Here is a 72,089-nt window from a genome sequence, read left to right as displayed (position 1 = left end):
CTGGCTGTAAAAAATGCGGCAAATGCAATTTTCGAACCTTTTTTTCCTACTCGAATTCTAAACAATTCAGTTTACAATTTTACAGCTAAATGGCAGTTAGAATGGCACGCAAGTAACCAAGTTGCAGTTGCTGGTTGCGGTTGGCGGCGCTGCCAAACAGATGGCGAGCAGATTTGCGGCTTGCCTCAATGGCTAAGCGACCATGAAGTGGCTGGGGGAGGGGGGTGGTGTGGTAGCTCTAGGCTGGCGGGCCAATAGGCCAAACACCAATCACAGGCCACGCTTCAAGCTTTGGCCATAACAAAAAGCCGTTGGCTGCGACCGCAATACAAATGTTGGTAACTATGCGTAACCAACAACTAAAAAAAAAAAAGGCAAAAAACTAAGCTCAAGTAAAATGACTTCTGTATTATTAAGCTAACCGCGTAATTATAGCAAAAGTCAGCAGCAGCAGCAACAATAATAATAATAAAAAATAATAACAACAGCAGCAGTTGCGTTTGATGGGCTGAGTGGGCGTGTCAAGCGTTCCATTGACAGTTTTTTTATATTCAACTGCGGCCATTGTTATTGTCATATATATATAATATATATATATATATATTCATGTATTTTTTTTTTGTAATTTGTTTGCGATAATCTCATACATTGTTATTTCTTTTTTTTCATTATTGTTGATTATTTCTATAAGCAGTGGGCGTGTGCACGCCCACTTTATTCAGCGTTTTGTTTGGCATTTTGTCAAACGTTTAATTTATCACAAAATTATAACTTGTTCATACGAATTTGCTTATAGGCATTGCATTCAAAATAAAATAACAACAACTCAGTTTATTTATCAATATGCATTTTATTTTCACAAAGTGGCTCCACTTTTGTTAATTTGGCTCAAATTGCGGGTTTTATTGTTTAACTTGCAGTCGCTAAATGCAATTTAACTATCGCTTTAATGTTTATTTTTAAATTGGTTATTACAATACACTGTTATTTGTCGAGTGAAATTTTTTATGCAACTGAAGTTCATCAAATTCTATTTTAGCACAAAACACATAAAAATAATAAAATCAATTTTGTTGCTAATTTTGCAATAATTCAGCTAAAATATTTATTTTATTAAAATACAATTAAGTAATAAAGTTTATTTGCTGATTTTCAAATAATAATTTATTTTTCTAATTCAAAAATATAGCCAAAAATTTGCAATGTTTCATTATTAATATCGGAAAATTTTTCAAAGAAAAAAGATTTCAAAGCGAACGCTGCATAATAAAAATTTAATAAAAAATTTGTATTCTATTGGTGCTTTATAAATTCTTACGCTGTCAATTGAATAAAATGTATATATATATATTTATTTCATATATTTACATATTTGAAAAAATATATATTCAATTAATTGGCGTGGAGTTCGTAGCTTTAGCTCCGCATTTAAAACAATCTCAGGATTCTTGCAGTTCAGTAAAAGCAGCGAGCACTGCATCCGCCTTTAAGCCACGCCTCCATTATTTGGAGTAGCTATAGGTAAATTATTTTTCGTAACTCTTTTCAAGTGCTTGACTACAAAGTCAGTTATATTAAGCTTTGGAGTGGACGACCCTGCCAAATTCATTAGTGTGCATTAAAATTAAAACAAATACACAAATAAAAGTAATGGGCAACTCTATAGTAAGAACTTAAAATCTGTTCATAAATAAATAAAATATGCAAATTAGTACAGTTTTAATACATTTTGTTTCACATCATTTTTTTACCGAGATTTTCAATTTGACATTTCAGCCAAAGATGGTCGGATAACATTTGATTCTAACGATAGTTAATTTAGTGCTGTATCGATAGTAAACAAAGCACGTAGTGTAACTATTATAAATAACACAATTTTTGTTCAAAGCATAAATATATAATACTTATTATATATATACATATATATAGCTCCGATCTTCTGCTAGATTTTCCTGCAGCTCTTCATTAGCCTAGCTCAGCACTGAGACTTCAGTTTACGGAGTTTTATGCGCTATTTTGTTAACTTAAAAGTTAGAGCTTGTCTAAGTAATAAATAAATGTTTGAATATATATAATAATTTAAGCAGTTGCAAAAGCAAACATTTTATATATCTATCTAATAGGATATAGCTTTTATAAATGCAACTTAAGTTTGCTATTTGCAAAGATTGAATATTGAATACAAACTTAGTGAACTTTGAGGCATCTAAGGGAACTAAGAGACAAGTTTATAAGCTATGCTGTGAATTTATTAGTTAGCCCTGTGAATAATAAGTTAAAGCTTGTTATTCTCTATTTTTTTTATTAGTTATAGAGTTTAAGGTTTTTGCTGTCAAAGACCAGCGTAATTAAAATATTCTAAATTGTAAAAATTGTGCATCAATTTAGGGATCTATAGCAGCTTAAAGAACTGACCAAAGCTGGCCGTTTTTTTTTCTCCTCTAGCGCATAATAAAGACTTCCAGGAAGTTGTCAATAAAAAAAAAAAAAAGAAAGAAAGAAACAGAAGCGGATTGCCGCATTGGTCAGCAAACAAGCAAAATCAATGTCAATGCACAGAGCCAAGTGTTCGGCAAATAAAACGTGTCATAAATTGCAAAATTGCCAGCAACAATAGAGCAAAGTCAAAAGTGGCCACAGGACGAAGGACGCAGGACGCAGCCAGCCGGCAACAATTGCGAATGGCTAAAAAGAAAAAGTAAAATTGTAAAATTGACAAGCTGTGAATGCATCAAAGGCAGGCAATGAAAAATAATAAAAGCAACAACAAGCAGCAGGAGCAGCAACAAGAAAGATAAAAAGTCAAGCGATTGAATGTTGCATAAAAGTTATTGTTTGTGCAAAGTAATTGATACGCTCACTCAAGGCAGTGAGCAGGGGCAGTGGCATTGGCAGGGTGACGGGGCAGCTTCTGGCCAGAGGCATTAACAATAAACACACACACACACACACACACACATGCGCATAAATGTCAACGTTTATGTAAGAGCAACTGGGAAATGCGGTTTGGCTCTTGCCAATTGTACAAAATGTTTGTTCTTTTGTAGTTGCAACAACGGCACAGGACACAGCACAGGACACAGCATGCGACACAATTTATCAATTAAATTATTTTTCCGGCCAGCCAACAGTTTTTCCAGCGAGCCCTACTAATTACGCGCCAGCGCTGACAAATTCTCACTAAGGATACGGCTAAGGGAGGCTAAGGGAGGATGAGAGAGAACGCTGCTCGTAAATTCCAAACAAAATGATAATAATAGTTGTCAATTTATCGTGCGCATTGTCACAAATTTTTATTGATCGATGCGTCGATCCATCGTGTGATGCTTGCTACATGTGTGTGTGTGTGTGTGTGTGTGTGTGTGTGTGTGTGTGTGCGATGTCCTTGCGTGCCTGAACTCAAACCACAAAGCACAAACTACTGTCTTCTCAGTCTGTTTGCTTGCTTTGCTCTTGGCTCTGCTTCCCCCTCTAGCCGCTGCTATTTCAATCAACAACAATGCAAACATTGACACAGCATGTGGTCCACATCCAGTAGCTGCTGCTTATGCAAACATCAACGATTATGACCACAAAAACCAACAACAGCAACAACAACAACAACAACAATTTAAATTGAAAATCGCGCCTGATGTGTTTGTGCGTTAATTTTGCGACGCTGTTTGTCAAACTTTTTAATTGCTTAACAATTTTTTGTACGTGCTTATTGTTTAGCTTTAACAATTGCCGCAGCAAAACGCATTCAATTGTCTGTTCACAGTTCACTGCCTTCCAATATGCCCCTAACCCCATTGCTAACTAAGCTTAATTCCATGACTCGTAATTCGATTTACCCACAAAAAATTCAATGGGTTAACTAATTTCTTGGCCAAGCGCTCGAAAAGTTTCCCCGTTTTGTTGCTTTGCATTGACTGCCAAGTGCTTGATAAACTTTAAACTTTAAAATCAAAGCTGCTAAATTTACAATTTCATTTATTAATCAATTAAATTTATCATGATTTTATGCTGTTCACTGCTTAACCATTTTATAACTATTGTATGGAAGCTTTCAAAGCAATCAGAGTAATTTTTATTACCTAAGGTAAATTTTGAATATTATTCTATAAAATAAATTCCAAGTGCTTAATAAACTTTAAACTAAAGTCAGTTGGAACTCATAGCTGCTAAATTTCCAAATCCGATTATTAATAATTTTTGAAAAAGAATTTATCACAACAATTTAATATAATCTTTAAAAGCAATGAGAATGCTTTTATTTATTTATGCTAACTTTTGAATTCCTTAAAATAAATGCCAAGTGCTTTAAACTTTAAACTAAAGTCAGCTGCTAAGTTTCCAGCTTCGATTAAAAATTAATCAATAAAGAATGATTTTAATTATTATGAATTAAAATAAATCTGAAGTGCTTGATAAATTTCTAACCTTAGGAGTTAGTTGAAATCAAAGTTGCTTCAAATTAAATTCAAATCATTTTTAGAAAAAAAAATCATTATGATTGCAGCTCAAATATTTTATAATAATTGAATATAACATTTAAAAGAATGAGCGTGATTTTAATTATCAATGCCAACTTTTAAATATTATAACAAATACAAATAGAGTCGTTGGCCTTAGCAGCTAGAACTGCCTACCTTATTTTTTATATTAGTTAACGTATATATTAGCCCTATAAATAAATAAATTAATACAATTATCTTAATATAACTAACTTAAGCTTGCGATTAGCAAATAGCGAAAATAATTCAAAAAGTAATATTTGTATGATTTTCAACAATTGTTGCTAATAATATTTCAAGTCTGACAAGCTATAATATTTTAAATATAATATTTTGAATGCCAATTGCTTTAGCAACAATCAATAATATTTTTTATTTATACACACTTTGCAGTTTCTTACAAAAAATATTTAGAATTTTATTTTTAATTTAAATGCAAATGATAAAACTTCGAATTCTTTGATTAGCCAACTCAATGATTAGTTTAAATAAAAACTATTAACTTGCACAAGTTTATTCGCAAGCTTCTTATTGCTGTTAAGAACAATTGCTAAATTCCTTTGAATGTGTGATCAAGCTGCTAATTATTTAATTGCTGAAAATCCTTAAGAGTGTGAGTTGCAAATAATTTGACAGTAATTCATCTATGAAGAATTTTCAAGCAATCAATTAGCACGAGGGCTTTAATTAAGCTGCAGCCGCTGTAAGCGATTAAAGCCAAGTGCAGCAGCAGCAGCAGCAGCAGCAGCAGCAACAGCAACAATGATAGAAATAAGGCAATTGAAAATTGTTAATTAGTGTTGGCCAATTGAGCTGGCTGGTTAAGGGGGGTTGGGCGGATTGGGGGTGGAGCCGAAGCACTTTATTCGAAATGGATACGAGCTATGAGCTCAACAAAAAGCCAATTGAAGTTAATTTTCTAATTAAATCATTAAACTTAATAATAAGGCATATGTTATGGCCATGTCTATAGGCCATAGCCGGAACTTAAACACTTGGTCTAGGCACACACACACACACAACCCTTTTGAGTCAAGCAGGTCGAGGCCTCATGATAAATGTGATTTCTAGCAGAAGAAAAAAACCCTTAAGTGTGTGTGTGTGTGTGTCTATGTGTCTATTTTTACTCCCAGGTAAAAACATTACGTAGCAACTTTTATCCTTTCGCATTTCATAGCCTTGATTAATGTTAAATGGATTATGGCAAATTGCCACAGCAACAAAAGCGCAAGCGCCACAATTGGTGGCAACTGTTCAACGCGACGCGACGCGTGTTGGGCATTTTAAAATTAGCACGCACAAGGATATCGCCCCAGGCAGGCAGCAGACAGGATACAGGACGCTGTCTTAGTTGCTTTGCTCTCTCTCTCTCTCTCTCTCTCTCTCTTTCACTCCGCATTATTCCAACTCAATGAACGCTGACAAATGACACTCATTAGACTAACAATTTTAAAATCACACGCTTGTTTGTAGCTGTAACTGTAACTGTGTGTAGCTGTATGTGTGTGTGTGAGTCCTTGACCATGTGGGCGTCATTAGCTGCCCACCCTGCCTACAGTTTTTTCTCTTATTTGCAACGTCGCACGCAAACTGCACTCAACTCATTTTTGCCTACTCGCAGAATTAACTTTTCAATACAATTGTGTGTGTGTGTGTGTGTGTGTGTGTGTCTATAAATATAACTAATATTGTCTAGGGGAATTCTTGTGGCACTTGCGTGTACTTAATACAAAGTTTAGCTAGAAAGTCAGCCCTATTATTTAAACAATTTGCATGTGAACAAAAGCTTCTTGTGTCATACGGCATTGTCTGCTTGGCCTTGCTGTTAATAGATTTGCCTCTTTCTAAAATTGCACCAGTGCCAAAGCTGAACTGCAAATACGCTTTTGCTTGTTTTTTGAAAATTTTGAATTAATGTGTTCAGCAAAACACTTGCAGAAATTTCATTTAAAGCAAAAGTTTTGTTTTCAATATTTTTTTTATAGCTACACTAATTTAATTTTTTGCAGAGCTTAAAGTGTCATAAAACGAACTTTTAGATTTAAAAATTTAATAATGAAATAAAATACAATAAAACTTATGCTATATATATTATAAATGGCTTTAGTAAGTTTGCTCTAACAACAAGTTAAACTCAAACTTGACTAACTGAGCTTGCCTAACAAATGCAGAAAGTCAATTCCGACAGAACAAGACCTGCTATATATGGATAATACATATAATATAGATAATACTTTATAATTCGTTGATAAAATCAACTGCTTATAACTGAAAACTTTTAGTTACGTACTGCTAAAATAACTTTAAAAAAATGTTTCGAATGAGATTCAGTAAACTTTACAGCAGGCAATATAAATGCTTGAACATATTTGAACAGCATGTTTGGAAAAAATAAGAAGAAGAAGAAGAAGAACATATGGATGCGCTTCATTTTCAAAAGATCAATTGTTATAGCTGAATAGCCTCTGTGCTTAGCTTTCGAGTGAGACAAACTGAATTGAGCATAGCATATCATGATTATGAGCTTGGCATGCAATTTTTTCAATTCAAAGCAAGCAGGCACAGCTAAAAAAAATACTAAAATAAACTACACGTACTTATAAAGCATGCTGTTAAAGATTGGAGTGTTCAGAACTTATAGTTGATGAGATCTTGCTGTTCATACAGACGAAGAGAGAAGCTGCCATGAGCTGAAGTCTCATGCGACTAACATTTATACATTTTATGTAACGCTACAGCTAAACTTTAAAACAGAACTTAAAGCCACACACACACACGCACACATATGCAGAGCAGTCTAATTGCTTCATTTGTGGCAAGTAGAGTTGCGATGGGAAAGGGTTGAGCATAGCACTTTGCATGACAGTTGTAGGCCAAGTTGGCTGCTACGCCTAATAAGTTCGTTAACAAGTCTTCAAATGCCATTCTTATGCACACACACACACGCATACACACGCACATTGGGTAGCTTATACATTTGTATATTATTATTAGTTAATGTTCAATTGCTATGAGAGAGAGGCGAACCTATCATTTGGGCTCAAAGGGTTGAGGTTGAGCGCACAGTTTGACAATATGCTTGGACATAGAGTTATGAATAGGCTGGAAATTATGTATGGCCAGGCGGTATTTTTGGGATTTGCTATGTAAATAATTAAGCGACAATTGTACAAAAAAAAATAGAACCCAAAACTTCACAATTGAACCCTTTCTGTAAAAGCAACTGGCATTTAATTGTAGAGAGCCCAACTGCCAACTGCACGCAATGCTTGCGTGTGTGTGTGTGTGTGTGTGTGTGTGACGAACAATAGATCGATAGATGGGTTATGCATTTAATTATGCTGCGTCAGATTGGCGGCTGGCGATATAGAGAGGATCAGTCTGCATGACAGGACATGCCAAAAAAAATAAAGACGAAGTTGCATGCAACGAGTTAAAGCAGCAATTAGCTAGTTCCTTAACCTCAGAGCAGCAGCAGCAGCCACACACACAGGAACTTCAAGGACTCACTTGTCAAAAAGAGCGTCGAATATCTGTAGACAATTATCTGCAGCCCCAGCACACACACCGAAGAGCGAGAGCGAGAGCGAGAGATGATTATCTGCTAGAGTTAAATTCGATACCGTCTATTAGCCTCGTTATTATCCCTTTTTTGTAGCCAGAGCCAGGCCAGAGCCCAGAGCATTTGAAGTGGTATCGTGTGTCTCAAAGCGCGCCAGGACTCGCTTGGGTGCCACACAGAACAATACACTGTACCTGTTCCTTTGCGTCCTGTCTGCCGTCTCAGGCTTTTGCGGCTCCCACGCTGCGCAAAAATAGTTTCCAAAACAACATTTCATTCTTATTTCAGCTTCGTAGCCTTTTTTGTATTCATTGATGAAATGGGAGACGGTTGAGAGCGAGCGAGTGAGCGAGCGCGACAGGAAGTGTGAGCGGCTTATCATTCATCATCCGCACATTAGAATGAGCCATGGCCTCTTGTCCTTTGGCATTTTGTCAGCTAATATGCGTTTGCAGTTTCACAAAATGTTGCAAGTGCAACAGCAACAGCAACAGCAACAACACCAGCTATGTCCTGCTGGCCATATCAGGTTGTCTACATGGCCATGTCTATGGCTCACTCTCTGTATCTTTCGTTGGCCGGCGGGGGGTCGCGGCTGTTTATCAGATTTCCTGCACACTCGTCAGTTCTCACAATTAGCTCGTCACAGCCTGTTCCAATTTCCAAACACCGCCCACGCCTCAGCTCGACGTCACGCCCACCTGTCAACATTTCATTTGACTTGTCCACAGCACAACAAAAGCAACAACAACAGCAACAACAAAAGAATTGCACTTAGCACACAAAAAAGAAAAAAAAAAACAAACACCAAAGGACAAAACTACAAACTAATAAATTTTTAACTAAAGCTCGCTCTCATAAAATGTATATTAAAAATTCTCTATTATCCGCGCCCATTGCTGCTAACAAACAACTGACAGGCTTTCCAGCTTTGTAATTAGTATTTTTCAAATGAAACGCATTACAATTAGTTTGCCAGTCCATTTTTATTTGTTCATTCGCTTGTAATATTTCTTTTTTTTTTTTTAACCATTGACTTGACCACATTTTGCGGTTTCACGCTGTTGTCGTGTAGCTTGTTATAAAAAAAATAATAACAATGCATAAAACATAGTTGGTAATGCCAACAAGACACCAACAAGCGACAACAGCCACTGCTACTATTATTAGCAAGCAAAACTTTATAAATATTTGAAAACAAAAAGTGCAGTTTTCATCAGCCCTCAGTTCACACTAAGTTTTGACTTGCAAAATATTGCACAGCTGTGCACTTGCTCTAAATTACTTATTTAAATGCATTTTTTATTTAAACAGGTCGCCTAAATTAAAATTGTATTCGATAAATTGTTTAGCTCTTTGATAATTGACATGAAAATTTAAACAAGGAATGCCCAACTGAACAAAAAGATTTATATAAAAATTAAATTAATTGCTTGCTCGTTTATTCAACTATTGAATCTGTCGCTTAAGCTAATACAAATATTTTTTATTTAAAATTAGTTATTTTAAGTAACTCTTATGCATTAGCAAGTCGCTGGTAATGCTTAAATACAAATGAGTAAATGATGTATACAAATGTTGTTATAAATTGTTGGTTAATCATATTTTTTATTTGCAGCTTGCCAAGTTGTACATTTTAAAAATAAAAACAAATTTACATTTCATAACAAAGTTGCTGACTATATGTAATCAACATTAGTTTAATACGACTATGTGAAAAACCAGAGCTTGGAATTCCCAGTGCAACCGAAGAGCTTAAAAGGTATAACCCAAAATACCAGAAGAGATACCTTCTTGACAACAGCCAGCAACACAAACGTGTGAAAAAACATTACCCCTTGACCTTCCCTTGAGGGCACCCCAGTAGTGGTAGCTAACCTCATCCTATAAATGTAACCTACATGTAAAAATGCTGTTATTCCCTTAGTCATAGAGCTTTGTTATTATCTTTAAATATATAGATTGCAAACAAAATTTAATATATATAAAAATGCTCTCGGGAAGGTTCCTTAGCTGGTGTTGGGGCTGGGGTACGTCATAATTTCTATACCCACCTTGGGTACTTTCAAATCCTTTTCTATGCTGCTAGTGCGCATGGCAAGTTTTTCTAAGAACTTTGACTCTAATTTAGCTGCAATTACATTAAAATAAAACTATTTAAGCCTATTAGAGTACCTATGATTGAGTTAAAAATAAAATGAATTCTATATGAATTCTTTCTATAGTTAACTCCAATGTTGTCAGAGTAGAGAATTCGGCAACAATCTGAATTTGAAACTTAATAGAAACTCAAGACTCGCAGCTTTATTTTGTTTAAGTGCTTTACTGTAGAAAGTTCTAAGTCTTCTAATTGAATAACTTGGACTTTAGCTTGTATCAATTGTATGGAGTAAACCGTAGTTGAAACCATGAGCTAAGATCTAATCAGGGATTACGCAATTGACACGCGACTCGAGCCGCGAGCCGCATGCAATTTGTTAAAATGACAGCAATAACAATAATAAGAGCAACAACAGCAATGATAACAACAATTGTAATCAATGGCAACAAGAAGCGGCGACAGTTAATGAGATTAAAATACACAGCGGGTGTCCTTGTGTGAGTGTGTGAGAGAGTCCTGCGCTGCGGGATATTTGCGCTGCGGCATTGAAATGCGAGCGAGCAGCAGCAGCAGCAACAGCAGCAGCAAAACCAAAAAATTCAAATTAAGACAGCAAGAAACGTAAAATACATAAATAAAATAAATGAAGTGAGTAGTGAGAGCAGCTTGAAGAAATTTGAAATTTGTGCGGAATGCGAAGAGTGGGAGAGAGTGTAGTGAAGTGAAGAGAGCATAAATCAGTGCCATAAATTAGTTGGCTTTTAATTACGATTATTATGCTGATAATAGCGCGCATTTAACGCGCGATAAACATAAATAATCGTGTCAAATGCAAACAGATGTGGCAGCAACAAAAACAAAAATCACGCGCACTCATTCAACAAACAAACAAACAGTAAGCGACATAAGTATGAGCCATGAGTCTCTCTGACTTTGACTGCGACTTTGACTTCTCGACTTGAGTTTGAAAATTCTTGTGCACTGCTTAATGAAAACAATGTGTGGACAAGAAGGCAGCGCCAACTGGCAGGCGTGGCAGCCATTAAGAAATTTTTCAAGTGCCTCAGCTCTTGAGCACCCTTCGGCTTGTTCTCTTCGCTGGCATAAAGTGTTGACACTTTCGGCAGCTGGGGCATGCAGCAACCCTCAGAGTAGTATCGAAGCACAGTCTGCCCCACCCCCCACCCCACAAAAAAGTAGAGAGCGGCGCCTAATGCCACTCAAATGTGTGAAAATCATAAATAAATACACTTTTATTAAATAATTATAAAATATATAAATATATATTGTACTAAGGTACAATTTTTTAATTTTCTTGCTGCTGAATTAGAAATTTTAATTCTTATATATATTTTTTAATAATTTTATTATATTCAAAACAGCAACAAAGAAATATTTTATTAGCTTTAAAATTGAAATTTGTATTCATATTTTATAGCTCGCTTAATGTTACTTAACTATGAACTATGAATTCTAAAAAAAAAATGTTTATATATATTTTTAATAATTTTATTATACTAAAAACAGAAACAACGCAATATATTTTGTTGAATATTTTATTAGCTTTTGAGTTCAATTTTCAAAAATTTATTAATATTTGGTATAGCTCAATTTGATATATTTGTTAGTAGTAACTTAATTTCATGCTGCTTTTCTTATGCTGTAAAGTGTATACAGCAGTCGTTTATATGCTCATTTGCATAAATTTGACTCTGCTTAGTTGTTTAATTAAAATTTGCTGCTAATGATTTTGTTAGCGCCAGCAACTCAACCATTTATCATCAGCCATGTCCTGTGCCAAGCATGTTGACATCTATGTATGTATGCGTATGTGTGTGTGTGTGTGTGTGCCTGAAATCTCGAACTATGTCTGTTCGTTTGTCTCTGCGTTTTTTTTTTCTGTATATTTTCATTATTTTAATTTACAACTTTCGCTTGGCGCTGACTTTGAAATTTGACTACAGCACAGCAGGAGCTGAGTATATGTTAAAGAGTGTGAGAGCGTTAAACAAAAGATCTCAAACTTAAAGCGTATGGAAATATCTATTTTTGGAATTCATGACAATTTTCTCCAGCGCTGCTGACCACACTTACCCAAGGGACACATAAAAAGGGATGATGATGATGGACGACATAGACAAAAATCAAAAACAATCTGCACACACTTCAATTTCAATCTGTTTGCTCCCACACTGCGTTTGTCTGGCTGGCTTTAGCCCCAGGGCAACAAATCTACGGTAATAAAATTTAAATCACCCAAAACAAACTCCCACCAAAAGTAACCAAAGCGAATAGCGTTAACGCCGTAAAGCGCTTAACGGTAAACATCATGACCTTTTTCTTTTCTCTACGCTTTTCACAGCAGTCGTTAACGACAAGGTTGGTCCGTTGCCGCCCACAATCGACGCCCAGCGCAGCATTCCAAGCGGCAAATGTTAAATAAACTGTCATCCTGCTAAACTCCACCAGCCACCAGCCAACCCCCCACCCACCGCCCACTCCCGCACACACACATGCAGGCAACCCTCGTTAATAGCGCAGCTTAACACATTTTACGCTCATGAATCGCAATCACAACAAGAAGTTCACCCGGAATTGTCGTAAATTGATTTCCATTGAGCACTTTGGGCTTGGGCTTGGGCTTGGGCTTGGGCTCGGGTCTAAAATTCATTTTAATTAATCGCCATTTTGCATTGAGACTTTGTTTAGCTTTTTTTTTTACATTTATTCATTTTAATGAAATTTTAAATATATATATTTATTTATATTTATTTATTTTTAAATAATTAATTTACATGTTCTGCTTGACACACAATCAAAAATAAAAAAAAAAAATCAATTATGTTTATATTAAAAAAAATATTACAAACAAACGTATTCTTTAAAATTGCTGTTAGCTGTTGCTGTTTTAAGTACTCCAAAGTATGCGTAAGTAGTTAAAAAATAAACTACATGAGCACTTGGTTAATTACTATATTAATTATGTGTTTAAGCTTATGTGTTGACGTCAGAAAAAAAAAAAATGTTTAAATAATGTTTAGCTGATAATAATAATAAAATAACAAAAACATTTAGTCACAAAGTTTAAAGCACTAGCGTCTAAAAATAGTACAAGTAATAAGTTCAAGCTTTGTTTGCTCGCCCAACTCAGACAAAAGCTGCCAGGCATAGGCGCAAGCTGAAGATCGACAGCAAGACAAAAGCTGCATGCGCTCGCTCGCGTTCGCTCTCGCTCTCTCAATTGCTGGCCACGCCTGTCAGCTGCTGACACGCACACAAGCAAAGCTCACATGCATGGGCTTGGGGCTTGATGGAATTTATTATTACATTTTCTTATGTTGCGAAGCAAAGCATTTGTTTTGTTTTTGTTTTTTACAAATTTGGTTTTTCTTCTTTATTTAGCTTAGTTTTAAAAATGTTTTTGTTTTTTTACTTGCTTTATAATTGGACTAGAAATATATTTATTTTTTGTTTTTTTCATCATTTTAATAATATTTGTAATATTTGTTTATTTTTTTTTTTTTGTTGAATTTTTAATGCATTTTGCTTTTTGTTTTGTTCAACAAATAATTTGCTTTTACAATGAAATGTTGTCAATAATATAGTTTAATTTAATGTTTTTCATTTTTATTTTAAGCAATAGTTTAAGTTTTTTTTTGTATATTTTCTTTTTTGTTTGTGTATTAAGTTTAATAAACGCTGCGCATTTTAATGCATACATTATTTTTTTTAATATTTTTTTACTTACAAGCTAGACAAAAAAAAAAACTTTAAATCACAACTAACAGCTAGAAAAAAAATGTTTTGTTTTTTATTTGTATTTTGTATTTGTATTTTATGTTTAGCTTAGTTCATAGCGCAAGCAATAATTTGTTATATATTTGAGAATCGTGTGCTATATATGTTTATATATATGATTATATATATAGGCATAGACATCTAGAAAGTACTATATAAATATATACACAAAGTTGTTGCTCAAGCTTTTCTAAACGTTATTATGATTTGTATTTATTTTTAAATATGCATAAGGTGGCGTTTTAATATTATTTGATTTGCTTGCAATTGATTGTTAGAAATTGTTTGTTAATTACTTTGAAATGTGTCTGTCTGTGTGTCTGTGTGGGTGTGTGTGTTTGCTATATACAAATATGAATATTAGTTGTAATAATAATAATAAAGAAAATGCCATTTATTTATTAATTTATGTACTGCACCTGCAAAAACACCTAAGGGACTTACAAAATGTTACGCGTTACTAAAAAAAAATATTATATCGTATACGATATATATAGCTGAATTATATAGAACAAAGTTTATAAGTTAGAGAGGGGGGGTGGGTTGCGGTAACCCGGGAACCCATTTCTGCTCAGTTGGTGAACAGAAAGGGTCCCAGCGAACCTCAAACCATCGGCGGCTTTATATCGACCAGAGCGCTGTGATCCAATCGATGATCTAGCCCGGGACTGGGCGCCGAGGCACCCACCAAATGATGATGATGATGATGATGCAGATGCGCATGCGGATGTGATTGCTGTTGTGCAAATTGTTGCTGCTGCTGTTGCTGTTGCTGATGGGCCGACTGGTGCGCATGTTGCTGCTGCTGTTGCTGCTGTTGTTGTTGCTGCTGTTGTTGCTGCTGCTGATGCTGTTGCTGTTGTTGTTGTTGTTGCTGCTGGTGCTGCTGATGTAGCATCACCGGCGAGCCGCCCGCGGCGACCATCTGGTGCGGCGTGGCCAGGTGCAGACCGCCGCCCAGCAGTTGGTTGCTGGACGTGCTGGAGGCGCTGTGCGCATGCAGCGAGGTCGGGGTGCCGGGATGGCTGCCAGCTGCATTGCCGGCAACAGCGTTGGAGCTGGATGCAGCAACATTGTTGTTGTTGCCGGTATTGGAGCTGGCGGAGCCACCCCCGCCGCCACCGCCTGCGCCCGTCTGTTGGCCACTGGACGCGCCGCCCAGCCCGTTGGACTCACCCGACTGATTGGCAGGATCCTCAGAATCGCTGCACGACTCCGAGGAGCCCTTTTTAATGCCATTCGGCGCCGTGCCGTTGTGCGTCTTCACGTGCTTCGCCAGATGGTCGCTGCGCATAAAACGCTTGTTGCACACGGGGCAAGCAAAGCGCTTCTCGCCGGTGTGCGTCCTCAGATGCCGCTGCAGCTCGTCGGAGCGCGTAAAGCGCTTGCCGCAGAACAGCCAGTTGCACACAAAGGGACGCTCGCCGGTGTGCCAACGCAGATGCGCCTTCAGATGCGACGTCTTGCCGTAGACCTTGCCACAGCCCGGGATGTGGCACGAGTGGATGTTCTTCTTGCGCAGATGCACGCCAGCCGGCCCCAGGCGCTCCGCCTCCTGGCAGTTGGGGCAGTCGCAGGTGGCGCGTCCCGCATAGCGACGCTGCGAGCGCGGCGACGGCGTCGTCGGGGGCGTCGATGCCTGCGGCGAGGCAGCCGTTGCCGCCGCCGATGGCGAGCTATGCGGCAGCGAGAAGCCGCCAACGCCCTGGCCCGGCAGCATGCTCTTGTACGTATCCTGCAGCAGATGCTGCCCGGAGCCCAGCAAATGCGCCGTATTCGACAGCGAGTGCGACAGCGCCGAGCTGTAGTCCGTGCCCGCTGCGGCGGCGCTGGCGTAATTCGCCATCGTCGAGTGCATGCCCGCAGCGGCGGCGCTGCCCATGTCCAGCCAGCTGCCCGCTGCAGCGGCGCTGTGCATGTCCCACCAGCCGGAGTTGACGCTCGCCGCCTCGGCGGCCTTATGCGAAACCGCATTGAAGGGCCAATCGTACGGATGACGCGAGTAGACGGAGCCGAACGCGGCGCCCTCCACCTTGCCCAGCAGCCCCTGGTGCATGTGATGATTGTCCGCCATGCTGGCCATGCTGGCCGTCGATGTCGCTGTGTTCGGAAAATATAAATCGCTGCCATAGGCGGACGCTGAGCCACTAACTGCCGCGCAGGACGAGGCGAGCGGCCGACTGTAAGGATAGATGCTGAAATTACTCACAAGTTGTATAGAGCGAGCTGTTGGCTGAGCAACGCACAGTGGTCCACATTGAGCGAGTGGCGCCAAAGCAAAAAAGTACAAAATATCAAATACTCAAATATGTTTTCAATGAATTTCTAAATATTTTATTGCACTTTGCATGAATATTCATTTTCTTTTCTTTCTAATTATTCTATAGCTATAGTTTATCTTATAACATTTGAATTCCTTCTAATCTCAAATATGTTTTCTATGAATTTATAAAAAAAAATATTACTTTGTATAAGTTTTTTTTTTTTCTAATTTAAACTTTTTCTCATATATGTTATCGATGCATTTAAAAATATTTATTATTGTGAACTGCAATTTTAAAAGACTAAATTCCTAATTCTAATTCTGTTCATGTATTTTTATATTTTATCTAATTAATATTTCACAAAATAAAATCTAGCAAAATTTGTACTACTTCTCACTACTCTCTAGCTCTCTCCCTCGCCCTTTATCTCGTATTTATTATTGACAACTGGAAGTTTTAAATAGTATTAGTTGATAATTAAATTCCTAATTCTAATGCCTTTATAACTTTTTAATAATTTGAAAATATTTTAACTAATTAATATTGAATTTGTTGAATTGCATAATTTCTCTTTCTCTCTCTTTGCACTTTTTTTTGGCGACTCGTCTCTAATGCGTGGACCACTGTGCGCCGTTGCGCTGCTTACCTAGCGGTAATGTTGACCATCGTGCTGCTGCTGCTGCTGGCGCTGGAGGAGAGACTGCGCGAGGCCTGATTGTTGCCGCCGCCGCCTCCGCCGCTGCCGCTGGAGCTGGAGGAGCTGGCCGCCGAAATGGCGCAGGGTGAGTGTTGACCAACGCTGCTGCTGTTGCTGCCACCGCCGCCGCCGCCGCCGCCAGCGGTGCCGCTGCCACTGCTGCCCGCCGCTGGTGAATTGGGGCTCTTCTTCCAGGGATGAAAGCCCTTGCCGACTGCCGCATCGGCCAGCGGGGGCGGCGATTTGTTCGACAACTTGTTGCATTGGGCGGCCAGCATGGCCAGCGGTGTGCCTCTTAGGCTGGGGTGATCCTGCAGAGAAATATAAGAGAGAGGCAACAAAATTAATTCAAAATTTTAGCGTGGGAAATTTTACTGTGCGAAAATTGCATTTCTTAATTAAGGCGAGAGCGCCTTTCGCGCGAAACTCCAAATTATTCAAATACAAATTAGTTATGCTCAATTTCGCTTCCTGTGGCCAACAACAACAACAATGAGAAGAAGAAGCAGCAGCAGCTGTAGAACACAACGGTTTCTAATGCCGCCGCCACCGACGCCAAGCCACAAAATTAATTCGCTACGTAAATCAAAACTGAAATTTGCTTTTAGCGTTAAATGCGCCAAAGTTTTTACGGTCTGCAATTTTGTATATGCTAAAAAAGATTTTTATGTTTTCTTCGCGGGTACATTTGCTAATACGCAAGCTTGGTCAACTAACATCAAATTTAACAATACAATAACTAAGAAAATTAAAATTTGTTGCTGGCACAAAAGTTTATATAAATAGCTAACGTTACAACTTATTAATAATGTAAATTTTAAAATTATTTGAAATAAAAAGTCAAATTTTCACACTGCTAAGTATTTAAGTATTGCAGCTTTTTAAAATTTGATATTATCTTTTTAACGCTCAATACAGCTTAAAGCAATTTCAAAACTTTTTTCAAATTTGCCATCAGCTTTTTACACTAAAAACTGTTTCAAGTAAAAAACCAATTTTCCACATTACTAAATATATAATTTATTCTAAATATAATCGATTTTTTTTCAAAATTTGTATTAGATTTTTTAAGCTAAAAATAGCTTAAAGCAATTTTGAAGCTAAATATATTTTCAGCAAGCGTACAAAAACTGCGACTTGAACTCTGAATCGCTTATACAATATTTTGATTTACAAGGCTATAACAGCGAGGAGTAGTAGGAGAAGAAGAAGAAGAAGCAGAGGAACCGCAAGCAGCCCGAGAAGGAAGTCATTAATAGCCTCCTGCGCTGCGGCGTTGAGTTTTTTCTTTCATTTTCATTTTTTGTTGTGTTTTTTGGCCAAAACTAATTTTCAATTCCGCTCTAAATTTGTTGTTGTCTTGCTGTTTTCTTATGCTTTGTTGCCTGCTTGTTTTTGTCTATAAATTCTGACACTTGGCCTGGCCTGGCCTGAGACTTGCTGTCTCACTTGCTCAATCACTGTCGCTCTTTCGCACTGAAATTCTTTTTTTAGGCTGATTGACGACGGTCGAGAGAGAGGATTGCTCTGATCCTTTTTGCTGCTGCTGCTGCTGCTGCTGCTGATCCTCATCAAACACATTTCGCTTGGCAGCTCAGCAGCTGCTTGATGCACACACTGAAATTGTCAACATGCAACAAGCAACAATCAGCAACCAGCCAAGCAACAACAAAAGCAATTTTTCGTTTTTCGACTGGTAAAAGTTGATTGGGCCACTTTTTCGTTTTTCGTTTTTGGCTTTTGGCCGCCCAGTAGTCAAGTGGCTGACTTGGCTGTCCAAGCGAATTAAGTTAATAGTTTCAGTGCAGCGATTTTACAGTTGCCTAGTTGGCGTTTTTACCGTTGGCCTCGTTGGCCAATTGAACACAGCACACTGGCCGTGGCAACCGGCAATCAACCCAAAGCCACAGACCCACAGCCAGAGATCCACACGGAGTACGCGGAAGCTGCTATTTGTCGAATAATTGCCGGGGTCGCGGCCGCCCTACTGGCCCCCTACCCACCCCCACCCGATGGAACTATTTCCGCATTGCAGTGAGGGGAGTTGCACGTTTATAGCCCCTGACTATGCAACAGACAGGTGCCTGCCCCCCTCCCCCATGCTCTTGCCATTCTAATGACATTCGAGGCCAATTCAGTTCACAGAATTACTTATACAAGGATGAGCTCTCTAACTGCCAGCCACCGAACTACTTTGGCCTCACATCGCCAAAGCCTAAACCAAAGCCAAAACCAAAGTTTTCAGTCCAAGCTCTGCGCCAGTTCAAACATAATTGGAGCAATTTCAACGTCGTGCAACTGCGCGCCTGGCTTCCACTCCATATATCCATGTGAGTCTCTGTGTGTGTGTATGGCAAGAAAATTATACAAAATGATATCGGCGCAGGCAGTCAAGCAGTCAGTTAGTTAGTTAGTCAGTCAGTCAGTCAGTCAGTCAGTCAGTCAATCAAGTCGATGCAAATTAAAACACAACTTGATTTGATTAATCGATTAGACCCAAGCCACTAAATGAAAAACATGCTCGAAATACTCAAATAGCTAAGACTTAAGTTCAGTTCAGGCAGCTTAGACGGGTGTGTTCAAAATTTATATGTTATCATCATAAATTTACAACTTTTTATGTTTTATGGAATAAATAAGTGAATTTCTAACACAGACGTATGCAGAAAAGTAAACATTTATTTTATCAATTTATCATTTCCTTCAATTTGTTCCAAAAAGATCAAACAAAGAGTTTCTAAAAATTCAAAATCAATTACATAGTTTTTGTAGTTCGACGAATCGGTGATCTACAGGATTCCATTCTCTCTATCTATCTATTTTCTAATTGCACAAAATGTGCGAATTTATTACTTAGTATTACCCATCAGAATGTTTTGAAATCTTATGACATGTGAGGTTACTTATTTTTGTAATCAAATAAAGGTGTAGAGTAAGTTCGATTAAGGTATTCATTTAAATATATCGTTTACTATTATATATTGTCGATAAAAGTTTGTGCGCTTGCTTGACCTATAATGGAACCGAATAGAGCATAATTAAGGAAAGGAATATAATATATATTGAATCATTTTAGCTACAGTCAGACTCTGGAGCACCCAGATGGCCATTAAGTTCAATTCAGATTAAAAGATGTTGGGGTTAGAGTTAGAGCTAGGTAGGGTTGATGTGATATTTTGAGAAAGGGTTCGTTGTATTCAAGTCCAAGTAGGTTAGCTTAGGTTGGAATGATTTCCAATCAGAGTCGGGAGAACCCAGTTGAACCTTAAGCTCCATTCGGATTAAAAGCTGTTGTGGTGATAGGGTAAGGTAGGCTTGATGTTTGGAGCATTTCTCCACCATTAAACTAAATATACAATTTGAACGATGCTATATCGGTAAAGTGTTCCGATTTCTCAATTTGGATGCAGTTAGTCAATTGAAATCAATTCGATTTGCGATTCCATTAAGTACTCGATGCCCGATGTATCAACAAAACATTAATTGTATGCCGAACAAATCGTTTTTGTTTGAATACAATGGCTAAACAATTTGTTTGGCACTTGTGCGCTGTAGGGGGCGCCACCGGCCCATGGCGCCACCGAGGCGAGCAAAACACACTGACCGACCGACCGACCGACCGAGCGAGCGACCAAATTAGCGCAACGAGCCACTGCAACGCCTCCCAATTGGTAATGGAATGGAATCGAGGTACGACTCCAAAATGCATGCGACAGCGCATTCTCTAATTTATGTGTGTGTGCTTCACACTACCGATATTTCGGATGCATGCTGTCTCGCTTGCTTTCGCTTGCAACATCAAAGCGAAGCGCCGAGTCCAAGCCACAACGAATTTAGATTTTTCATGTTTTTATTGTTATTGCCGACGCGTTGCCGAACGCTCTCGCTCGCACAGTCTCTATCTCTTTCACTCGCTCTCTCTCTCTCTCTCTCTGTGTTGCACTTTGTTGCACTACCTACTGACGCCGCCGCCGCCGCTGCCGCTTCAGCTGTAAATCATTAGCAACGACACCTGCTGTGAAAATTATGACACCGCCTCCGATTGATGTGGCCCTAACTTGGCTATCGCTATCGCATGAAAGGTGCTGAACCTGCAGCGCCAAACGTTGATAGCGCCCGCTGCGAGTTCCAGATTCCGGATTCCAGCGCCCACCTGCTGCGTTAACCGAATTTGTTTAGCGCGCGCGCACGCCCCTCGCCCCACGCCACTGAGCTCGAGCAAAAGAATGACATTTAACTGTTTTAATTAGCCAAATGCCAGCGCGCGGCTTAGACCCTTTGATATGCGACCACCAGGACAGGACTACTGCCCATGCCAAGTAGCATAGCTATGGAGCTAAAAATTATAGTGTCTAGCAGCTCTTTGAAACTTAAGTGCATCGAGCACTCGCAACTGTTTGTGGACTAACTTTGCCAATTGCAAATAACGTTAACTGTTTGCGGTTCGCTTGAAACTTAAACATGCAACATGCTTTTGCTGTTGCTGTTGCTGTTGCTTTTGCATGTTCACAAACGTTCGCAGCGCCTAACAATTAATTTATAAGGCTTAAAAGTTCATTAAAAACTTCTTGAAACTCTGAAGCGCTGCGGCCTCATGCTTCATGCACTAGACTTTGTTGCACAGTGTAGCAATCAAAGCCAAAGCAGGCCATCAAACTTGCCTCCGAAAATTTTAGAGTCCGGCAAAGCCGAAATAACGGCGCCAAAACAAAAAGCAGTTAAACTGTATTTCCTTCTTTTATTTTTTGTAGTTTGTGTGATTTTAAATTGCGGCAAACACTGCAGACAGCAGTTGAATGAATGAAGTTGAAGTCGACTTGGAGTGGAGTCGAGGCGAGTCGAGTCGAGTCGAGTCGAAGTTGGCACTGCGGGTCTCTGGCCTGGCTACCCGAATACGCGCGCGTTTTGCGGATGAGCCTTTACTAAAGTGGTGGCCAGCTGGGTGGGAGGGGTGGTAGGGTGGGGTGTGCGCATTTTCATAGGCAATTAAAAAAGTTCATTGGTTTTGCAGGCAGGCAGGCAACTCGGGCAGTTAGTCTCGAACTGGAAGCTAACCAGAAGCTCAAGCTCAGGCCTCTAGCCCTCGGGTGCAGTTATTTAGCTGAAGGACGCGCCTCGCTCTCTCTCTCTCTCTTTCTGGGTTTGGGTCTGCACGTAGCCGTTTGCCATTAGCATGTAAAGTGTAAACTAATGGCTTTGATTTTTCGGTCCCAGCAGCGTGGGAAACTGCTCCAGCTCCAGTTGCAGTTGCAGCTTCAGCTCCAGCTATAGCAGCATTTGTTTGGCTCTTGGCCCTTTTCGGTTAACGCCAAGTCGCAAAAGTGATCAAGCAGCAGTCGTTGTGGCTACTGCTGTCTAAGAAGTTTATTAAAAAATTAAAGACACAGCCGCAGAGCCACAGAGCAAAAGGGAAGCAAAAGGAATAAAACGTATTGGGAGTATTAAGTAGCTTGGAGAGCGCCTGGTCTTTTAATTTTCGTGCGCTTAACCAACTTTGTCTGTGGGGCAAGAGAGTTCCTTGGAACTCTGGAACTGGTCCTGGCCCAGTTCTGTGCTGCTGCTCTTATAAGTAAGCCATACACGAAAACTCATTAAGAATGAGAGACGCGGCTCGGCTGAGCGGCTGCAAGCGAAGGCTCCAAAAATAACAAAATATAAAATAAAAATAAAAGCAGCCAGCAAGGCAAGCAAACTAAAAAAAATTAATGGAGTTTCCAAACGCGCAGACTTTTTCATCATAATTTTTTGTCTCCACCCCCCCCACCCCCTGCAAGTGGCTCGCTCGCTCGCTCGCTCAGCTCAGCAGCCTGTTTGCTGTTGTTGTTTTCTTTTATTATTTATTATTTTTGCGAAATCTTAAAATGCGCAGTCAACTCACAACGCACAACGGCTCGAGAGTCTGCGCCAAAGATAATTACGACTCACACACATGCACACACAGATACGTAAGCTGGACAGCATTTTTGTAGCCATAACCCAAATTGATGAAGTGCATTAAAGTGTCTTTAATGTGCGTCCCGACTCGACGAGTCTCGAAATCAAAGTTTAGAGCATCATGTGATGCTTTTACTTAACGAAATACTTTAATTTTATGTGCCACTCTTTGCTGCTCATTAGCCAGACCCCAGCCCAGAGCCCGATTGGTTGCGCTTCATCAGCGCCAGCAACCAAACCCAACCAAACCACCCACTCAAGGTCTAAAATGTCATGATTAACTGACCGCTCATTAAGACCACATGACAGTCTTGCTCTCCCGTTTGTTGCGCCACCCTCAATGGGGTCACATTTAATGTGCCTCATATTGCAATTAATTTGAACTCGAACTTCCCCAAACAGCTCTCAGTTATTATTAGGGGCTGCTACTCGAGTGGCGTCTGCAAGTAATTGGGGTTGACTTGGGCTTTTCAATTAACAAGCCTATCAAGTCGTTCGAGCACTTTAAACCGCATTCAAATCAAGACAATGGACTTGCTATTGCTTTCGCTACTTTTAAGGGAGTTACGTCCACTAATCATGCAGTTTGGCTAGCACTACAATTAATTAGAACTAAATTATCAAGGCACTACTGATTAATTTGAAATTAAATTGAAAGTGTTGCCAGCTAGTATTTTGATTTTATTTTTTAGGCTTGCCAGTTCTTTCAAAAAACCTCAGTATATAGTTAGGAAGGGAAGCGAAGAGTCTTATTATTTAGCTAAAATAAATTTGTGCATAGCAGGCAGAAGAGGCGTGGCAGCTACCAAATAACATATACATATATTTCTGATCAGCTTCTGTCTATCTCTCTGTCTTTCTGTCTGTATGAGCGCTAAGATTTCATTAATTATGCAAGCTATGGACACTAAACTTCGTACATAGCTGTGTCTAAGTCCTTAGCAGATCGACTTTAGTCTAAAATTTTTACATCTGCAACTCTTTCCCCAGAAATCAAGAAAAACTCAAGCAGACAGAGCCTTGATGAAATTTAGTTCAGTTTCAATATATGCAAACATCAATTTATTCTTAATTATAAGCTTAGTCTTCATATAAATATCGATCTAAGTCAAAATTACAGTCTGTCTGTGTTTCTGTATGTATGAGCGCTACGATCTCAGCAACTATACAAGCTAGAGACACAAAACTAAAAATGTAGCTGCGTCTAAGTCCTTAGTACATCTATTCTATTATACAATGTTTATATCTGCGCCACTTCCACTACAAATCAAGCAGAACTCTAGCAGGCGTAGCCTATAAGCAGCTAACTTGAGTTTTTATATATGCGCACATCATAATCAGCTTATGGTTAACTATAAGCTTTGTGTCAATATAAAAATATAAATATTGTTGTTGTATAGTTGAATAGTTCTATTTACTACATTTAATTAATTAGGATTTCTTATACGCATTTATATGAGTTTTCTTTTCTTACTACTTAGCCTGAAATTTCTCCCCATCACTCGATAGTTCTCCCCAGTTAGCCGCACATATAATTTGCCTACGTTCCGCACTTTGTTCAACAACTCTTTGGCTAAAAACAAAAACGTTAATAAACAATGGGGGCGTTTGAGGGCGACTGCAAAAGCAAAAAACGAAAAACCCAAAAAATAAATAAATAAAACCGCAGCACTGACGACCACTAACTCATGGCGTCATTAGCTAAACAACAACAACAGCAACAACAACAATACAAATAAGGTACTTAGCTGTAATTTGGCCTGCCCGCTGTTTTAACCCCAAAGCAAAGAGCAACGAGTTGGCAAGTGTAGGGTTTTTGTTTAACACTGTGCGGTGTAGTTGGTGACAGGTGCAAGTTGCTTGGCTTGGCTTGGGTTTTGCCCCACGCCGCGCCCCGCGGGGTAGAGAACTGAATCGAAGGTCAGCTTGCCGCCACTAACACTAAGTGGAGCTCTAACTGTATTGAATAAAAATTCTAAGCATGAATCGGCGAGCATTAATTAATTAAATTATGTGTGTGCTGCTTTTGCTTGTAGGTGTTGTTGCTATGCCCGCCGAGTTGTTTGCATGTGGCACAGACACAGAATTTGCTACAGGCACTAACAATAAAAAAAAAAACATTATAAATGCAAATAAAAAACACACACACAAAAAATAACATGGAACTGTCAATGCTCTATAAATAAAATATAAACTTGCAGCAAGTTGCAGGCGCCTTTGCATTTATTTTTTTGTTATTTTTTGTTTTTTTGCTGCGCAAATTAACATTTTGGAAACTTTTTAGTTGAAAGCTTAATTTTAACAAATATTTACACGAACAGATAGAATCTTTAGCTCATTTGGTTTATAGTATGAACAAATTTAAACGTCGCCCCAAGCTGTCGATGCTCATGTCGATGGTCAGGCGATCATGAACATGACTGAGGCTTGTTGTTTTTTAGCTGTTGCCGTTGCTGTTGTTGCTGTTGTTGCCGTTGTTGCTGTTGACTGGGGTTGGGTCTCTCTTGTGCATAAAGGCATGCCAAATAGCGCCCCAGAGCCAGGCCAGTCACTTAGACAACTCGACAAGTTAGTCAAGTCAAGACAAGTCGAGACAACTCGAGACGCGCTCAGCTCAACTCACTCACTCACTTGCTTATTTAGTTAGCTTATGCAAGTGTATGTGTGTGTATCTGTGTGTGTGTGTAGGCGTGTGCAGCTGTGTGTCTTCATTAGCATAATGAGCTTGATTGAAAGCAAGTTGATATTGATATTTATGGCACAGCGATTTTGATTGATTTTCTGCAGCAAACGCTCGATTTAGTTATTTTTTTATATTATTTACATATTTATAGTTTATAAGCAAAATAGTTCAATAAAAATATTTGTTTAAATTATTTATACTTGCTTGATTAGATTTTTTTTATAACAATCAATCAATATTTCATTGCAGCACTATAAGTTTTCATTAGCAATTGCTACTTAGTCTTGCTTAGTTTAATAAAAAATGTAGCTAATTTTTTTAGATTTAAAAAAAATATAGCCATCATATAGATATACTTATATATTAATATTAAGTAGACCTCATAAGCAAATGCGTAAAATGTTTTTTTTTTTCAACAATTTTTTATAATATATGACTAAGTAATAATTTTATTATTTATTTTTTTTTGCTTAGCAGCTAGTAACAAACACAAATAACTTTATGCTACCCTGCGACATTTTATATAAAAATTTCAAAGTGTAATGTCATGAGCTCAAAATGCTGCCACATTTTTCAAATTATTTTGTGGTAGTGTCGATAAATCTTTAAAAAATAAATAAGCAAAAATTCATATATTTATATATATATATTAAAATAAAATGAAAATATGTTGTATAAATTAAAATATTAAATAAACATTTTTTTATAATTTATTCATATTTTCTTCACTTTACCACTGCCATTGCTCATCGTTTATATTTATAAAGTATTTATCAAGAGCAGCTCTTACTTTTATATATATATATATTTTATTTTTATATAAAATAAGCATTTAGTAGATTATTTTCGGTTTATTTTAAGTGCACTTAGAACTTTTCATGGGCCAGTGCCAACTGTACTACTCGTATCAGCTTATAGTGCTAATGCTAGCTAATTATAAATGAACACACACACGCACACACACACACAGATGCACTCACTGTTAAACGCCGCTAAGTGTTTCGAAAATGGCGCAGTAGGAGACAAAGGTCAAAGTGCAAGGCTGCAAATGCCGCAGCCAGCAGCGAAACTGAATGGAAAATGTTAAAAATGTTTTTTGTTGTGTGTGTGAGTTTTTTGTTTTTGTAGCGAGAGAAGCTGGCAAAAGGGCAGTGCATTTGATGGATGATGTTGGGATTGGGTTGGGATTTGGGCTGGGCAGGGATGCTGCGCAGGATGTGCGAGAACCGTTGAAATTAGAAATGAGCAAGCTGCTACCCCATGTTGGGCTGCGCGCCAGTCAAATGTGCAATTTTGTAACAAATTAGCAAGCGAAAGAGAGCGAGAGAGTGAGAGAGCTAGAGAGGGGCGCTTTGTTGAATGAAAAGTGCCGTTGTGATTATCACTGCTGGACGCCCATTGAGCTAAGCCGCATGCCTGAGAGTTCAGAGCTGAGCCTAGAGCTAAAACCAGGACTCAGCCGCTTTGGGCTTAAGTCTCTTAATGCGCACACAGCGACAGAGAAAGCAATAGTGTGTGCGAAAGAGAGAGAGCGAGAGAGCGAACTGCTCTGCAATCAAGTGTTAGGCCCATTGTGCCTGCCACTTGACCCTGTCTGTGTTTTAAACAATGCGCACTTGATTTCAAAACTAGGCGCACTGCTTTGAGCCTAAAACAACATTTTTTGGTTAATAATATTTCCAGTAAACTGTGAATTGGCAACACACACACACACATATATACGAGCTGCTGCTTATAGCACTTCCATGGAATTGCAGTTTGCCGTTTTATAGTTTTGGCCCAAGGCGCAGACACACTTAAAAACTAGTTCCTGCCACGACACCCCCCCCCACCTAAACGCGTACTGCGCCTACAAATTTCAACTCCAAAGCGTCCTTATCATTAAAGCCACGCCAAAGTGTGTTCTAATTGCAGAAAAGCCAAAGCCAAAGCTAAAAAACTTTTGCCACATGCCACAAGCCGCGGCTACTGCTGTTGCTGTTGCCAGTCTATGCCGCGTGTTTGTGGTAATTGCAAATTGCAGTGGCATGCAGCTGCTACACAAAACGCATAAAGCAAAGCAAGGCAAAGCAAAAAAAATAACCAGACAACATGAATCCCGTTGCTTATACCCACACCCATAGCCATTTCCATATTCATTTCCAATCCCCATATTCATTTCCCTGCCTGCCCGAACCGGCAGTTGCATTTGGTTTGCTGACTTGGCCTCAAAACTGGCGGCAGCTTTTAATTAAAAGTGACGATTGTTTAATCAGTGACAGGCCCACCAAACACGCCACACACACACACACACACACACACACACACAAACTATTTTATAGGCCTAGTCGATTCAGTTAAGTGCTGCAGTTTAAATATTTATAAGTGATTTAACTAATTAAATATGACAGTGTGGCAATTAACTAAGCTGCAACTAGCGCAAGTGAGTTGAGCAAGCAACTTAGCCAAATAAAAATCGATTGATAGGAAGCTAAGGTAAGCTAGGTCAATTATGCAGTTAGCTAAGCCTTATATAGCAGTCAAGTTATATGCAATTGTAGCCAACTTCTTGTAAACGAAACTAAAGCGTAGACGATTGCATTTCGCATTGGCAGCAATGCAAACTTTTGTACTAGCAAAAATCATTTTAAAATTGCCTAAAATATTTTTAGTTTTTAACTAATTTATTTAAATAAAATAATATATTTAATTTTTAGCTACAATAATTAAGTTCAGTGCTCAAAATTGCTGCAGTCAAGTAGCAAAATTTAAATGATTTGAAATTTTTCTTAAGCGTCGATTCACTTTAGCATGTTGTTGTTATTTATATCACTAAGCTGTGCTACTAAGCATTTGTTTATACTACATAATATATTTTTATGTTTATTTGGTTAGATTCAAGCAACGTTAGCTACTCACAATAATGTTAAATTACTTATAAAATGCTTAGACAAAATAAACATATAAAGTATAAGCTATAAGTTAACTATCGAGCAGTTTACTTATTATAACAGTTTCTGCATAATATGTAAGCTGAAATAAATAAATATATAATTATATAATAAAACGCTTACAACTTTTTGCAAACAGCTTTAGTTGTATTAACTTAAATTCTTAGTTTGCATTTAATTCAAACTCATGCGTATAATTTCATAATCAATTCCATGTTTGTTGCCATAAAGTTTTGCTATATATTTTGTATATATTTAAGCATTTATTTAGCTACATATAATACATATTTATGTACAAGTTTTTGAATTTGTTCTTTAAGTTCAATTGATTTGTTCAAGTTTCAAGTTCATTTATTGCTACGCTGCATTTTTATATTTGCTGCTCGTTGCTATGCGCGCGGTTTAATCTTTCACTAACTTAACTCAAACAAATATATTAGCTAATGCATTTGTGTCATGTAGCAGTCCATTAGGCATAAACAAATTTAGCTTATGGCGTGACTGCTGCATCACGATACATAAACGATATATATATAGCATATATAAAGTTAAAGTTAAAGCTGGCGCCAGTCAGCTTACAAAAAATGCATTTTTATTGTTGCTGCGGCTGCTGCTGCTGCTGTTGCCAAAGTGCGACAATTTGTGTTTACAGCAGCAGCAATAACTGAAACTTTTGCTCAGAATGTGTTTATAATTGGATATGCAAATCAATTTCTTTTCGGCTTCAAGCCACGCTACAAGAGTTGCTGATAAATTGCAAAAGGCTGCTGCATCAAAAAAGTAGCAACTGTTGCTGCTGCTGCTGCTGACCACTCACAGCAGCAGCCAGACAGACAGACAGACACTTGAATGTCTGTCTGACTGTGTCTGCAACGTTTTGCAGCTCATTTGAATTAGCTATATACATATATATAAAGCTAAAGTTGAGTCTGCGGCTACGGACTGTGAATTGCGGCTTCGGAACTCCCGCTGCGTGTTGCTGCTGTTGCTGTTGCTGTTGCAGTTGTTTGCGCTTTGGGCCAACAAAATGCTGCCGATTGCTTTTGGGGTGTCGCTGCCAACTGCCAACTGCCACTGTCTCTGCTGCTGCTGCTGTTGCTGTTGCTGTTGTTGGCTCTTTTGCATATTCATTTGGCAAGGCAGAACACCGGTAGCCAATTGCCTTGGCAGTTAAGGTTGCACCAATTCGTTTAATAATAAATAATGAAATACACACACACACAGACACACACACACACACACACACACTCATGCGTAAGCCGCCAATTTGACTTATTGATTTCTTTATTGCTATACAACTGTATAAAGCTGTACTAGCTACGCGTAGTTAGCTACTGGTGGCTGATTAATAGTCAAGCTGACATAACTTTATGCTTCGCATTTAGGCATTCAAAATTTATGCACATATTTTTTAGCTGAAGCTCGTCACGCTCTTCTTAACGCATAACAAATATATAAAAAAAAAATATAAATGATTTTATAATTTTGTTAGGCCTTAGCGGCATTTAGAAAAACCAACAAAAGTATTTAAACGCATTTGCTGCGAGCGTCAAAAACTTTTGATTAATTAACTGACAGTTTGGCCTATACACACATGTGTGTGTGTGTGTGTTAGCCAAGCTAATAGGCCAAGTGTTTAAGCTGAATTTATTTCAGGCTAACAAAAATTTCTTGATATTTCTTTTAATTAAATAATAATTAAATAATTTATTATATATTTAAAAATCGTTGTTAGCAGTTTGCTGAATTTTCGACTTATGCCCATGTGTGTGTGTGTGTTAACTGTTTAAGCTACACTTATATAAAGCTAAGATTAAAATACATTTTTAGCTGACAAACTTTTCTAAGACAATTTCTTATACTACAACTTTTAATTAAATATATTTATTATATGTGTGTGTTGCCAACTGCTTAAGCTTTCATTTCTTAACTTATAGCAATATCTCGAATAAAACTTTGAATTAAATATATTTGCCATATGCTTAAAAATCGTTAGCTAAACTTTTTGAATTTCACAAAATATGCTAAGCAGCTAAGTCTGTGGGCTTTTGGGCATAAAATAAAGCGATTAAATGAAAACAAATAAGAAAAGCTGCTAAACAAGAAAATTATGATTATTATTTAATGACTCAATAAATCAAAAAGTGTGCGTTGGACATATTGTGACTGCAGGCGCAATTGTGTGAATGTGACTGTGACTGTGACTTGTTGTTGTTGCTGCTGCTGCTGCTGCTGCTGTTGTTGTCTGATGTTTTATTGAGCATTAAATGGCTAATTAACAAAACGCAAAAACACCAGCAAACGCGCGATAGACAACACCGATTAGCTCTCTAGCCAGCAACACCAACAACAACAGCAACACCAACAATATCAACAACAACAACAACAACAACAACAACAGCTACTACGATACTGCTGTTTGTATAACAGTCTGTGTGTTGTTGTTGTTGTTGTTGCTGTGTTTTTTATGAAGCCATAAAAAGGCGCCATCAATGATAGTTTCTGATTGAATTTCGCACACGAAAGCGCCAAGGCACGATATATGTTTTAACTGTACAACAGCAAGAATCGTGTATATATCATTTGAATTGAGTTAACAATTTCATTTCAGTTTTATGAGCAGTTAACAAGTTCCGCCATAATTATGAGCAGCGACTGCAATCGATAATGATCGCAGCAACAAGCGATCAACAACAACAGCAACAGCAACAGCAACAATAGTAATAGCCCTAAAGCCCTAGCAAGATTTTTAGCTGCGCTTTTTGGTGTTATTTTTGTTAAATATTTTTTTGTAGGCGCAAAGTAGAAAATTACAACCTGCACACACGCTAACGCTAAATGTAAGCAGCAACAACACAACAGCAACAGCCAAAGATGCAAACTTTAGAGCCAAGAGCCAAACCTTTTGACTGGTCCCGAAAATTACCGACAATTTCAGCAGGCAACAGCAAGAGCGTTTTGGGTTAACCTTTTGTTGTTGTTGCTGCTTGCTGCTTGCTGGTTGCAGTTGGCTGTGGCTTTGGCTGTTGTTGCCTGGGGGCCATTTTCTCAGCTAGCTGTAGACATTTCACGGCTTGGCAGTGAGACTGACGAATGTGGGAACAATGCTGGCGACGAATTTTGATAAACGTTTTAACATTTTTTATTAGTTGTAGAGAGCGAGAGAGAGAGAAAGCGAGAGCGAGTGCTAACTAATTTTATTTGTAATACAAGTTGCTGCTGCTGCGGTTGCCAAGCAGGCAAATTTGTCATGTCAACAGCAGCAACAGCAACAGCAACAATTGCTGTCAGACAAGCGCTTGACAAACAACTTTGCTGGTCAAAGGTGATGCTGTGATTTTCATCAATGGCAGCAACAGCCATTGAGCTGCTCTGGAATTTAATTCATAGCATACAAATTGCTGCTGTGCATTGCTGCTGCTGCTGCTGCTGCTGCTGCAGTAGCAATTGCTGCTTACGTATTTGCATGCAACTTATTTGTCAAACGTGGCAAGCTGGCAACAATTTTCGCGTACACATTTCAATTGAGAAATTGTTGTGTGTGGCAGTTGCAGCCTGCGTCTTCCGCATCTTGCCACATGAGCAACACACTCAGCAGTGTGTTGTGTGTGCTGCTGGCTTGTGGCCCATTTGTGGGCGTTGCATACAAAATTTTGTTTCGGTGCTGCGTTTCAATTGCATTTGCTGCATATTTTGTCGCCGTCGTTTGAAAATAACTTGCACAAATATATGCATGCCTCAATAGATTTTGGCACGCCAGCAACAACGCCCACTTTGCAACACACAGCAACAGCCAAAGCAACAGCCCACTCTTGCGTCTTAACAATTTCTGTGTGTTGTGTTGCCCAAGTGGCTTTAAAATGAAATTGAAACTGAAACGAGTTTTCAGCCTTGCGTCCAGCTTCGTGCCGTGGCAAATCAATCAATTTACTTGACTTGACTTGACTTGGCATATTTCTGCTGTTGCTGTTGCTGTGGCTGCTGCTGCTGCGACGGATAATCGTTGAGCTTCATCAAGCCACAAACATGAAACATGAAACATGAACATCATCAACGCCATTTCAACGCGCGTTGGCTGCGGCTAAAGTTATAAACCCAATTTCGGGCTCAGCGACTGCAACGCGTTCAGCACAAGGACAACATGGCCTACAAAAAAAAAAAAAAAAAGAGCAACAGACGAAAAAAAAAGCATATAAAATGCTTAAGTACACGCTCGCCTGGTGGTAATCACAGCAGATACATCTTAAGCAGCAACAACAGCAACTCATGTTGCTCATGCTGCAGGCTCTCAACAACAGCAACAATGTTTTCGACTGTGTGTGTGTGTGTGTGTGTGTGTGTGTGTGTGTGTGTCGCGCGCTGTAAAGCACGAAACGCTTGCAGCGTTAGCAACAGTCAGCGCTAAAGATGTTGCTGTGGTGCATAAAGTTGTTGCTGTTGACCTTATGACTAAACTTGGCCATTTGACTTAAGCGCGCCAAGTCATGACTACACCTGGCCAAGCAAAACACTTGCTATTGCTGCTATTGCTGTTGTTGTTGAAATTGTTGGTGTACTGTTGGTGTTGTTGGTGTACAATTGCAATGGCCAATTTGGCATATTTGCGCAGTGAAAACTGTGTGGGGGCACAATAGAAAGCGTGTTGCAGCAACACCAACAACACCAACAGCTACACCAACAACAGCAACAGCAATGTGCTGCACTAATTGCACTAGAACATTTCAAATTAAATTAAAAACGGTTGCGCTTAATGAAAGAGCATCAAGGCAGACGGCAATTGCATGCCAGCTTACACGCAACTTTTTGCCAGCAACAGCAACAGCAACAGCAGCAGCAACATGCAATTTTTAGTAGCTATGAATAATGAGAGTCGCAATGCTAAGACGGGCAGCCGCCAAGTGTTTTGCATGCATTTGTCAATTTAGCATGCCATCAAACATCCTTTCAATTTCTTTTTGACAACAGCCGACAAACGTTGCAACTGCGACTGCAGTCATGCCACATGACGCGTTGCATGCCTCGCTAGTAAGCAACGTAGCAACATCGGCGTCGGCGTTGGCGTTGAGCATCGCTTCACATCAGTTGTCAACGCTGCTGCCGCAGTGACAAACGAGTACGTCATTAAATGATTTTAACGACTTCATTTAATGTCTTTAGCAGCAGCAGCAGCAGCAACAGCAACAGCAACAGCAGCAGCAGCCAAGCTGTAGTGACAACTGCAATGAGCTCAAGTTGCAGCTCAAATTTTAGACTGACCAATGCGCAAATGTTAAACTGCGACTGCGACTATAAATCAAATGAATTTATTTAGTTAGTTTTATTTATTATTTACATGCGTACTAACTGCAATTAAACTGCAAAACATTTTTACAGCTATGTGGCGGCGGCAACATTCGGTACGTTTCCTGTCAGCTGCGCCAAGCATACGCCCCAAAATGCCGCCCAGCCCCCCCCCCCTTCCCCCTCCCCCCCCCCCCTGTCTTGTCAGTCAAGCACATTTCAACACTTGCCAGAAATATAGCCACATAAAAAATAAAACACACACACAGCCACATAAAGTGCACTAAAATAAATCCATTTTCACATTTGGACACACGCACAGTGGGCTTAACTGTCAGACCCTTGTGAGCACTGTGCGCACTGAGCTCTGAGTGCATTTTATGCAGAACCAAAAGCCGCCTAAGCAAATAATGCCAAAGTCGCTTGCAGCAGCAACAACAACAACAACAGCAACACAATGGGCAACTGAGCCGCTTAACTGAGCTGAGCTGGCGAAAATCCTTACAAATCGTAGCAACAATTTTTGTTGGCTTAGAGACCAAAACAATGCCCAACAGACACGCAAGAATTTGCACTAAATCTAAAAGTAAACAATAGACAATGACAATGGCAAACGAACAAATGCCAGAGCATAGAACTAAAGTGAGCTAAATAATTTTATCATCTTACTTGGAACGCAAATGATATTTCAAAGTCTATAAGCAACAACTAAAGAAATGAGCAATTTTATTTATTATAACAAAATATTTCATTCGAAATTTATAAATACTTGAATTCTGTTATTTTATTTAGCATTACATATAAAAAAATGTAGCAAGCAGCAACTACAATTTTATATAATAAATAATTAAGCAATAATCAATCAGAAAATGATATTTTAAAGTTTATACTTTTTATTCATTTGCTATAAATAAATTTCATGCGTATATTATATTTATAATTGCATAAAAATATATGAATTTTTGAGTTTAGAAAAAAGTAATTTACTTTTGATATCAACAATTTTTTTAAATAAGAAGAATGCGGCAGCCAACAACTTGAATTCTATATTATATAGAAAATATGTATATAGAAGATTAAAGAAAATAATTTTAGAATTTATATGACGCTACATTCAACAATAAAAATATGTTAATAATTTATTTCTAGCGCATACAGAAAATATAAAAGAGCAATAAAGAAAAAAATTTAATTTGAATTTTATAATTGAAAGATATATGAATTTTTTTGAAAATTTGTTTTTTTATACACAAAAAAAATGTAGCAAACAACAATTTTAGTTTTAATATACATAATTATAGTGTTTAGCTAATAGTTTAGTATAGAAAATAAATTTAGAATTTATTTGTGGCTACATTCAACTATTAAAATATGTTTGCTATTTAAACATAAAATAAAAACGAGCTAAATAAGAAAATGTCACTTTATATGATACAAAAAATCTTCTAAATAGATTTATAAGAATTATTTATACAAAATATTTATTCTTTTCAACTATTTATAAACATTTTAATATACAGACTTTGCATGTAGTAACGCAATTATTTGTTGCTAAAATATCTTGAGAATTTGAAATATACAGTTGGAGGTTAAATGAAATAATTGATTTTAATAAGCTGCAGATTTCATGTCTGCAATGCATTCTTATGGCCACGTCAAGTCTATTTTAAATATAGACAATCTCTTATGTGGCTTAGACACGCATTCGGATACGAATCTGTGGCTTTAGCTGTATCTTTTGCTCGGCGCTGGCTGCACAAAGTTTATATCGATTTCAGGCCGAACATGAAAAATAAAGAAACAATACAGCAAAATATTTTTGCGACTGCACAAACTGCAAAAACTGTGCCTGCGCCTTTTCGGTATGATTATCACAATTATCTGTAATTCAGACCATAAATCATTTCATTCTGCAGCAAACTTTAAACGTAACCCAATCTGTTGTTCGCTCTTTTGCTCTGCCTCTCTTTTTATCAAGTTATACAACGCTTAAAAAAAAACGCACACACACACACACACATACGTATATAAATAAATAACTTTGTGAGCTGCCTGGGCTAACTAAACTGCGACTGCGACGTTGCTTGATCGTTCGGGCTGTTGGCCATATAAGGCAGCAGCAGCAGCGACGGCGGCAGCAGCAGCAACATTGGTATCGACAACGCCATTGCCGTCACCAGCTTGAAAAGCAAATTTACAGCACGATCAAACAATTCAAAAAACAACAACAACAATCGATTGATTGCACTCAAACCCCAAAAGCAACAATGAGCTGCAACACTGAGCACGGGTCTGGCTTAAATTGTTGTTGCTGTTGCTGTTGTTTTTGTTGCTTTTAAGGTGACCACTACAATTGGCCTACGAGTTGTTATTGTGGTTGCTGCTGTTGCTGTGGCTGTGGCTGTTGCTGTTGCCATGCATTAAAATTGATTAACTCGTGAACTTGCATTCAAATCAACGCTGGCAAACGTTTTGACATCGTGTCAACAAAATTTATAACAACTTGTTGTTTATGTTGCAGCTGCTTTTTTTTTTTTTTGTTGCCGATTCGACAAGCAACAAATTAACGATTATGGCGAAAGCCAAAGCGTTCAGCTTCAAATAATTTCCAACTGCGCAGACTTGCATATATATTATATATGCTATAGCTATGTCAATTTATTATTATGTCGCTGTCAACAATTAACTTTATAGTCATATCTACTACCTACACTTGTCGTTTTATTATTATGGCTAATAGTTTCTAGCTAAAGTACAAAACTATTTAATACACTTGTATGGCAAGGGGCGGGACGGGGCGGGGGTTGGTGGGCGTGCCAGGCAGCGGCTGTCAGCGCTTGTCAACGGTAAAACTAACATTTCGTTGTCAGTCCAAATGAGTGTTAAGTAATAGACTCGCTCGCTCTTGGGCCCAAGACGCACAAATGGGCAAAGGCAAAGGCAAAGGCAAAGGCAAAGGCAAAGGCAAAGGCAAAAGCAAAGGCAGCAACTCAACTCGTTGTGGCTAATTAGAAGCTCGCGCTGGCCAACAGCAATTGCTCTAAATTGCGGTACATTTTGTAATAGTATAAGAAAAACAAATTGCATTTAATTCTAGCAGCAAGCGCTACTTAAATTCTAATAACGCTTTCAATTCAATTATCAATTTAATCAATTGCATTTATTTGTTGATGTAAATTTAAATATTTTCCAATTTAAAAGAGCTCAACAGTATTAAACATAAGCAAAAGATTTAAAATTGCATTTAATTCGATAAGAACTTGCTACTAGCACTTAATTTTAATTATCTATTGCATCAATTCCATTCATTTTTGAAATAAATGTAGCGCTCAGTTGAAATATTTTTGAATTGAAATTGAAAATAAATGACATTACATTTCATTTCTATGCTGCATTAATTTCAATTACCAATTCAATTAATCTACGCTGGAATTAATTTAAATATTTTCAATATAAAATTGAACTCAACCCAAAGATTGTTTGCAATATTATTTCAACAATTTATCTATCTAGGGAAATTCACTCTGCTGAGCTATCAAAGTTATATATTTAAATCAAATTCTAAATCTGCGCCAAAAGCAGCTAAATAAAAAGTTAAAGCTAAAACATTTTTGAATATATTTATTATTAGCAGCTACTAATATATAAAACAAAAAAATATTGTAAAAATATTTTGTTAATATGAAAAACATACATGTGCTTAATTATATTATGTGTCTGTTTTGTAAACTAAACAAAACTTAATTGAGCATAAGCAAAAATTAAAATCGCAGTTAAAAGAATCGAATTACTTGAATTATTTGTGCTCAATTCGAATTAATTGCAAAAAATTGCAATAATTATTGTAATTGTAATTGAGCAAATTTATCTAATGCGTAATTACAATTACTAAACAAAATATAAATGAATTACTTAAAATAAACTTCAATTCACTTCAAATGAAACGAAATAGCAAAATTATTATGCAATTGTAATTGAGCAAATTAATCCAATGACTTAACATTAATGCGCCCACATAGCCCAAAGTCTATTGCTTTATATTTTATATAAATAAATCAAGCTGACATATGTTAATGCAGCAGACAGTGCTAGTGACGCATTTTGGTCAGGGACATGGCTTATTGAATTACTATGCAAATTGTTGTGCATTGCGTATACGCAATGTCGAACAGCTGGCAGCGCCATAAACTGCAAGTCAGTGCCGCACAGGCACGCACAATCTTTAGTTATTATAATTCGTACACAGTGTATTGTGTGTTGTTGTAAATTGAAAAAGACTAGCGCAGGTGGGGAGGGGGGAGTAGGAAAATGCGCGGCGCGGCCCTTTGAAAGGTAAAAATGCGACCTTGCTGGAGAGCTCAGTGCGCTTGTTGTGGCTGCTGCTGCTGCTGCTTTTTATTTCTGCAGCATCATGGCAACTAATTTTCCAAATGACGCAAGTTAATTGCGTTTGGGCCAGGGCTCTCTATTGTCAAAGGTGAAAAACGCGCACAAAGCGTTGGCCGCATTCATTAAGCCAAATCAAACATTGAGTCAAAATGTCGAGCAGCGTCGAGAGAAGAATTTTGCGTATAAAATTCAATTTTGACTGCAGCTATGGGTCGCGACCTATGCTGACAGCCGCCTGCTGTCAGGGCTACCGAACACTGAGCTATTAATGCGACGCCCTGGCGCCTAAACGCAGAGCCTGCTAGCAAACAAATTAGTCAATGACGCGGCGTTCTTTGGGCCAAGACAAGAGAGCAGACAAAGTCTCGAAGCAGCAGCAGCAGCAGCAGCATTTGGTATTTTCATTAATATATTATTGCTTAATTTCTTTTGTTATGCTGATTATGCCGACAGACAGACAGACGGACGCACAGACGGACGGACAGACGAACGGACTGGAGACTTAAGAGCGAGCAATGATGTTCATGGGAAAAACGGCAAAAGCGGCATTGCATGATTTTCAATAACTTAACAGCCTCAACTTGATACACACACACACACACACACGTATATACACACACACATACATGCTTGTATTTTAATAAACTGTATGGCAGCTTCTTTTGCAGCAGCCACATATGTGTTTGGGGCTTGAATGTTAATTTCAGTTTGTCTTGGTAATTTATCATATTTTGTTGTTGTTTTTGTTGCTGCTGTTGCTGTTGCTGTTGCGTCTTTTTAAACGCTTTTAATTAAAACCAATGCGCATGTGTAACTTTCTTAAGCAGCGCCCTAAGTTCAGCTTAGCACAGTCGAGTCGCAAGTCTAGTCTTGAACATGTCTAGGCCATAACGCTTTGAACTTGGCCGACAGCGCGTTTGTTCAATGATTGATGTGGTATTAATTTTAATAAACGCTTGGCCAACTCCATCAATATGCATATATATATTTTTTTTCAAGCACCCCCCTTAGCCACTACGCCTCTGTATGTTGGCGTTATAAGATTTACACGCAGTTGCGTGGCGTCTGCACTTTGTGCTTGTGGCATGATGATGATGGACTTCAGCTGAAGGGGGCAGCGGTGCGGGGGGCTGTTGCACGTAGCCAGTTCTCAACAATTTTGCGCCTATTTGGCGCAACTGCTTTATGACCATTATTGGCGTTACTAACTCTATTAAAAGTGTCATGCAATTTGCCCACAACAACAACAACAAGAACAAGAAATGCGCATGCAAAATAAATATAAAAAATTATATGAAAACTCATGGAACGTTAAACGCTTTGCTTAACTAAGCAATGACATAAATGATGGATTAACTTTCATTAACTAAGCAAAGACTGCATTTGATTAATATTGTTATGTAAGTACTAATTTGTTTAAAACAAATATTTTTATAGCACAACAATTTTATTTAAATTCAAAGCTTAACTATATTGTAATAATTTATTTTTATAATTTAGACTGCTCTAACTTTATTTTATATATATATAAACTTATGCATATTGCAATTAGTTTAAGAAAACAACGAAATTTTTAAGCTAAGCTTTCAACCATTTTTTGTTATAATCTTTTATTTGTATTCAAAATTTCATTTCTATGATTCGAAATATTTATATAAATTTTGAACTCATTTTTTTGTCTATCAAAAATTTTATATTTTTTTTTGTCATAATTATGTAAAAAAAATTGAACTAATTTGTACTGAAAATTAATTTACAAAAAATTAATTCAAAATGTTTATATATATTTTTTAAGCTAAGCTTTAGATCATTTTTTTCGTCTGTGAACAAATTTGTAATAATTTATTTTTATACTTTGACTTTTATTTATTTTAATTAGTTTTGAGAAACAAAACGAAATGCAATAATTTGTTGTTTATTAACAATGTTGTAATAATTTATTTTTATACTTTGACTGCTCCAAACTTTATTTAGTTTTACATTAATTGCTCGCATTTTGTCTGTGTCATAAACATCATTAAGCTTGATTATGCATTTAATTTGATTTTATTTCGCGCCAAGCGGCAAATTATATATTTCATTATTCAGTTTTTGTTGCGGCTTTTGGCATTGCTTTAGTTTAATATATTAGTGGGTCGCAAGCGGCGCCAGATCAAAGCTGAGAGATCATTAGCTAAAGATCAGTAAATTTTTTTTGGCAGACTGTTAAGTGTTTGCTTCCGCTGCAGTTGGCGAAAAGCGAAAAGAAAAAGTCAATTAGCTGAAAAGTCATTGTGCTGTTGCTATCGCTGGATCGTATCTATAGCTCGTAATACGATACGATTGACTTGGAACAAAAAGCAAATCAAGCAAAATCATTTCATCGTTAGCTTCACACCTCAGCAACTGGGGACTGGGACTGGGACTGAGACTGAAACTCAAACGAGCCTGGATAATTGATTTCAGCAGCGGCGCATACCTGAAGTGCTATCTCTCTATCTATACATCTATCTTTCTAGCTGTAGCTGTGGCCTCTGAGTATCTGTTAAGCTGTAGCGTGAAATTCGTTTGCACACAGATCGCAGAACGCTGAACAAGCCGCAACGAATCGATTTGCAGCAGCAGCAACCAACAGCAACCAGCAGCAGCAGCAGCCACTTTCAATTGCCAATCATTGCTGCAGCCCTTTTGGGCTTGTGAGTTGAATTTCTCACTACAGTATGTGTGCATATGTATGCTGACAATTGTTAGAGCTGCTGCTGTTCTTATTGTTGTCAACTTTTATAGCTTATCGTTTATCGCTTATCGCCTATCGTTTTATCACTTACCGGATTCACTTGCGGCTTCTGCAAATGTGTGGCAATGTTGCTTATGTTCATGCCTGCCATTGCTGGTATTTGTGAGCCGTACAATTGGCCGGCCGTCGGTGTCATGTCCGTTAGCATTTTAGCTGCTGCTGCCGCTGCTGCTGCTGCTGCTGCTGCTGCTCCTGCTGCTGCTGCTCCTGTTGTTGTTGGTGTTGTAATTTTGAGGCGTACAATGATTGTATTGTTACTCTCAGTTGTTTGCTCAGTTAATTTTCTTACTGTGTGTTGCACAAAAAATAAATGTTGCTGTTATTGAGCTGCTGCTGCTGTTGTTGTTGTTGTTGCTGTTGCAGCATCGAATTAAGCGTACGAGAGCGCGAGCGCGTGCAAACAATAAAAAATATGCAACAAAAAGGATTTGCTTATATGCAAGGATCTCTTTGCTCTAGTTTCTTACACTTGACACTTGTCACTGTTGTGAGCAACTGATTGCTGCTGTGCGCTGTTCCGTGTTTAATTCACTTTGCCGTCGGCTGCTGTTGTTGTTGTTGTTGCAACTGCAACTGCCACAGGCCACTGCTTACTGTTGTTAGTTTGTATTGTTGTTGTTTGTTAACTGTCGTTGTTGTTGTTTGTTTGTTTTTAGCACATTTAACACAAGCGAAAGAACTGAAGCTAAAAAGTATAAAACGCGCTGTTCAATAAGCAATAAAAAACCAAAAAAAAATTTAACGAATTCTCGAATTGTTGTATTGCAATTGCTAAATTTCGATAAGCTAAGCAAGCTGCTCTTAACGCACTCTTTGTTTATTGTTGTTGCTGTTGTTGTTGCAGTTGCTGTTGCTGTTGTCAGCTTGCTGTGTGTTGTTGGCGTCGGCGGCGACGTTGGCGACAAGGAGGCGCCTGCACAAAGCAACACCAAAAGAAATGTTTGTATCCGCGCAAAAGTTTTCGTCGTCGTCGCTGATCGTTCAAAGGCTTGCAACTGTTTCCACGCGATGCCAGCGCAAACAAAAAGCTTGTGGCAGCGCTTCAGCAGCAGAGACGACAACCGACGCGTTCCCAGCCGCGTATTCTTGTTGGCCGCAGCAGCGACGGCGACGCTGCAAAAATTAACTCGCTGCCTGTTATTGTTGTTGTTGTGTTACTTCTTCTTCTTGCTGCTGCTGCTGCTGTTGCTGTTGTTGCGTTTTTTATTTAGCAGAGGGCGCGTCAAAACAAGTTGCCGTTGCTCGTCAAGTCGCAGGGCTACGGGCTACGGCTGTGGCTGTGAGAGAGAGCGCGATTTGCAATTGTTTGCATTTGTGTGCGCCAACAAACTGAGACAGCGACAGCGTTGGCAGCACCCAAACGCCAACGAAACGTAGAAGCAAAAGTCGCAGCAGCAGCACAGCAAAGCAGCGACAGCGACAGCGCAGCGGCCATTCGTCACGTAACATTGGCGCATTGCGAGCCAGAGCAAGACAGCAATAGCAGCAGCCTCGGCAAAAGCCACCACCGAAAAGCAAAAGCGAACGCAAACTCGTCGAACACAAGTTCGGCCACGCGATGATGTATTGCAAGTGTGTGTGTGTGTGTGTCTGTGTGTATGTGTGTTTCATTCATAAATGCAAACACGCGCGCGCGCTCTCAAAACCAGTTTCGCTGCTTTGCCTGTTGTTTTGTATACACGAATGGCCCTGAGCCACGCCCAGCAGCTGCGCTGCGTGTGCGCCAGCGTCGACGCCGTCATGCGGTTCGGCCAATCGCAGCATTGTATTATGCTCAGCATGAGCTAACCTATAATTAGAGCGATGGCCGCTGTGCGAGCGAGACGCTTCTACAACTTTGGCACGCGCTAGCGAGCTCTCTCACTCGCCCACAGTATCTCTTTCTCAGCAGCAGCGACTGCGACAGCGGCGCGCTCTCATCCTTGCTGCGCCGTTAGAATTTTTACAGGCTGGGCTGGCCTGGCCTGGCCTGGCTGCCTGGGTTGGCTTCAGTGTGAGCGCATCGCGTGCAAAATGCCACAAAATGTTGCGCAGTTGTATCTCGGTTTCCTTTTCTTGCTTCTCTGCTTATTTTTGTAAATTTATAAAGTCTACAAACACACACACATACAAACACAAATGTAAATAGCAACAAAGTAGATCAAGTGACAAATTGCTTTCAATTTTATTATATTTATTTTTGCGCTGTCACTTGCTGCGATTAACTTAAGCTGCAGCTGCGCTATCAATTGCTTAAGATTGTAATTCTAATTTACATATGTGTGTGTGTGTGTGTGTATATATGCATATTAATCAATTAAAAGAATTGCATAATTGTACATCATTCAAATTATTATTTATTAATCATTTATTATTTATTAGTCAACTAGACTAGACTAAATTCCATGCTTTTTTTTCTTTGGTGAAAACATTGGTGAAATAAACATTGGGTTATTGCTTATCAATTCAGCAATAAATTCAATAAATATTTCAACATACGAATCTGGAATTCAAATACGTTGCTTTACTTTAACTTTATCTCAACAATATCTAGCATTGTTGAATTCGCCAACAAAATCAACAATTGTTAACATTTTAATCATAGACTTATTATCATTTTGAGATATATTATAAGTAAAAAAAATAACAAATGGCTTAGTTCAGTTATATTACTAGATAATGTACTATATAGCTTAATTTTCCCATTCAATTTATGTAGTTTGATAAATTTCAACAATAATAAATGTTTCTCATTTGTTAATTTTATTCAATTCTAAGTAATTTTTTATATAAAATTGATTTGATTTAATACTTTTGCTTAATTTCTTGCGCTAATGCGACTTAATTAAAGAACGTGCAACACAAAGTGGCATGGAATGATGCATGGGAATCTGCGCTGTTGCATAAACAAACAAAACACCCAAATGTGCCTCAAAAAATTCCACCCACTTGACGCCCACTCGCAACAGCAGCACAGCAACCACTAGAACAATGTGAATATATCCACCCATGTTTGAGGCCACAAGCAAAACCCAAAGTGTGCATAGCACATGCCGTCAGCCCTAAAGGGACCAAACTATGAGCACAACTATGAGCTGCTGAGCACTCTCTCAGTTAGTTGGATGTTGCTTTTGCTGTTTGGGATGAGCTGGGGGGGGATGAGCGGGTGGTGGTGGCCAGAGCCTTGTCTGGCGCGCATATCTCACGACATGGCTGCGGGACTAGCAGCAAGCAACAAGCAGAGCCAAGCGCCAGCTTCTAGTTTCCAGCTTGGCCAGCAAAACTTCCTGGCAATAGCCAGGCCAGGGCCATTGTAGGCGTAACAGAGGCTGTGGTTGTAGCTGTGGCTAGGGCTGCGGTCTAACGGCTGACCGATAACGGCGTCTGCTGCTGCTGTTGCTCTCTTTGTTGTTGTTGTTGTTGTTGTTGTTGCACACTTGACTGATTGCAGTCACTCTGGGGCAGCAGCAGCGACAGCCCACAACGCTTATGGGGTTGAGTGTATGTGCGTGTGTGTGTGTGTGTGCGTGAGAGCTTTATGTGGGCGAATCAGCGTTCTTCACTTCTTATCTCTACATCTCTAACGTGCGCTCTCTCTCTCTCTCTCTCTCTTTCGTTCATTTGTGCTCGCACTTGCTCGCAGCGCTGGGTGGCTGGGCACGCCCCCCGTTCACCCTCAGCCCTCGACCATTGCGGGTCCTTCCTTTTTAGGCATTGTTGCCATATTTGAGTGGCTCTGATTGCCTCAATGCCTCGCAGCCCCAGAACCTGCCGCTTAACACTCCTGGCAACAATAAGAACAACATATCAGCCTTAAGACTGCTACAGTGAAGCCTGTCAGTCACTCACGCTGCAATTATTTACATATTTTACTATCAGTTTTATTCGTAAATTATTTTAATATTTTATAACATTTTTGTAGCTATGATTCTGTATTATTTATTTGATATACGTTTTTTTATATTTCATTTAATGTTTTCATTAATATTTTATATATGTATATATTTTGTTTTAATTTATCTTCTATTTTATTTTATTTTTATTTTAATGTTATATTTTTGCTTTATTTTGGTTGATATTTTTAGTTATCATTTTTTTTATAATGAAAATATATTATATATTAATTTAATTTAATTCATACAATACTTTAGATAACTTATGTTAGTATTTTAAGCAATCTATTTATTTTAAGTTTCAGTCTCAACATAGATTTTTATTTTATATAAACTTAGCATTTTCTGTAACTAAGTTAAATTTTATTTGTTTTCCAGATTTAGCTTTTAATTTTGTTAAATTATTTTAGGCAATGCATTGTATAAGTTCGGTTATTATTATTTTGAATACCTATTTATTTTAATTTAAAATATACAAATTACCATTTAGTTTTTAAATTAACATTTAATTTATAAGTTTTATTTTTAATACATTAGCTTGTTTTTTTTATTTTTTATGTGAATGATGATTTGAACTTATATTTAATCAACTTATGCTGGAATATGGAATATAGGGCTGTTGATAATATTATATCAAAATATCAATATATCAAAGAGATAGCAATAAAATAAACAGAATTTTTAAAATAATTGACTAGGCATCAATCAAGCAATGAGCGAACTTTATAAGGAATAGGGGAATGTGTATTAAATTAAATATTCTTTATTGTTGACATTCCTTTAATACTGTCGCATATTCACTGAATTTACTGTATGTACCTTTTTGTTATGCACTGGGCACGACTTCATTTACGATTTCATTAATTCAATGCACGCACTGCACGAACAACTCGAAATACTGACGTCAACGGCAACGGCAACGGCAACGTCAACGGCGACAGCGACAGCGACGTCTGCGTCTAAACTGGCTTGAGCTTATTCAAAAGCTGGGCGTGTCCTTGCCCGAGCTCGTTGCGGGTGGTTGTGTGGGTGGCTAACAGACTGAAGGACTGACTGACTGACTGACTGACTGAATGGTTGACTGGTTGGCCTGTCCTGGCGATGATTTGCACTTGCCTCTCCATTGTGCCTGTCAACAATTATAATGACACTCTTATTGTCAGCCATTTGTGCTTAATTAAACCATTTGCAATTTGGCTAAACTTTTCCAGTTGTACACACACCTGGCCACGCCCCAACGACATGCACTTGAGCATTTTGCGCGCCACTTTGTTGCAATTCATTAAAAATTTAATTCCTAATTGCATTTATTTTATTGAGTTCTTTACTTTAATTGCCGCCAACTTCAACGGCAATAAGGATAGCGGCCAACTGAAGGGGTTTGGGGCTGTAACTAACGGTAGGGTAAGGACAACAACTGACGACAATCAACGACTTGGGGCTGTTGCTGCTGTAGATAGCAATTAGTTTGGCGACAACAAATATGTAAATGGCTTCATTTGTTGATGGCTTTAGCTCCAATTATTACTGTTGTTCACTCGTTTAGTTATTGCTGTCTCATATATATCTCAATTAAAAGCCCGCTTAATTATAAATTTCCAAACTCAAACTGACGATTTGCCAGGCTTAGCTTTCACACATTAATATCAGCAGCAGAACTTTGGCCAGATGACGCAATAGTTTACAAAATGAAAAGAAGTTCGAGGTCTATAAATATATATAAATATATTTTACATATAATACAGATTATATATTATATTATATACAGATTTGTATTTCCAACGATTCATAATGATGTTTTATGTTCTATTTAATTATTACAACTACGTGAGTTTTCATTTAAAGTTCATCAAAGTCCTTTCGACGGTTGGTAGACCCCAATAAGATGCAGAAGAACTGGAACTGGAACTGCGCTGCACCCCTTAACCCCTTTACCAAACATCACCTTCCCAATCATATCTATGTGCCCTCTACTCGATGGTATTTAATGGCCTCTGGGTGCTCTCTTTCCAAGCTTCCCAACTCTATCTGTGTTGCCTCTTCACAGCATAGGTTTTAAATCGCCTCTAGGTGCTCTCTCTCTCCTCTTACCTAGCCTATGGTGTACCCCAACGAGACAAAGAAGAGTTAGAGAGCATCTCTCATCTTCTTTGGCACTACCCTGCACCTCTTAACCACTTCGCCAAACATCCCCTCACCAACCCTATATTTGGGCCCTACACCCAATGTTCTCAAATTACCTCTGGGTGCGCTCTCTTCTCTCTTATCTAACCTATGCTTCCATTATTAATTTTTATTAATTCTTAGCCATAAGTTAAAGGAACTAAACTTTGCTTGCCATTTTGTAATACATAAAGCTAAGTTTGTAAATGTAAAACTAAACAATTTAGACTTAGTGTTAAGGCTTAGCTTAATTTTACGCTTGGGAACCTTAAAGTTCATAATTTGTAATTGTTGTTAAAGGGTTTGTAGTCATAACTCTGGGCATAATTGTTTAAATGCTTTTACTAAGCAAGGAGTTGGTTAACAAATACATTTAAGCCTTTAACTAATTCTTTGTTAAACTGAACTTTTGACATCGTTAAGAAATTAATACGTTTTTATGCTTTGTTTGAGTTTATTGCTCATTGAGAGAGACTCGTAAAAATCTATGCCAAAAACAAATTGAAAACTCTTTTGGGGCAAATGACACCATTAATAGATCATTGACAAAAGCAACCCCATAAAGTTAAAACGATTGTGTTTGCCGGCTTAATGTTATGGCTTTTGTTTGGTGGTTAGCTTTGGGTAAATAAAAATTAAGTTTATTGCAAACGTATTGTTGTTGTTGATTGGGGGGCAGCAGCAGCAGCAGCAGCAGCCGCAGCTCTAAATAAAGCAATGTTAGAGCAATAGAAAAAAAGGGAAAGTGCTAGCAAGTAACCACCCACAGCAACAACAACAACAACAGCAGCAATAGTTAAACTATTCTTGAGGCTATGCTCGCTGGTTATGAAAACACAATTGCAATGAGTGCTCGGATATCAAAGATAGCAGCCGTCATCATTGTGGGCGTTGGTGGCAGCCAGCAGCAGCAGCAGCAGCAAACAGGGTGCAATGGCCCAGAGAGAGAGAGAGAGAGAGAGCGCTAGAGTGAGATAGAGCTAGAGCTAGAGGGGGGTTTGAAGCCAAGCCCAATGCTTCGAAGTCAGCTCATGAATGCGAATGTGCTTAAGTAAAATGTTGCTAGTGGGTTGCTTGGGTAAAAGTACAACTTATGCGTTTCACATGAAAATAACAACAACATCAGCAGCAGCAGCAACAGCAGCACCAACAAAACTAAAGGCAACCAACCACAGTTCAAAATACAAGCAAAGTCTGCTAAGCATGTATGGATATATATATATATCTACGCGTTTTTTCTTTATTTCTGCCTCTTCTTCTACTTCTTTTTATGTGTATGTGTGTTTGGGTATTACTGAGGGGGATTCGTTCACTAAATTGCTAGGCGAGGGCGTGTCGCAAAATCGTAAATCACTTTGAAGTGGGTCGTAGACGTCCAAGCGGCGTTTGAAACTTATGCCGAGACAACAACAACAACAGCAACAGCAACAGCAGCAGCAGTTACAGACACTAAGCCACACTGAGACATCAAGCGTCCAGCATTGCGGCCAGTTAAAGCCCGAAAAACCAAAAACAAAAAACACAAACGAACTTTAAGCTGCTTGCGACCCATCGATGCCCCGCAGCGACAGGAAAAATCACGCTAGGCGCTGCTTGTCCTGACACACGGTAGCTGTTAAATGTCTAAGCCAACAACAACAACAGCAGCAGCAACAACAACAGCGAGAACAGCAAACGGGAACAATTTAAATTTGGCCCCTCTCAATAAAGTGCGCCAGCTGCGCTTTGATCGATTGATTGGCCGCCGTGAAGTGAAATCAATCAACATAACTTCGCCCTTACCAGCAGCAGCAGCAACAACAACAATTTGTATATCAACGCCGACGTCCTTCAGTTGCGCCCTCTGCTATACGCTGCATTTAATAATAATAATTATTAAGCAAGCTCAAATTGCTCAAAGCTAACGCAAGCCGATCGCAAGATAAACCCTTTCGGTTGATCACTCTGTTTGATGACAAGTCAGCTGATCAATATAGAAATTTAAATAATGCACTCGACATCACAAACATAATTTAGCAGCATTTGTTATAAAGTAATTAATAATAAAGCTATTTGCATTTTATTTTAATGTAAATAATGCAAGTTGTTGGCTTTAGCAGCTAGAATTTATTATTTTTGTATAAAATTTACACTTGTAAATAAATGGAATAATAGTAAGTACTTAATATTAAAGTTATGTACATTAAATACAATATTTAATATCTTATTCATTTAAATTAATTTGTCTAATTTCCATTCGAAATTCTTATGCAAATAAATTGATTATCGATTATATCAATAGTAAGTTTTATTTATATATTTATATGTAGTTACGTTAGTCTAATTCAAAAACTCAATCTAAATTTATAATATTATTAATAACACTACAAAATTGTAGTTACATAAATGCATTAAATCGTGTTAATTACATATAATTAAATAGTAAATTAAATTTCTAGTTGTAATTTAATGTAATAAATATATTGAATCATAATGTGCGCAAAACTTTTATCAAAAATAAATAAAAGACAGTCTAAATTATAAAAGTTTTATAATTAACATAATTTTAATGAATGTAGTTTATAAATTGTGAATTGTCACAAAAGTTACTGTGCAAAATATGAAATTATTAATATTAAATATAAATAAATTGTTCTACTGCAGTAGCAGTAAGAAATGTAAATATAATTTATATAAATGAATTATAATTTATTATTTACTAATTAATTATTTTATATTGCATATTACTTAATTAATTAGTAATTTCATTAAATAGTTAAATATTGCAATTTAAATTGCATTCATATTTTAATTGCTGCTTGCATTCACAAGCTGCTTGCTATGCAGCTGCAATTGCATTAGAACTTTCTATGATTGCAATGCATATTTATAAGCTCGTTTCTCTCGTATACGTAATTAGATAAAATCTTTGTTCTGCTTCTTTTGTTTTTCACTAATAGAGCTATCAAATTGCGCCCAACATATTGCAACAGTAAGTATTCTACATAAATCCACTGGTTAAGGCAGTGCTTACTATATAATGACTACCTCTGCCTTGATTACACAGCAAGCTGCTGCTGCTGCTGCCGTCGCTGCTGCTGCTATGGTCTCTGCTCTTACCCCTTATATGTTGCAAGTTTAGCTGCCATGTTGAGGGTGTTGTTGCCGCCGCTGCTGCTGCTGCTGCTGTTGTTGGTGTTGGTCCAAACCTGTGTTTAAGCTGAAGAGGGTGCCAACGTGCAGTGGCTGGCAGTGAGTACTCCACACTCATACACACACACTTACGTGTATCTCTGTGTGTGCATGCCTGTGTGTGAAAGATTCCTGGCTGTTGATCGCTGCGTTGTTTGTTGGCTTGTTGCTGCTGCTGCTGCGTGCCAAGTGCCCAGCCCGGCCCGCCGCCTTTTGCGGCTTCATTGCACTTAATTATTGTTATTTATTATTTTTATATTGTTTTGATGAGATGTTGAGCAACATGTTGACGAAATGTCGAATTTGCAAATTGTTTAAATCAAGCGCATGGGGGCCAAAGGATGCGCAGACTGCTCTCTTATAATTGATCGATTGCAGCCTCAAGGCGTTCAACACAAAATTATCATAATTAGACTAAATGCCCAGCCAGTCAAGTCACTCAGTCACTCACTCACTCACTCACTCAGTTTATTCAGCTACTGTGTGTATATTGTAGCTTAACATTTATTGATGGCGCCATCGATTTGCATGTGCCCGCAAGGACAAAGGACACTAGCCCAAGGGAAAAGCTCACGCCACGCTTTTCACACCACTCACACACACACACACACACACGCATTTGCCTTTTGCATTTCATTTTAATGACATAATTGCCATTCACATAATTGTGGGCTATTGTCAATTGAGAAATGTTAATAATTGCAAAGCTATTGAAATTAATTCAAATCAAATTGAGCAACAAATGCGTGCAAATGATTTCAAGTGCTTAGTTTACGTTCAAATGCTTAGCAGTATTAATATAAATATGAGATGCTTATAGCTTGCAGCTTGGCTGATTAGAGTTTAAACAAAGTATATAGACATTATAGATAAAATTAAAGGTTAACATAACATAAATAAAATACAATCATCAATTTGGCTGAGAACAGATTTCAGGCCAAGGCTACATTTCAACGAAGATATTTTATTATAGCTATTTACTGTTATATTATATAAATGAACTTTCTGTGCTGCCATTCAACATTTGCTTATATTATTGAAATTTTGATACTATTTGGCTTATCTAGATTAAAATTTATACATTTTTTTTATACATATGCTGCTGGTTCCAAAACTACAGTGGGCTCTAAAGAATGATGTACAGTTTGATTGATTTAAATTTCAATTTATTGATTCAGTCTGTTGTATAAGCTTAAGAGCCAATTCGAAATTTTGTAGAATTATTGGAACGTTACTGAAGCTATCGATTGGCCTATCCCACTTCTCCTTACATGGTTATTTACCTAGGCGCTGGAATTTTCCGAATAAGGAATTGACTGAATAAACAAAGATTGCATTTTGCTGTCAATATTATTATACTGGAGTTATAAAAATATTTGTGAATTACATTTGTATAGATTTGATCTAAAACAAAAGGTAACCTTGCAGCAAGTCCAACATGGGAACCAATTTCACTAGTGGGGACCCATTTCACACACTTGGTGACGACTGCGATTACATTATTAAGGGTAAGTGATATAAGTACTGCTGATTGCCCAGCAGGGATTTTACTATCAATAAGCTATAGAAACAAGTGGAGGCATTAAAATTTTACTTTTATATACACTTTAATGAAGACAACAAAGATTTTTCAGACTTTTACGTTAAATATTGTGGGCGCAACTTGTATTTTTCGATTTGCTGCGGAGGGGGCAGGAAATAAGTTAAAAAAAAATAAAAGCAATTTGGTGCGTATATAGAAACATCTACACACAAAATGTTATTGCTCTAGGTCTTATAGTTGTTGAGAATCAGTTGCTCATACAGACTGAAAAAAATGTCAAGGTGTATAAAAAGCGCCAAATGCGAAAAGTTAAATTTTTTATAAACGTTGACAACTAAGTAAATTCTTTCAATGTCAATAGACAATTGAAACAACATTTTTTGAAGTTGACAGGATTGATAAATTGAAATTTAGTAGCTGCTTTAATTTAATTCATCTCTAAATGCAGCTAAGTATTAATAAACCAATAAACCAATGAATTCAAATCTAAATTCTTATCAATAAATATAATTGATGCTGCACTGAAAAAAAGTAAAGGAAGTCGCTAAGTTTTAAATATGATATAATTTACTACACACACACACACACACACACATGAAGAGTTGGGCCGCGCCTCTCGAGTTATGGCAACGTGTCATTTAGATTGGGCTGTGTGGCAAGCTGTGTGGAGTGGAGTGGAAAAAATCGCTGCCGCACAGTAGCTGAGAGTGTGTCAGGAAAAACTAATGAAAATTGCCAGAGATGTGTGGTTGCCGCCGCTGCCTGTGGCTCGCTCTCGAGTGTCCATGGGAAAACTCGTTTGTATTGACGCTGAAGCTTTTTAGGGGAGCCTGCAAGTCAAATAGTTTTTTTTTTCTTTTTAGTTTCAACTGTTTGGCTGTTTGGCGCGTCCACACAATTAATTATGAAGCCGAGTGAGAAAGCAAGTTGGCCAAGTACTATACGCTGGCTGGGATTGGGAACGCCAAAAACACAGAAAAAAAAACTAAATAAAAAATAAAAATACATTTTTCTTCTTACAGCATAACCTGTAATTATCGTTCGATACAAATCGAAAACGAAAGACACAAAACATAGCGAGGCAGCAACAGCAGCAGCAGCAGCAGCAACAAAAATAAAAATATGAGAAATACAAAAATTTATTATTGTGAATTAATAAATTTTATTTTGTTTGGCCGCCGCCGTTGTTGCCGCTGCCCCAACTTTGGTCAGCAGCAGTCAAAGCTCTTCCTTGCTGCAGTCGCAATTCAACATTTTTTTTTTTTTTTTATATTTTTTTTCACCTTTTGCTGAAATAATTTTTATTAGTATTTCATGCTGTATGTGTGTGTGCATTGTGTTGTTGTTGCTGTTGCATGTTGTTTTGTAGTTTGCTTTTGTTGTCTGACAAGGCGCATATATCTTGGGCATTATCTTGTCATACGATCAGGCAAAAGAAAATGCTAAAAAGATGAAAAATGTTATGCCAAAACGTATGCGAAAAACGAATAATAAAAGCAAGACAAGAGTCAGTTATATACACACGATCTTATATATCCTTTATATATTATATATTAATATATAATATATCTATATATATATATATATATATATATATTAATATACTATTAATAATATTATTATATAGTATATGCCAAAAGTAAATGCACAATAGTTGCAGGCTCAGCTTTTGTGTGCATTTGTATAACAATAATGCAAACAAATTTAAGCTGCCTGTTAAATTACGCATACGCCGCGTTTGATGCGCATGCTGTGGTAAGTGGGCGTGGTCTCGACGCGCTCTCTCGCTCTGTGTTTTTATGACATGCCAGCGACACAAAAGGCAACATTTAATGAAGTTCCAATAAAAAATAAACACACGAATAAAAAAATCAAATAAAGAAATCAACAGACGACAGCAACGACGCACGCTGACGACAATGACAACATCAACAACAGCAGCAACAACAACAGCAACAATAAAAAAAAAAAAAAAAAAAACAGAGAAGAGCAAGCAAGAGGCAAACAAAGTGCCAGCGCGGCAGAAGTGAGGGCGTTTGGATTGGCCTGGGATTGGAACTGGGATTGGGTTTGGGTTTAGGGCTTTTGGGCACTTGGAGTTGGGGGTTAGTTGATTTTGGCTTGAGGCTTGCTCAGCGCAAAGCTGAATTAACGCAAAAAAGGCGTGGCCTTTAGCCGTTGACAACAACAACAACAACAACAAAAAGTGCACGCATTAAAAGACAAAGAGGGTGGGGGCGACTCGCATTTGTTTGGTGTTTGTAGGTAGGCAATAAACAAACCAACAACAACAACAACAAAAGCAACAACAACAAGTGCGTGCTTAAAGGATGATAACTATGGCATTTGGGATTCGGTTTTAGTTGAGTTTTGGGCCCGGCTACAGCACAAGTTGACTTGCTACTTAATTAATTTTTATTGCGCTGTCAGCAGCAGCAGCAGCAGCAGCAACAACAACAACAGTTTAGCATGTTGGCAGCATCATATAAAATATATATATATATATATATATAGCAAAGCAACGCCGCCAACCCCTTTTGTGGCAGCTCATAAAAATGTCACAGCAGCTAATTAAAAAAAAAAACGAGAGCTAAAAAACAACAGGCAAACAGCCAACAGTTCATTGATGAGTTGTTGTGACAGTTGCCTGACAAGTTCACAGACTCTCTGTCAACAGCTAAACTTGTCTCAACCTCAAACTCAAATCAGAGCACGCGTCAACAGACAAAACAACAAAGCGCTCAAATTGATTGACAACACCTCCACCCCCGTCTGGGAATAGGAATTCTAATAATGCATAGCCTAATATTTAAGTTGAATTTGAATTTGTATTTGTTATCAATACTAATTGTTTTGTTTTTATTTTAATGAAAATTTTTAATTTTCTGCTGCATATTTTTATTTTGCTGAATTACTTAAAATTTCAATAAAAATGAATTATTAATTCAATTATTTTTAGCATTATATCGTACTCAGTTTTCAACTATTTATTACGAAAAAAAATTAATTTAGCATTATTTGAGTTCAGAGAATTATGCTTTAGATTCTATTCAATTATTTTCAATAAATTCAATTATTCTCAACAAAATAAAATTAAAATGCAATACTTTTAATAAAACAAATTTTATTGAAAATAATTGTAATCTGACTACTTTAATGGATTATTTTCACTTAGAATATTTTGAATCATCTTAGATAATCCCGAATTACTTTTCGATTATTTGTCAACGTCATCACAATTGTACAGTTGTCATAGCAAATAATTTAGTTAATTAATAGGCGTAATTTAAAATTGAAGACACGCTTATTATTTATTTATGTAGCTTTAGTTAATTAATAAGCGTAATTTAAAATTGAAGACACGCTTATTATTAATTTATGTAGCTGCAATTAAGCTTTTAATCTTACTTATGATTATTAATATTTAATATTTATTTTATTGAACATTTTTCAAAGCAAATAATTTAGTTACTTAGTAATCGGAATTAAAACTTAACGGATATGTCTATTATTAATTTATTTATGTTGCATTTTAATACAAATACAAATTTTTTTATGAGTTGCTATAAAGTAAAATAAATAATTAATATTTGCGCAAAGCAATTTCCGATGCTGCAATATCTTGGCTTTGGGTTTACTTTAAATATTTTTGTTTAAGTGTTAATATCACGAACTATATAATTATTTAGGCAAAAATGCAAAACAAGTTGCCAAAAGTCAATATAACCATTTTGAAATATATATGTATATATATATATATATATATATATCTGCACATTATGTTCATTTATGTTGCGAGAATTTCAAATTGTTTTGTTTAGTGGGCTCCTCTCTCTCTCATTTGGTTGGCGGCCGGGCTTAATGAGCCCAGATAAATAACGATTTGCTTCATTACCGACTTCACATGAGCATAAGCATATAGTTACGAAAAATTTGTGGAAAAATGGGCGTTAAACTGCGCCAAATTAAATGTATTAATTATGAGAGCGCAAAGAGGTTGCGGCACTGAATATTTTTGCCCATTAGCGATAATATAAATGAGCAAATGATTGAATGAATGACTGCATGCATAGCGAAATGGAATGAATGAGTGAATGAATGCCATTGAGCTTGTGAAATCTGCAACTAACTAGAGAAATTTTCAAACCACAAAGGCGCGAAAGAGACAGCGCGAGGGAGAGCGGGAGAGCGGGAGAGCGAGAGCGCGAGCAACAATTTGTTTGGCTTTTGAACCTGCGCATTTGGCATGCTAAATCTTCGTGATGCTGCCAAAGTCAAATATAAAAGCAAAGCGAATACTTCAAAACCCCAAATGCCGACAAACTGCAAACCAAAAAAAAAAAAATGAGTCAAAGAAATGTAAAAAGCAAAAGAGTTGTAAACTACATTAAACAAAAACTTGAAGTTATGCTACAATAAATTAAATTTCAATAAATAAAGCACTAATAATAATAAGTCTATTAAGAAAAGTTGCTGCAAACACAAATAGTTAAGTTTTATTACATATTTATAATAAAAAATAAAAAGTAATTCAATTTCAATAAATATAAGCACTATTAATAAAAAAGTCTCTTAAGCAGAGCTTAAGCTTTCAAGCTGCTTCAAAATCAAAATAGTTTAGTTTTATTATATGAATGGCTGAATTTTATAGATTTTAAATTTAAAAATTTTTCCCACTACTTACAACATTGTTAAAACAGATTGACATATTCATGAATTTACTAATAATGTATTAAATCGAAATAATACATTTTTAAAGAAATTTACAATTTTATTTGCTTTGCACTCAAATATTTAGTTACGTATTTTTCTATTAAAGCAATACTTTTACTCTAAACTTCTCTGCTCATCTTTATAGAGGGTATACAACGATGTAGCCGCTTTTGGTATTCGTAACGCTCTCGTATAAACGCAAGAATCCAAAAACCGTTGGCTCGTTGCCTTTGCCTTTTGCCTGGCAGCCTGTTTGCATTATCAATGTAGCACTGTGGCATCCACCACGACGCCACATGCCCCACAGTCCCTCCCACTGGCCCCAACTTGAACTTGATGTTTTCGCATTCAGCTTCAGCTTTTGCTTTTCTTTTTATATTTCTTGGCCCACGGGCAGACTGTGACTAGCTGCTGCAGTTTTCTGGCCACAACCGATGGCAGCGACGCGTTGAAGATTTTAGTTCCAACCCACTTTTGGGGCATACAGAGAACGAACAGAGCGAACAGACGTTGAGGCTTTGATATGTCTGTCTGTCCTTTAGCAGCAAAGCGGGGCCAACGCCGGGGCCTAAACTCTCAGACATGGCCCAGACCCAAAAGACGTTTTTTCCTTTTCCTTGCCTTTTGCGCTCATTTATTTAACGTTTGCCCCATGAGAATTATTAAAAATTGTATTCGCATAATTTGTGAATTATTTTTTCGTGTATGCGCGCCAAAACCGCCTCCAATGTGGCTCAAACTTTGTTTTTAGGCCGAAATGAGCTCCACTTGGCGTCACAACTTGCCGCCAAATGTTGAAGGCTGCTCGCCAACTTAACAAATTCGCTGAGCTATGTGTAAAGCTTTCCAAAAACCCTAAGCGAGTAATTATTAATTTTAAGCTGCTCCAGCTCTTATAAAATTATATTAAATAAATGGAGTATAATACAAATTTTTTAAATTATTAATGCGAATCAAATTTTCATCAATCTGCATTTGAAAACTGAATCTAAATAAGAATCTAGATGCATAAATATAAATTTGAATAGTAAAGCAGCAAATTAAATTTTAGGCCAAGTCAAAAGATCTGCTAAATATTATTGAATTGAATAAATTGAAAATGTTAGAAATTAAGCAAAAATGCGAATAGTATTTTTATCAATCTAAAACATCTAATAAAAAATCTAGCAGTATGAATATAACTACAAATAATTAAGCATCAATTTCAATATATATTAAATTTTAAAGTACAATTTTTTATAATAATAAATAAAAGCTTAATAAATGTTATTTATATTATTAGACTAATAAAACGAGCAGTAATCAATACAAATAAGTAAACAAAAATGTAAATAAAATGTATAGTTAAATTAAATAAAATAAAAACTAATACAATTAATTAATGAGAATTAATTCAAATAAACTTAAAAATAGATTAGCAAAGCTGCAAGTTACATTTTGAAAAAAACGAATTTTTGTTCATAAGGTAATAAAGATAAATACTTTAGCTTTTGCATTAATAAATTAATAAAATGTATGTAGAGCCATATTTAGCAAGCATTTGCAACTTTAATCAATACGATTAATGATAGGCACTTGTAATTATTAAATAGAGCATAGACCATTAGCAAGTTGGCAAGTGCGTAAGTATTTTTGGCCAATTGACAGCTGGCGGCGGCAGTGAATTTTTGGGCCATTTATCTAGGGCAAGTAGCCAAGTGCAGGTGCCTTTGAGTCATTAGGACGCAAATTCGAAGAATTTTTGCGCACAGGCGAAAAAGAAATTCATTCATTTCAGCAATTGCACTAATTACTCTCGTAACAATGCAACATTTAGAGTTGCCGCTCATTCAGCAGGCTGCCGAAGTTGCAAGTTGCAACAGCGTTGGGCATCATTTATCAAGGCAATGTAGATTGCAGTTTGACTTGTTTAATTAGCCAGCCAGGCCCAAAGACGGTAGCAGAGCGGTCGGTAGTAAGCAAACAAAAAGGATCTACAAAGGCAGACACAATTTCTATGACAAATTGTTTTAGTTGTCTTTTATTTTATTTCGTTTTGGTAGTAACAAACAATTTTGTAATGAAATTAATTGAGCTCTGGGTTCTTGTGGCCGCCGCCTGCTCCAGTTTGAACAACGCCCAGGCCAACGTGTCTTCAAATCTAATAAATGTTTCTGTTTTTTTTTTTTATGCCTTTTTCGTATTTTATTTTGTTGCTGCCAAGGCCGAGAGACAGCAACTTGCAATTAGCCTGGCTACAAGCAAACAGCATCAAAGGCTGCAACATATATATATATGTGTGTGTGTGTGTGTGTGTGTGTGTGTGTGTGTGTGCTGCCTCCAGCAGCCTTTTGACACCTGTTTGTCATGCGGTCGTCTTCGTGCTCGACTCCGCACTTCAGCTTGCCCCAACAACTGTCTACAAATCATTCATCATTGCGCAACTTCTGACCCCAAGCCAACCACAAACAAAAAAAAAAGGATTTCGACTCCTTTTGGCAGCAGCAGCAGCAACAACTGCGCTCATCTTTCATATAAATGATTATTCTGCTGTCTGCTTTGTTCTCTACATATGTATGCATATCTCCTTTTCTTTTTACACTACCACTAACCTATAATTATGAGTATTTGACACATTGTCTGACATGGGCCAGGCCTACGCTGCTCAGCTTCAGTCTCAGTCGCTGCTGCTGAGAATTCTCTTAACGCAAAAATTCAAAACTGAAACGCTGAATTTCTAGCCACCGCTTCATAGATCACTTACAGTGCCAACCATAAGTACTCACTCCACTTGCCTAGAGCAGTTTGGCAACGATTTTACACTGTGAAAATTTAAGAGGCAGCCGAATCTCTGGAATTGGAATCAGAATTAGCTGCATGCAACTTTAAGTGACTGTTGAGAGTCCGGGGCATTTTTCTATTGGAATTGAGCAAAAAAGATTTTAGCTTGAGCTTTGTAGACAGTGAAGATAAGATAAGAAATTCACCAACGTGCATACAAAACGTTGGTGAAATTTATGCAGTAACTAATTTACACCAATCACTAGTAAATACATCAACACAGATTAAGATTAAAGTTCATCAACGTGCATACAAAACGTTGGTGAAATTTGCACAGGAATTTCACACCAATCACCGGAAAAGCCAGCAGCACAGATTAAGCTTGTAAATAACCAATGTCCATTCAAAGCGTTGGTGAAATTTGTACAAGAATGAAATCAATTAACACCAATCACCAGTAAGTTCTACAACACAGACGCCTGCGCTGTTTCTTATATTAAAACAATAAACTGCATTCGATTTCACTGCATGCTCTCCATTGTTGAACTCACCAACAAAATCAGCAATGGACAGTCGTACTGAAGAGAACTTTCAAGTTAATTAAATCAATTGTTGTATGAACTTTAAGTCAATTAATTCACCAATTAGAATTTAGTGATTACAATTTCCATCCACACTAACTAAGTTTAAGCTGTGGCAGGTGGCAACTCTGCTCTTTAATTCTTTAGCCGCTGTAGTATGTATGCCTCTATGCATATGTGGTTAGGGCCAAGTGGCTCTGCTGCAATTGCATATATATAATTATCAATTTGTCTGCCATGTGCTCTGAGCGTGAAAAGTAAAGCTTGCAATTGTGTTTGAATAAACAGAGAGAGATAGAGTTGAACGCTTTCTAAAGTAGCGTGTGAAAATGCATTTCCATAAAAACGTAAATAGATTTTGAATGTATTGAAGAAAAAAAAACATACATAATTATAATTGATTTGCGTTGCGGCCTCTTAAGTGAAAATCGATTAATAAACGATGGAAAATAAACGCGCCGAAAATTAATAAATTTGTGAACGAGCTGCCAGAATCTACTTCGTCGACTCCCTTGGCATGGAATTGGGACTGGGATTGGGATTGGGATTGGGATTGGGATTGGGAGAGAGAGTGAAGAGTCAAAGCTGGCGCCACTTGGGCCGACGCATAATTAACCAAACAAAGAGCCGCGCTTGGGCCGTTAAAGTGTCGAAGACCAAGACCAGACAAAAGACCAAAATAATAATAACAAAAACTATTTGAGCAGTCGAAGAAAGAAAAAAAAAAAACACCAAATCCAAATCAAAAATGCGGCAAACTACAAAGGCCAAAGGCTGCCAGGCAAAGCGTAGACTTATTCGAAACTGTAACGAAACAGTTCTCTCTCTGTGTGTGTGTGTGTGTGTGTGTGTGTGTGTGTGTGTGTGTTTGTATTGGTGTTGCCACCTACATGTTGGCTAACAGGTCCTATATTAAAAGAAGGCTCGCCTCAAGACAGCGCAGCAGCAAAAAAAAATCATTAAGCATGATTAAAATGCGCAAAAGGATGAACTCTCTTGGATCTCTTGGATGTGTTATCCTCACCGCAGCCACAGTCCATCAAGTCCCATACGCATTTTTCACTTTAAGTTTTGGGTTTTCTGAAACTGCAATAATTACAGACGGACAGACGGACAGACGCAAGTGCAGCAAACACAAATTTAAGAGGTGGACACTGGTAAATTAATATAAATCGCAGCTCGGTTCTGGCGAAGGAGTTGAGCAGCTCCAGCGCCTATTAGCAGGGCTAAGGATGCCATGAGTTATAGATTGTAAGCCTGAGCGATATGTAATTGTATTGAATAATTGCGCCCAAAAGAGTTTTTTTTATTTCTTAGAAAACAATTACAATTACTCAATCAAAACAAATGTTATCAATTTTGTGATGTAATTTTTGAGAATAAAAAAACATAAATAAATTAAAAACATGGAGTTAGTGTTTATAGAAAAGCTTGCGAATGTAATAAATAATTTATTTGTAGTATTTATTTGTCTTGCTAAATTGACAAGTAGTAAGCTAAAAATATTTAAAGTTAAATCAAATTGTATATAAGAAACTTTTATTGTAGGATTAATAATAACATATTTAAATATTAAATAAATTATAACATACAGTGAGGAAACCATAGAACTGATATTGTAAATATATTAATCTTGACACTTTTGTATGTAACAGGGAGAGGAAGGCGTGGCAGACCCCAAAACAAAATGAGCGATTTGACTGTATGAGCAACAAAATGCCAGCGACTATAAAAGCTAAAGCTACCTAGATACTCCCATTACACCCGCAAATTGAATTCTCAAGCTGTGCCGAATATTTCAGCCTGATCGCTTAAATATATTCCTAAATATTCATATTGAAATATTTTAAGTGGAGCGCGCTTTTAGATTCCATTAATAATGAAAAGTGAATTTGTTTTATACTAATACAAAATATTTATATTAGTAATAAATGCAATACTTATCTAAAAATAATATATTAAACTAATATACTAACTAAAAAATGTACAAGCTAATTAGATAATAAATAACAAATCTGTTATAATGAAATTTATTTCATAATTTTGAGCCGAATATTTATTTTATATGCAATTCGAATCTACTTAATTTGCTAAGCAACAAAACTGTCGAGAGCCCCAAACTTTATTTGAAAACTGTCGACTGGCTTGAGCTATATTAATATGTTGGCTGATTGCATGGCTTGAGTTGAGTTTAGCAGCGCTTGCAAAATTATAATGACCATTTGGGCAGGGGTCTCAAAAGCAGACCAAGTAAATGCAAATAAAAGAGCCAAAGCCACAAGGGCTTAAATATATCATTGCTTTTTGCCATGCTGCTGCTGTTGCTGTTGTTGTTGTTGTTGTTGTTGTTGCTGTTTGTGATGTTGCTGCTTCTGTTGCTGTTGCTGGCAGCCCTGTAATTAGCCGCAGACGCTGCTGTTGCTATTGCTGCTGCTGCTGCTGCTGCTGCTGCCATTGGCATTGCCAACTTCTGTCTGACTAAGAGTCTGAGAGTTTTGGAGTCTCAGATTCTGTGTAGCTTTGGCTTTAGCTTTAGCTGTTGGTGTCTTCAGCTGCCGGCGCGCGCAGTTCCAAAGTTTTCAAATTCAAGTCAAAGTCAAGTCCAAGTCCAGCCCGTCGCAATTTTTATGTTGCCGTTTGACCGCGCGACCTGCCAACAACAGCAACAACAACAACAACAACAATTACAACAACAAGCGCACAGACCGACAAGCTGCAGTTTGTTGTTTTTGTTGCTTTAAGCTTTGTTTTATTTTTTTGCTCATCTTATTATTATTTTTCTTTTTACTTTAACTTGTGTTCTTAGTAGGTGCAACTCGTAAAAGTCTAGACGTGATTGTATCACGATTTCTATCGCCATTTTTGTTGTCTCTTCGCAGCGTTTTGTCTGGCGTTGTTTTTGGCCATTTTGCCTGCCGCGCGCTCCACCTGAAGCTGAGAGCCATAAGTTAATGTGAAAAATTCCTGGGAATTTTCGTGGGCCCAAAACCAAAACCAAAGCCAAGGCGCTTCAAATCTTTTCAAAATTTCTCATTAGCAACCGAAACGCAACTCACACACACACACACACATACATAACAAAATGCGTGGGCCCTTGCAACATCAACAACATCAACGTTTGCAGCCGAACCCTAACGTTAGAGCTGGCAAAAATTTTAATGAGTTTGGAGCTGGGCTCCCTTCGGCCAGCGCAACGTTTGATGAAATTTCGCTGCATAACGGCAATTTAGGTTTAGCCGAAACCCTCTTGCAACCCTTTCCCGCTTAAATTCGAGTTGAGCGCTCTCGATTTGATTAAAAATTTATACAAGCGCATATATAAATCAAAAATAAATATTAAGTTTTCATTTTAGAGGCAAACAATAAGTTAAAGGGCAGCCCATCAAACGAAATCAAATGGAGCTGGGAACAAGATGACCTATTCGGGAATCTCTCAAATAACGCTGCAATTTAATATCAAGAGTATGCAAATATACAACCTAGAGAGAGCATATGTTTCATCAAAAATATAATTTTATTTGAAATATTCTGAGTTTTAGAAACTGAAAAAGAAAATGAGTTTGTCTAGGAAGAAGGAATTTCACGCTTTCTAATGGAAAAGCAGGAATATTACGTATTAATATATTAATAATATCGAAGCCGTTTTGCGAAATATTTTAATACTAAAGTAGTGTTCCCAATTGTTATAAGGATTTTAGCAGAAAGAAGAAGTCAGCAAAGGATCTGCTCGAATGCACTCTATGTAAAAAGAGAAAAAATTAAATTCTTTTCTGCTTCAGATTCCGAATTGAAATTATTGCATTAGGAAACTTTCGGTTCCGCCCTCGCGTAATTTGAGCTTATTGAAGAGCCTGGATCCGAAGTGAGGTGAGATCTATTTTGTTTTTGAACGGAAGACCGCAGATGTCATAAAGTCGGGACTTCTAGTTCTGGCTTCAGTCGCTTTGCTATGAAACGCGATGAAAGCAGCTCTACGAAAAGTCCACATTCAACTGCTGAAGAGAATCGAAGCTTAACATAAGCTTACGCTAAAAATTCAATTTAAAAACTGAAATTTGTCATTTTGAATTGAGTTGTCACAGTGGCAACGACCAAATAATCATTAATCAATAAACTGGAGTGCATTAATTTAACCCTTTGGGCTTCTGTGGTCAGAGAGCGAATAGTGAGTGAGAGTGAGAAAGGGCAATAAAATGTAGCGACAGCGACAAAATATTTTAATTTATACAAATGACAAAATAATTAAAATTACCAAGTTGAGCGAAGCAAGCGTCAGCTAGACTATATATCATTAGTATAACGATATGACAATGCGACAGTCGACAGTCGACAGACGAAGTACGGCCAAAAGCATAATGGCCAAAATGAGGCACGAGCACGAACAGTCGACGGAGCAACAACAACAACCACAACAACAATAGCAGCAATGTGAAGTAAGCCAAGTTAGCTAGTCCAATTAGCCTCGACGTTGAGTTGAGTTGAGCTGAGTGTGCCTTGACTGGCTGGTGACAATTTTCATTATTGACAAATTAATTGTCACCTTTTAACAAAACGCGGAACAGCTCAAGACAAAGTACGAGCCCTAGACACGGTCGCCATTTTAATATATAAGTAAAATTGTTTGTAGTGGGCACACACACTAAAATCACATAATTATGATTAGATCGTTCAGAAACTTTGGCCTGGCTAACAACAAAAAAAAGAATAGAATCGAGTAAAAGAAAAAGAAAGAGCGTAAACGTTAAGCACGTAAAACATAGATTAGCGCCTTTTGTTCGGGCAGCACCCTCGCCAAAGCTCGTCTAAGTGTCATTAGTTAGCGCACAGGCCACACCGGCCATGCCACATGCCACATGCCACAAGCCACACGCCAAATTGTGCACTATTTGGGGCTGGCCAAAAAATCGAGGCAACCTTGTTGAGCTCGGCTTGCGCCAACTTCTAATTAAATAGACACGACAATGGCATGAACCAGAAAGTTAATCATATTTTAATGCACCACCCAACCAAACCACCCACCCACCCAACAGCAGCAGCTCACTCAGGTTCACTCCTTGCCAAAGGGGCGCCAGGCTAATTACAATAACAATAACAATGTACAAACGCCAGAGAGAGAGAGAGAGAGAGAGAGAAAGAGAACTGGCACTAGAGCTTGGTGTCATTAGCAAGTCCTTGTGGCCACGTCGTCGTCGTCGTCTTCACCATTGATTACTATCGATGGTTTAGTGGCAATTTGTAGCCTTGCTCTCTCTCTCTCTCTTTCTCTTGTGCCAGGCTTGTCACTTAATAATAGCATAGACAACAATTCTGTTGGAGCAACCACATGCAAAGGTAAATGTGTCGCCTTCGCAGCTGTCGTATTGTAATTTATCTAATGCAGTCATTAATTTCATATTAACAAGGTGTGGATAGTAAATTAAATTGAGCACATTTACTTGATATGCCTGTCTTTTGATAAGACGCGATACCTTAACTTTGTTTGGCCCAGACCAAACCTTGCTCAACAATTGCTTAAAGATAATAAAAAAAGATAATAAAAAACTAGCTTTTGATTAATTACAATACATTTTAGTCAAAGAAGAGCGCTTAAGCATAAACAACAAGCGATCTTTTTTTATTAAGTGTCTATATCAATCATTCAGATCTGTAGTACATAAAACTAAACTATGAGTTCAAAAATTAGCGACTGATTGCTAAAAAAATAAACAATTGTTTAATTTGCGTACAATAAAATTCAATTTCAAAAACAAAATCAATCGGATACGGAAATAGCAATACCTACATACCAAATAAAGTTTCTAGCTTTTATAGTTTCTGAAATTCTGTTGCTCATACAGACGAAAAGTCTCAGTTTTCGTGCTCAGCCAATCAATACCGACAAATCAATAGATTCTATATTTTTATCAATTTTAATTTATAAATTTTTGAATACCAATTGCAATTTTTGTTTGCATAAATGGAAAGGAATTCAGCCTAACTCGACTTAGATTTTAGTCTAAAAGAAATTCAATAAATTTCTAGGCATTAGTACACTTTGAAGCTTATCGAACGGTTGAGCACATTACATGGCTGTTACCTACACACACACACACACACATATATATAGCTGGCTGGCATTTCTTGTTGGCTGTGGCACATACCTCAAGACCTCAAGTCATTTTAAACATGGCCAGATAAAAATCTAATAAAGTGCAGCGCGTAAACAAAAATGCAGCCAAGGCATGGCAAGAAAAGCTGCACACACACAGACACATATGTGAGTGTGTGTGTGTGTGTTTGGCTTAGTGTTTTTGGCGCGGCTGTTGCGGCTTGCGCTGTTGCATTAAAGCAATTTCTGAAAATTATTTTTTAATAATTTTTCTCTCTTGATTTTAGCGTTGCTGCGTTTTCAGTTGACTTTGTTGCTTTTGTTGTTGTTGTTGTTGTTGTTGTTGTTGTTGTTTGTTTGTGTTGCGTGTTGTATGTTTGCGGCACACTTTGCACTATCGAACCATGCGGATCTGTCGACAATGGCGTTGTGGCTGTCTCGTCTCCATTGCTGCAGGTGTGCTTAAGCCTACCCCAACCCCAACCCACCGCAACGACCAAACGATCGAGCGAGCGACCAAGGCTTTGGGGATACTTGACGGTTGTTGTTGTTGTTTTTCCTTGGGAGGCGTGTCGAGGTCTGGTTCTGCTTGCAGATGTGCATAGCGAAACGCGTCGCAAAATTAATTTCATGTTACATACTATAGCTTGAGAACACAGAGCGAGCGCAAAAAAATAAAAAGGAAAGATGGAATTTTTAATTAACTTACATGGCGTATGAGTAATATTAAATCATGGCACAAAAGATGTTGGCACAGCACAAAAACTGGCATTACTGGTCGGTCACGTGGGCAGCAGCTAAAACCAAATTGTGTCCTTCCTGAAAATGCTGTTAGATGGGCCAAAGTGATGGGTGAAGGGGGAAGCGGCAGGGTGAGGAGCAATTTGCGCTCGTTACGCGGTTTAGAACAACCCTCTGTGAAATTAAAATCAAGCGCTTTTAAAACTCAACCACCGGCGCCAGCACACCCCAACCCCCTCTCGTCCACACCGACACCCACACCCAACAGTCAACGTTGCTGTTTTGTCATTAGTTTCATTTTATAATTTATTAACGTCAACATTGTGGCGCAAGCCAACGACAACAATTTCGAACTGTTTTTGAAAAGCGTACACGATGCCGAGATGCCTCATTACGTTGGTATGCATGTGTATGTGTGTGTGTGTGTGTGTGTGTGTAAAGTACAATTGGGGTGTTGACAGCAACTTTTGGCTTTAAATGACCAACGAAGCGGATGCACTTTAATTTGACAACAATTGTGTAAATTGCCTCGTCATGCTGTTTGTCCTTTGACTTTAGCCCACACACACACACGCATAGAGAGAAACGACTGCTCGACTTTTCATTTTTACAGCTTCAGCACCAAGGCAGAGACAACAACTGACACTAATGTGTCAAAGGTCACGTGGCAAACGTTTGCGACATTTTCTAGATTTATCTAACTGCTTAAAATTTCAAAAGTGTTTCTCTGTATGCGTCTCTATCTGTGTGTGTGTGTGTGTGTGTGTGTGTGTGTGTGTGTGTTGCACGCTGCTTGACATAATCACAACTAATTGCATATGTTGCCTTTAATGAGCTGTGATTGAAATTGAAAACTGAAATCATATAGCATGTGAGGCAGACTCGACAACCAAATTGGGGGTTGCAAACATAATAGCCCTGAGCTTCAGTTAACTGAACAATGCAGTGCTAACATAAGTTAGTAGAATTTGCTTTTAAAATCGAGAATCGAAATCGGGCTCAATTCAATTCAATACTCGCCTCAATAGTTTAAGACCCGGTTACGGCTCGGACCAAAATAAAAATATTTTTATACACTCTGATAAAAAATAAATAATGGAAAAGGGTATCATAAAGTTGTGTATCAAGCAGAAGCAGGCGTGTCAGAGCCCACAAAGTTGTATATTCTTGATTAGCAAGACAAATTGAGTCGATATTGCCATGTGCGGCTGTCTGTTCGTCTGTATGAGCAACAAGAACTCAGAAAGTATAAAAGCTAGAGCAACCAAATTTGGTATGTGAGTTCTCCTATTTTCTATCTCCAATCTGCTTTTATTTTTGAAACATTTATTTTCTCCCCCCTTCCTTGCAAATTGAAAAAATCGACAACAAAATTCGGAAAAATCTGAAATAAATCAAACAAGCTTTATTATGTGCTTGCTGCTATATCTTAGTCAAAGTGTATATAAAAGTGGGTTGCAGCCAACTTTAATTCGCTTACTTGCTATTAATTACAATTATTATTTCACTCTTCTTTTATTTGTACTTTCTATCAATAGAATAAGTATATTCCCGTTAGTGATTTAAATTGCTTTCAGCTCTAATTGTTATTACAATAAATTCAATAATTTTATTAAAGGCTTTTTGGGAAAGTCGTCATAATAAGTAAGTTGCAAAGATTCAATTTGGCAGCTTTCTCTAAACTACAACAAATCGTTTGATTATCTAGCTGGGCGTAGCAGCTGCAGAGAGGGAGACAAATTGCATTTAAACAGCAACAACAACAATAACAACAACAACAGTGAGAGAGCCAACAGGTAGCGGCTACAATAAGGGATCCCAGGCATAATCTACGACTCATCCAAGCTGCTGACACCCATCAATCAAAGCATCAAGCTTAAATCTGTGGCTCTGGCTGTGGCTGTGGCTGTGGCTGCGGCTGGGGCGGCGAGGGCGGTAACAAATGATCGCCGGTTCATGCGCTCAATTGAGCGTTCAATCAATGCACACGCCCACAACGCCCCACAGAGGCAGCAGCAGCAGCAGCATCTAAAGCTTGGGCAGCCCCTTCACCCCCGCTGCTACAGTTTTCCAATCGCTGTCTTAGCTGGCACAGTAGTTCATGTCTTGATTTTGTTGGGGCACGCAGCGCTGACATTCAATTAAGTCAAACGAAGAACTGCAGCAAGAAGAAAGCGCCGCTGCAATTTTTTTTTTTTTTGTTTTTTGTATTTTGTGGTCGGTCAGTCACAGTGGGTGTTGCAACAACTGACCGCAGCCGCTGCCGTTGCATGCACCTGTGGCCGCTCATTTAATTTGCCTATTCATGCGGCAACGCTTTGAAATCAAATTAACAACGCAAAAGCGAAATCCCACAAAAATTATGTGCGGTCATCTTTACATCAGCAGTTTCTTTTGACTTTTCTTTTCTCAGTGTTAAGTTTGGTTTGTTTTTTTTTTTTTTGGGCTCACGCAAAAGGCGCCGGCCGACCAAACAAAAAACTCAACTTTAATAATTCGCAAAACTTAAAAGCATTTTGATTGCGTCTTTAACAGAAGCTGACGTGCTCAGCGCTTAAGATGCTGCTAAATCTCTTTACGTTCAACACACACACACTAGACTGTGTTGCATGCCACTTCATTCACTACTCACGTGATTGATGTCAAGTTAAAGTAGCAAACGTTGCCTCTTACAGCTTATCGCAGTAAGATCAACAGTCGATGATGACGTTGAAGTTGCCGCTGTTGCTGTCGCTGCCGCTGCCGATGCTGCCAACGATCATCATCATTAAGCGCTAAAGATTTGCTTTGTGCAACAATTTTTCCATAGTCAAGGTCACTCAGCACAGTTACCACAATATTAACTAGCTGACTCTAATTTGAACTCTATATGCTATTTATGCCTTCGACTTACCGCTATTAGATCTCATAATTTATTGTTGAACGTCTATTAAAATTGAAGAAAAACAAAGTCACACATTTAAAATATTTTTCAATTCCTCTGATGTTTTGAGCAGTCAACTAGTTGTTATAGAGAATAATTTGCACCTAATATTCAATCATTAACTGCTGAGCTGCATCCTCATGACCTGCTCTTTAAGATCCCCTCAGAGTGGTAATATCCTAGACATATTCCACTAAAGCTTCAGTTCGGTCGAAGAAATTTTCATCGTTAGTGTTGGGAGAAATAATTCTATTTTAATTGGAACACTTTATCCAACAAATTCAACTCTAAATACTATTTATACCCTCCAACTCCTTTACTCATTATTTATTAGAAATTGATTGTAATCTATAAAAATACATTGAACATCGTCGAAGGTTATTTCAACATTTTGTTTAGTCGAGGGTTTTTTCTGAATGGAGGAGCATGGACTAGCTTATGACCCTAGCTCCTTAGCTAGGTCATGGACTACTTATAATGGTGAAGTTGTTCTAGTTCTAGTTGCTTATTTTAATAATATTTCCGAAACATTTACACTGTAGCGACTTCACTATAATAACAAAATATTGCCACGCCTTGCGGTAAGCAGAACCCTCAGTTCTGGCTGAGTCTGGAGCCAATCAGTGCAACACTAAGAGCACAACAAGCCCAAAAAAAAAAGAGCAACGCAAACGAAGCAAAAACCAAAAGTCAAAGACTTTGCTCATACACAGCGTCAGAGCTACTTATTTCTAAGAAATAAAAACCATTTGGGCGTGTACCCGCCGCCTGTACCCGCCCCTTCAGTGCGGCCCAGCGCAAGCCCGGACTACGCTTACGGGTTTCACTTTGATAGGCCTTTCCTCTCTGCCACATATAGAGCCCAACAACATTGCCAGGCTCATGGCTCATGCACTCCACTTTCAATAAAACACCCACTTTTCGGGAATTCTTGCCAAAAATCAATGGGCCAACCAACAAAAAAAAAACCCACAGACCTTAGCAATATATATTTCAACCCTTTTCTTTATTTTTTTTTTTCTTCTTCTTCTTCTCGTAAGCATGCTTACGCACTTTTGTTGTGTGTGACTTAAGGTAGGCAGACAATCCGTTGCTTTCGCTTTCGTTCTGCGTCCAAAACATACGACGAAGTAAAAGTAGAAGTGAAGTTCAAGAATTCGGAAATCAATGAAATTGTAATGTACAAAATACATATTTAAAGATTCTATTAGTATGTACAACATATGCAGTAAAAGTAGAGACAGACTTACAATTCCAAAATAGTAGATGGCATTGAAGCTCAGAAGTAAAAGTTGAAGTGAAATTCAGGAATTCTAAGAGCTTGAGAGTTGTTAAATGAAATTTAAAGAACATATTCGGATATACAATATATACTATAAATTCGAAATAGAGACAGACTTACAATTCCAAAATATTTGATGAAATTGAAGCTTATAAGTAAAAATTTAAGTCAAATTGAGGAATTCGGAAACCTTAAGAGATCTTTAATTAATTTCTATAATTACTATATATACGATAAATATGAAACCAATTCGAAGTAGAGGTAGATTTTCTATACCAAAACTTTATATTTTCCGATTGATATTCAATGAAGCTGTTATTGGATTTTAAATTCCGGAAATCACTAAGAAATTGGATAACTTTTTCTGAACTTTCAAACGTTAAACAAAACTTAACATTTTAATATTTACTCAAGTTCAAAAGGTCAACATATTTTAACTGGCTTTAGCTAATATGACTTTATATACTATATACCTTTACTTACGTATGTGTGTGAGTGTGCGTGTGTGTGTGCTTACTGTAGCTCATGCGTGTGCGTTTAGCAAGCGAGTTGAAAAATGGGTGTCGACGCATGAAAATGAAACAAACACTCATTTTGGGCTGAGGCTGTGGCTTTGACTGTGGTGGCGTTGGGTGTTGCTGCTGGGTCATAAAAAATAGCAAAAAAAAAAAGAGTAGAAAGCGTTAAGCTCGTAACGCGACTTCAAAGGCTTTTTTGCCCAAAAACTCAAATAACAGCCAAACGAACGAATCGCTTGCCAACCCCACATGAGATTGAGAGAAGGGAAAACCGAGAAGATGTTAGGGGCGCCAAAGGGATTTGTTGTTGTTGTTGTTGTTGCTTGGGCATGAAAGGGTTGACGAGCAATTTGTTGGGCGACAATGTCGTCAACATCATTTGAATGAATGAATGAATGGCACAATGAACAGCAGCGGCAGCATTAGCCTAACTATAGTGTGAGAAAAGTAGCTGGCATAAGGATGTGAATAATGTTAACTGACTGACTGATTTTGCCTTGCTTCCTTTCGCACACACATAGAAACACACACACACACACACACAGATACAGTTAGATAGATTGTGCGTGAAGCTTGGCAAAAGTTCTAATGCTAATACGCAAAATGCAGGCAATTGGAAAATTTATTCAATTGTTGGCAATTCAACTAAATCACTCATTGGCTTTATTATGTGCGCCTAATTTAAATATGTCTCTGTGTATGTGTGTGTGTGTGTGTGTACGCCCACCACAAGCCCCAGCACAATTTTCAATTTGTAAGCGCTCACTTTGGCTGTAAATAATTTGAAAATTGTTACGACTTTGCTGACTCGTTGACTTGATTAA

General features: G+C 37.8%; 1 protein-coding gene across 2 annotated transcripts; it reads right to left on the bottom strand.

Annotated features, from left to right (window-relative positions):
• Window positions 1-14,335: 14,335 nt before the first annotated feature.
• LOC108607245 (transcription factor Sp9) lies at window positions 14,336-41,952 on the bottom strand. Of its 2 annotated transcripts, none has more exons than XM_017997927.2 (3): window positions 40,942-41,952; window positions 16,868-17,229; window positions 14,336-16,152 (listed from the first exon to the last, which is right to left on the bottom strand). In XM_017997927.2, exons 1-3 carry the CDS (start codon window positions 41,056-41,058, stop codon window positions 14,562-14,564), a joined length of 2,070 nt encoding a protein of 689 aa, XP_017853416.2. In that variant the 5' UTR covers window positions 41,059-41,952; the 3' UTR covers window positions 14,336-14,561. The 2 variants fall into 2 exon arrangements, with proteins under 2 accessions (XP_017853416.2, XP_017853417.2); XM_017997928.2 differs by having other exon boundaries at window positions 14,336-16,137; window positions 40,942-41,951.
• Between the last annotated feature and the right edge of the window lie 30,137 nt (window positions 41,953-72,089).

Source organism: Drosophila busckii, chromosome X, assembly GCF_011750605.1.
Source record: "Drosophila busckii strain San Diego stock center, stock number 13000-0081.31 chromosome X, ASM1175060v1, whole genome shotgun sequence".
NCBI classification, from domain to species: Eukaryota; Metazoa; Arthropoda; class Insecta; order Diptera; family Drosophilidae; genus Drosophila; species Drosophila busckii.
The sequence above is the reverse complement of the archived record's forward strand: the minus strand, read 5'-3'. Positions and strand labels throughout refer to the sequence as shown.

Coding starts and splice junctions, on each gene's coding strand:
- LOC108607245 (XM_017997927.2), bottom strand. CDS start 41,058: ATGCTAACGGACATGACACCGACGGCCGGCCAATTGTACGGCTCACAA. Junction 17,230..40,941: donor AGAAGCCGCAAGTGAATCCG/GTAAGTGATAAA, acceptor ATTTCTCTGCAG/GATCACCCCAGCCTAAGAGG. Junction 16,153..16,867: donor ATGGTCAACATTACCGCTAG/GTAAGCAGCGCA, acceptor GAGTAATTTCAG/CATCTATCCTTACAGTCGGC.